The sequence below is a fragment of the Adiantum capillus-veneris genome, chromosome 12 (assembly GCF_014529385.1).
Source record: "Adiantum capillus-veneris isolate H3 chromosome 12, ASM1452938v2, whole genome shotgun sequence".
In the NCBI taxonomy this organism is placed as follows: Eukaryota; Viridiplantae; Streptophyta; class Polypodiopsida; order Polypodiales; family Pteridaceae; genus Adiantum; species Adiantum capillus-veneris.
The window spans coordinates 29,541,896-29,613,984 of record NC_140942.1 but is presented as its reverse complement, the minus strand read 5'-3'; positions in this window follow the sequence as shown (position 1 = coordinate 29,613,984).

Here is a 72,089-nt window from a genome sequence, read left to right as displayed (position 1 = left end):
AACACATTGTAATACTAGTAAACTTGAATGGAAGACTTACTTGCGTGATCTGTTAAAGTCGATTCTTGTAGCAAGTTCTGGATCTATGCTGAGCTAATTTTCCTCTAATCCATTTGTAGATCTGATTGTAACTTCTGTTTCTCAACAAAAGTAGTGTTGTTTAGTGATACACCTAATGGACATAAATGGCTGAAACTAGGACATGTAGACAAAAAATACGTGTATTTCTTTGGATGAATAGATACACTAGTTGGTGACCCTTACCACAAGTGGTGGACCTAGAGACCAGTGGACTATAAGGACCTCCAAATAATACCTTGTAGACGCAATCCTTCTTGGTATCTAGGTTGGACAAGTGGTGGACCTTGTTCAAATTCTCTAACCACTCTCTCTAACATGATGACACAATTTAGGTGTGATAAATTGATATCTATGCAAACTAATATCAGTTTATGCTTGTTAATTTGAATTTGTTTGAATTTATGACAATATAATGATTTGAGGTTTGCGAATTTGAATTTAGGCGGGATAATCACATCTTTTTGTGGTAAACTTGAATTTAAAATCAATTTCGCGTGGGATATTTTAAATTTAAGCGGTAAAATTTGAATTTAATCAAAAAGTTTGAATTTTAAAATTTGGGCGGGATATTTAAAATTTGAAGGGATATTTTAAATTTAGGCAGGAAGGTTTTGAATTTATAGCACGATCTTCCTTACATAAGAGAGTATAGGTTAGATAAGTGGTGGACCTTAAAGCCAGAGCATCCATGCTACTGGACATGATAGGTAGGGAATCTAGTTGAATACTGTATGCATGCTATATGTAATAGATCTAGCTTGGACAAGTGGTGGACCTTGGAACAAAACCCCATGTAAAACATATCATGTGCATTCCAAGTGGTGAGAAAGAACAATACCTTTTAAGATATAACCTTATAAGTTAGACAAGTGGTGGACCTTAACACCCAAATCTTCTTACTATAATGACATAGAGTGGAAAAATGGTGAATCTTGAGACCAAACCACTCATGCTACTAGGGATAATAGGTTGGACAAGTGGTGGACCTTGAATTTAAACCCCCCATGTACAAAATATCGTGGGATTAAGGTATTTCAATGGAGCCTAGCATCTTTAGAGCCTATCTTGGACAAATGGTGGAGCATCCTTCTCTCCATGTTTCAATGGAGCCTGGCTTGGACAAGTGGTGGACCTTTGCTTCTCTCTATGTTTCAATAGAGTTAGCTTGGACAAGTGGTGGACCTTGGAACCAAACCCCCATGTAAAACCTATCATGGGCATTCCAAGTGGTGGGAAAGAATACCATTTAAGATATAGCCTTATAGGTTGGACAAGTGGTGGACATTAACACCCAGATCTTCTTAATATAATGACATAGAGTGGAAAAGTGGTGAATCTTGAGACCAAACCACTCATGCTACTAGGGATAATAGGTTGGACAAGTGGTGGACCTTGAATTTAAACCCCACATATACAAAATATTATGGGTTTAAGGTATTTCAATGGAGCCTAGCATCTTGGAGACATGGTGCATCTTGCTTCTCTTCATGTTTCAATGGAGCCTATCTTGGACAAATGGTGGAGCATCCGTCTCTCCATGTTTCAATGGAGCCTAGCTTGGACAAGTGGTGGACCTTTGCTTCTCTCTATGTTTCAATAGAGCTAGCATGGACAAGTGGTGGACCTTGGAACCAAACCCCCTTGTAAAACCTATCATGGTCATTTTGAGTGGTAAGAAAGAATACCCTTTAAGATATAGCCTTATAGGTTGGACAAGTGGTGGCCATTAACACCCAGATCTTCTTAATATAATGACATAGAGTGGAAAAGTGGTGAATCTTGAGACCAAACCACCAATGCTACTAGGGATAATAGGTTGGACAAGTGGTGGACCTTGAATGTAAACCCCCCATGTACAAAATATCGTGGGTTTAAGGTATTTCATTAGAGCCTAGCATCTTGGAGACATGGTGCAAATTGCTTCTCTTCATGTTTCAATGGAGCCTATCTTGGACAAATGGTGGAGCATCCTTCTCTCCATGTTTCAGTGGAGCCCAGCTTGGACAAGTGGTGGACCTTTGCTTCTTTCTATGTTTCAATAGAGTTAGCTTGGACAAGTGGTGGACCTTGGAACCAAACCCCTATGTAAAACCTATCATGTGTATTCCAAGTGGTGGGAAAGAATACCATTTAAGATATAGACTTATAGGTTGGACAAGTGGTGGACCTTAACACCCAGATCTTCTTAATATAATGACATAGAGTGAAAAAGTGGTGAATCTTGAGACCAAACCACTCATGCTTCTAGGGATAATAGGCTGGACAAGTGGTGGACCTTGAATTTAAACCCCACATATACAAAATATCATGGGTTTAAGGTATTTCAATGGAGCCTAGCATCTCGAAGACATGGTGCAGCTTGCTTCTCTTCATGTTTCAATGGAGCCTATCTTGGAGAAATGGTGGAGCATCCTTCTCTCCATGTTTTAATGGAGCCTAGCTTGGACAAGTGATAGACCTTTGCTTCTCTCTATGTTTGATTAGAGTTAGCTTGGACAAGTGGTGGACCTTGGAACCAAACCCCCATGTAAAACCTATCGTGGTCATTCTGAGTGGTGAGAAAGAATAACCTTTAAGATATAGCCATATAGGTTGGACAAGTGGTGGACCTTAACACCCAGATCTTCTTAATATAATGACATAGAGTGGAAAAGTGGTGAATCTTGAGACCAAACCACCAATGCTACTAGGGATAATAGGTTGGACAAGTGGTGGACCTTGAATATAAACCCCCCATGTACAAAATATCATGGGTTTAAGGTATTTCAATGGAGCCTAGCATCTTGGAGACATGGTGGACCTTGCTTCTCTTCATTCAATGGAGCCTATCTTGGAGAAATGGTGGAGCATCCTTCTCTCCACGTTTCAATGGATCCTAGCTTGGACAAGTGGTGGACCTTTGCTTCTCTCTATGTTTCAATAGAGTTAGCTTCGACAAGTGGTGGACCTTGGAACCAAACCCCCATGTAAAACCTATCATGGGCATTCCAAGTGGTGAGAAAGAATACCATTTAAGATATAGCCTTATAGGTTGGACAAGTTGGTGGACCTTAACACCCAGATCTTCTTAATATAATGACATAGAGTGGAAAAGTAGTGAATCTTGAGACCAAATCACTCATGATACTAGAGATAATAGATTGGACAAGTGGTGGACCTTGAATGTAGACCCCTCATGTAAAAAATATCGTGGATTTTCAAGTGGTAAGAAAAAGTACCATTTAGGATAATATAGCCTTATAGGTTGGACAAGTGGTGTACCTTAATACCCAGATCTTCTTAATATAATGACATAGAGTGAACTCTTAGTGAATCTTGACCAATCCACTCATGTTACTAGGGATAATAGGTTGGACAAGTGGTGGACCTTGAATGTAAACCCCCCATGTACAAAATATCATGAGTTTAAGGTATTTCAATGGATCCTAGCATCTTGGAGACATGGTGGAGCATCCTTCTCTCCATATTTCAATGGAGCTTAGCTTGAACAAGTGGTGGAACTTGGAACAAAACCCCCTTGTAAAACATATCATGGGAATTCTAAGTGGTGAGAAAGAATACCATTTAAGATATAACATTATAGATTGGAGAAGTGGTGGACCTCAACACCCAATTCTTCTTAATATAATGACATAGAGTGGACAAGTGGCGGACCTTTGCTTATATGTATGTTTCAATAGAGTTAGCTTGGACAAGTGGTGGACCTTGGAACTAAATCCCCATTTAAAACATATCATGGGAATTCCAAGTGGTGAGAAAGAATACCATTTTAGATATAACCTTATAGGTTGGACAAGTGGTGGACTTTAACACCCAATTCTTAATATAATGACATAGAGTTGACAAGTGGTGAATCTTGAAACCAAACCACTCATTCTACTAGGGATAATAGATTGGACAAGTGGTGAGAAGGATATCCTGGTTTTATGGTATTTTAATGGAGCCTAGCATCTTGGAGACATGGTGGAGCTTGATTTATTCCATGTTTTAATGGAGCCTATCTTTGAGAAATGGTGGAGCATCCTTCTCTGCATGTTTCAATGGAGCCTAGCTTGGACAAGTGGTGGACCTTTGCTTCTCTCTATGTTTCAATAGAGTTAGCTTGGACAAGTGGTGGACCTTTGCTTATCTCTATGTTTCAATAGAGTTAGCTTGGACAAGTGGTGGATCTTGGAACCAAACCCCCATGTTAAGTATATCATGGACATTCCAAGTGGTGAGAAAGAATACCATTTAAGATATAGCCTTATAGGTTGGACAAGTGGTGGACCTTAACACCCAAATCTTCTAAATATAATAACATAGAGTGGAATGAATCTTGAGACCAAACCACTCATACTACTAGGAATAATAGGTTGGAAAATTGATGGACCTTGAATTTAAACCCCCATGTACAAAGTATCGTGGGTTTAGGGTATTTCAATGGAGCCTAGCATCTTGGAGACATGGTGGAGCTTGCTTCTCTCCATGTTTCAATGGAGCCTATCTTGGAGAAATGGTGGAGCATTTTTCTCTCCATGTTTTAATGGAGCCTAGCTTGGACAAGTGGTGGACCTTGGAACAAAATTCCCATGTAAAACATATCATGGGAATTCCAAGTGGTAAGAAAGAATACCATTTAATATATAACCCTATAGGTTAGACAAGTGGTGAACTTAACACCCAATTCTTCTTATATTAATGCCATAGAGTGGACAAATGGTGAATCTTGAGACCAAACCACTCATGCTACTAGGTTTTCCATGTTTCAATGGAGCTGAGCTTGGACAAATGGTGGAGATTGCTTCTCTCCATGTTGATTTTGGAACTAGCTTGGATAAGTGGTCGAGCTTTGCTTTGCAAGTCTTCATATAACAATAACGTATAGGTTGGGTACATGGGGAATCTTAAGGCCATACCTCCCATTTTACTAGAGATGATAGGTTGTACAAGTGTTCAACCTTCTATCATTTCTCCATGTCTATATTAGACAATTAGTAGGCCTTGAATCTCTCCATGTTGTCTAGAGCTGAGCTTGGACAAGTGGTGGATCTTTCTTCTCTCTTCCCTTAGTTTACTAGCTTAAAAGATCACTATGTATACTTGCTTAGATCTAGCTTGAACAAGTGGTGGACCTTGTATTCACACAAACTTAATCCATTACAAAAATCTCCAAAAACACAGGTTGCAAGGGTTGCTGTCTCAGTTGACTATACTTGCAATGATCTTAGGAAATGGTATTTGGACATACATGGTACAGAGGGTGAACAATTTCATAAGGTGCATCTATTTATTGCCAAAAAGGAGAATGACAGCTTGTTTGAAGATGTTGGACAAGTTGTGGAAGCATCTGTCTCTGTAGTTGATAGTCATCCGGAGGTGGAATGCATTGACATTCTAGTTCCAATGAATCTAGAATTTCAACTATCTCCAGGAGCATATACATTGGAGCGCATGTCTAGAAACAAAGAAGAGACAATGTTTTCTCGAGGATGGAAGTTTGAAAAATCAAATCCAAATATCATAGCAGATAAACTTCAAAGCTCCATCATTGTCACACTACAATAAAAAAAAGTGAAAGCTTCACGACCACGATCCACAAACAAGCAAGAAAAAGTGCAGAAAGTAGCAGCTAAGCAAACTAGTTCCATTTTGGATGTAGACAATGCATCTTTGGCATCCTCATCAACAGAGGGTTCAATGTCAAAGGTGAGAATTGTGGATCCAGATGTTTTAGAAGCTGAGGCCATGAAAGGACAAGAAAAAGATACAGGTGGAATGCATAAGTACATAAACTATTTTCCTTTCCAATATAGGGAATTTGATATCCCTATTCAAAATTGTTGGCTAGCTCCTGATCACTATAATGCACGTATTATGCATAAAAAACACGTTGAAAGTGTGTTCTCTCTCTCTCTCTCTCTCTCTCTCTCTCTCTCTCTCTCTCTCTCTCTCTCTCTCTTCTAACTTGCTATGCAGCATGACGACTAGTCGCCAACAATGTTTGGATTGGATAAGTTTTGCCTAAACTTAATAGCTGAGAGTCGAGATTAGTCGGTCTCAAGATTCACGGGTCTCAAACCACGTGAGAAGAAAGAAATCTCTCTCTCTCTCTCTCTCAGGTTGCATGTCTAGTTTGTAGTATTAAAATGAAGCATGTGAGAGGCTAAAAGCCTCGTCGCGTGTACTAGCGAGCCTAATTTTTGCCTGATCATGAGCAGGCTCTATTTTACACTATTTTTCACACTACTTTTTACACTATTTTTCTCTATTTTAGGGCAAAATTTTTCCTTTTCCCCTTGCCCTCAACCGGCATTTTTGAAATTGAAAACGGCATGATATTAAGCTAAGACACATTTTTCCCAAACATTGAATCGAAGACCCGCCTTGCATGATCGTTGTCGTGAGCACTATAGCAGCAGGCAATGCCACCGGTCCCCTTACAAAACCCCTTTTTTATTGCCTATGTTAGAAGTTCAAGATGTGAAAACTTGGAAAAGCTAAAAAGCTTGGATGGTCACGTTGGAGCTCTCAACATTGTAGCATCTGCTGACTGGCCTAAAAAAGATGAAGAAAGTGTGGAGATGGATGTGGGACTCTCTCTCTCTCTCTCTCTCTCTCTCTCAGACACACACACACACACACGTTTGAGACGTACTAACTTATCCATGTGTGGCATAGCTCGTTGCTCGTTATTTTTCCAAGCTGCAAAGTAGAGACATACTTTACAAAAACAAAAGTAATCACCCTTCAAACTTCAACGCCGGAGTGAAACTCCATGGCCTTGCTAAAAAGTTTAAATAATATAATTATATATATAGTACTAAGTATTGTGACCTTTTTTAAAGAACTGAGAAATCAAAACTAAGTCTTTTCATTTTGAGAAGTCAAAACTAAGTCTTTTCATTTTTTTCCATAATAGTACTTGCTACTTACCCTTCACTTTTACATACTATATATATCTATCTATATAAATAGTATAGATATAGCACCTAGAAATTCATTTTCATACTCTTCAAATAATTCAAGCAAAATGGTCACTTGACAAGACACAAAAGTGTCCAAGGACATAAAAGTGTCATGTTGCCATTCTAGTGTTATAGGGTGATTCTGAATGAGTTCTAGATACTTCCTACTACTTATGCTACTTTCTTAGTGAGCGAGGTTTAGTGGGATCACTCCCTTAAAAATTTAACCCATAAAGGTTGCATGCATGGTGGGCTATTCCCCTTGGTATTGGATCCCATTATGCTTCCCTCTTGGCAAGAATCGGGTGCCCCTTTTTTATGCAATGTTTAATGCACTTTGCCACTGTGATGATGGGTTATTTCACCCCTTTCAAAAATTTAGCATCAGTGGGTATGCCTCTCCATCTGATTCTTGGTGTGATGGTGGGTGGATGGGCACGTTGTTTGGATCATTCAATTATTGACCTCGTTCAATATCAATAACTTTCTTACCATTAGGAAATTTCGGAGGTCATTTGGAGGGCCATATGAAGAGAGAGAAAAATAGAGCGCGTCCAATGAGTAGGAGGGCTACGTTACGTAGGAAAGTACGTGGAAAGACTCAAAAAATAGGAAAATAGCCTAAAAACTTTCACGAATCTAGGATTGTGGCATCGTAACTTCCTTGCTTTTACCGAGCTATTAGGTGCTTGCCAGTGGTCCCACTGCTGATATTCTCTTATGGTCATTAATGTACTGGAGGGTGACCATTAAGCCCGCACAAGATATTGGAATTCTAAAACACTTTCCCTCCATTAGAATACTTTCAAAGTGAATCTCCCTCCACTAAAGCTTTTCTCTGAGAGATATGGCTTCCACGTCTTCTCGCCCAAGAAGCTCTAGGTGTTTACTGTCTCTCACACCAACAACCAACAGCTGCACTTTGCCTAGAAGGCCAAGTAGTAGCATATTCTCAATTACAATATCAACTTCAATAAGTGCAGAGAACCAATGGGTTGGACAAAGGATAAACAAAGGTTCATGGGTCCTCATGCAACCAAGAAGACCCAAGAGGTCTAGTGGTATCAATGTTTACCGCTCAGCATGGAAGGCCAGAGTGTTGGATTTCAAGGTTGAAATCGGCAAAAGATCTGTAAAGGAAGTTCTTGTTCAGCATGTGTTTACCCATCCAGACGTGATAGAAAATGGTGGAAATGTATCAGATATACATCAACCGCGTTGCAATTGTAAGTACTCTTGACATCTGAACTTCATTTGATTTGTCATTTCACTTATTGATACTCTCATTATAACTTTTCTTATAGATTTTGCAACGTTTATCCCTCTTCTTATGAGCAATGTCTCCATTCTTCACAGCTCAACTACATAAGATTTGTCATTTTTACTTATTGATACTCTTAGTTTAACTCTTGTTATATATATTGCAGATGTTTATCCCTCTTCTTATGAGCAATGGGAGCCTGTGGAGTGCATAATAGGCCTCTTCCTTGTTGTTCATGCCCACATTGGTTCTCTACAGTATTCAGGGAGGAGCAGCAAAAGCTTGGCTGATGAAGGAATTTTTTTCTATGACCACTTCTACCAACTCAGCTTAGGGAATAAGAATGGCATGTTGGTGAAACTGCCTCTACCAACCGATTGGAACACTGTGGACTGGCCAGTTCCCGAGGAAACAATGGTGGAGGCAATGCGAAGTAAGCTCTACAAGGATATACAGAGGTCTCTACGTAGCTCTATTCCCTCCAAACTGGTTAGAATTGCAAACTTCTATCCTGCTGCACTCTTCATAGAGTTGTTTCATAGCTACAATATCCGTGTTACGAAAACTATGTTCATGTGCAAGTCATTTCAACAGTCATCCTGTGACAAACTTCTTGATAGAGGATGGTATGTAAAGGAAGAGAATGGCTTACGGTGCGAGGTCGCGCTTGATACTCTAGTTGTCAAGTACATGATTGTAAGCCAATCAGTGTTAGTCTCCTTTTGGTATATGCGATCACAACTGCTCAAAGGTAAGTACATTCCTATGGACCAGGTTTCTGCAGGTTTGGAAGATAATCCTGTTGTGGATGTGGAAGTGATTGATAAAGAGCATGGCCTAATGTTGGTGGTTACAATAAGGGAGCTATGCAGTCTTCTGCAGTTGCGGCATGACATAATTGAAGAGTCAATGGACAGGGACCTATCAGATTTTTCCTTTTTCCTAGCTGGCCGTAAGCTGATGCGGCGAAGGGAAAAATATATTTTGTGCAAAGAGTTGGATGGTCGGGTTGAAATAGTGTCAATGTAACACAGTTTCTTGTGAACCCAAGTGTATATGAATGACTTTCAATACATGAATTTTTTTGAGCTCATTTGTCAATTGTGCCCTATGAATATAAGTGTGCTTGAAATACATTTCTTTAGCATGTCAAATCTCTCTCTCTCTCTCTCTCTCTCTCTCTCTCTCTCTCAATGTTAGACAAGACAAAGACATGATAGAAGAGTCATCTTAATTCATTAGAAAGTACAAACTCGTCCGTGAACAATGGACTCAGATACAATTTCTGTAAGTATGGAATCAGAATGTCTTCAAGGTAAAAATCAAAGGAATGCCCCTCGAAAGAAGGTGGTGAGATAGTTGTTCCCGGTGGATTTAGTTCTCCCTTTTCAGGAGTATCATCAATTAGTAGTGTATTAGTTGCATCAAAGGGTACACCGATTTGGCTAAACGGTTTGTACAAAAGAGGTAAATGTGGTTTTTTAGGGTGGTAGTGGCCCTCGATGGTAACACATTTTATTTGATCATACAAAAAGGAAAAATCTGACGTGTGAGCGTCGCATACACCGCAAACTATTGTAACTAGTGGCGACAAGTTTTGCCTTTGCATTGAAGACCATATGGCAACTCTGAAGCGCAAAAGAAGAAACTGAATAAATTCCTTGGTTATTGGATGAACCACGACTCGACAAGTTCCCATCCGAAATGTTTGCAAATCCTCAAAGGGTTCTGTGTCACCGAGAGGCACGCGCATCAGCAGCAATCCATTGAGGTCCAAGATAATCAACCTCTGTAAAAGTTGACAAGTACATATAAGTAGTTAGAAGCTCAACATATTTTTCCATACTTGAATAGACATTACCGAAACAACCGTATCTACAGGTAGCAAGGGTCCATACTGGGTCTCTGTAGTGTTGTTGTCGTTGTTGCTCTCCTCTGCTTTAGCTTCATCATTCACATCTTCATAGTCATCATTCACATCTTCATCAAGGGTCTCCCCCATGGCTCTTTCTGCCTCATTAAGGGTTTCCTCCAAGGTCTTTTCCTCTGCCTCAGTTGGTCGGCTTGCATCATCCATCCTTGCCTCATCCATATCAGTTTGCTCATCCCTAGGCCTGCTTTCCTCATCCAGGGTTTCATCCATAGGCTCTTTTGGCTCCTCCACTAGCTGACTTGGCTCTTTCATTGTCTCCTCCATAAGCCCCTCTGGTTGTACACTAGCACCTTACATATGGTCATTTGACCTTTCCTCATCCTTGGCTCTTTCATCTTCGGCTGAAATGACCCCCTCGGCCCATTGTGATCCCACTGTATCTGATGCAGGGGTTTGTCGTGGTGGCACGTCATGTATTGTCATATCAATTGTGTGGTCATCCAAGCCGCTATCTTCAGGTTCTCTGGGGCTCGAAATAGTAAGCAGGTGTTGTATTAAACTTACCCGTTATCTTTGCAAATAATCATATGTGTAGTTTTTGAAAGCACTCTGCAAAATTGAAAGACCACATGGTGAGAAGTCTTGTATAAACTAAACCAAAACTGACTGAATGCATTGCCAAATGGTTACCTTAGTCATGAAAGGTTTTAATGCAAAGTAGCTTTGTAGGACATATTCTGCATGGAGAAGATATCTCCAGCCCCGCAAGAATTTCCATCGGTTTGATTTGGGACAGGTACATCTTTGATTGGGGCCTTGTATAGTTCATACTTTCCACATAGCTTGCCATAAGCAAGCAACAACCTCTTTATACAACTGCACAAAGCAGTATTATACAACTGCACAAAGCAGTATCAAGATGTTAGCTTGAGGTTTCAAATTTACATGGATATCTATAAGAAACACTTTCTGATACATAACACTTACAGCCTAATTTAAGGGTGGGTTCCTTTTATTGAATTGAACACCCACACTGCTGGTTGGTCAACATCAAGGCATATGAGACTCCAGTGATGGTTGTTCTCATATGGAAAGATGATGATAGTTACTGCCAGCATAGCACAGTGGAGAAACCAACTCTCAAAGGTCCCTGATGGACTGTTCTTCTGTCTAATAATCACTGACATTTGTGGATCAAGAAGAAACACCTCCGTGTGGGTGTGCGGTGGGAGTTGACTTTTGATCAAGCTGCAGAGAGTATACCTGAGTTAGTAAACCTATTATATGAGTTTTCAAAGTTATCAAGATAGTAAAACTTACTTAAGACAAGCATAGATAATTGTGTCTGAGATCTGAGCATGTGGATTCAGCAATAAATTAATGTCTACTTTTTCCAGAGCCAGCTTTCTGGCCCCATCTACAAATGGTATCTCTGCAAGCAAACCATCCTTCATTGAAAGTGGAGTTTCTTTGTTGCTTGCCTCTATGAACAGGGTCACATTGCATTCTGTTTGCCTCTGGGACTCCACTGCTACTTTTGCTTTCTCCTTAAGCTCTGCTTCCCTCATGTCCTCTTTTTGGCGAGCAACCGTCTCTGCCCTTGTATTCACATCATGTGTGACATCTACAACTGTGAGTTGTGGCAATAGCTCAGGGGGGTATAAAAAAATTTCCCTCATTTTCTTATCCCTGCAGACATTGGGGACCAGTAGTTTGTCATACCTCCACCTTATTCTTTTTAGTGTCTCACTATCTTTGTCCATTATAGTAACCCTGTGGGCATGGGCTGCTACAATGGTGATGTCACTGAAGTACTCGAATAGTAAGTCCTCTGCTGCTTCTTGTAGAGCCATCAATGCCACCACCTTCCACCTTTTAGTGCCCCAGGTAGCTTCTTCACATATGGACCTCACCATCCTCTGAAAGGGCAGCTTTGGTATGCACAAATCTACACATTTCTGTGCCTTTCTGATTTCTCTGAAAAGTCCCATGCAGCTCTGTAACTTCTTCACCCTTGGACCTTTCAAAATTTTATTTGGTTTTCCAGGTCTCTTCTTTGGGGTTGCAGATCTGCTACTTGCCTTAGCTGCTAATCCTGGTCCCTTGCTTGCCTTCCTTGCAGTGGCCTTTGTTCTAGCCATTTCACTGTATAAAAATAGAGGAGTCTCTCTCTCTCTCTCTCTCTCTCTCTCTCTCTCTCTCTCTCTCTCTCTCTCTCTCTCTCTCTCTCTCCTTTCTATAGCCTAGCATATTTAAAGAGAGAGAGTGACAGACTCCCATTACTAATGGCGCGCGTGAAAAATGTTTTGACCCCAAAATACACCTCCGCGCGCCATTAGTATAAGGGTACAAAAAGACTCTCTCTCTCTTTCTCCCGCCTTCCCCAGTTTCTACACTTTTTCTTCCTCTCTCTATAACACACACACATACACAGAAAAACACACACACTCGTGGATACACTCCATATCTCTCACTCATGGATACACATTACTAAAGGCGCGCAAAGAGACATACAAACCGGATGTGCCTGTCTACGCGCGCCTTTAGTATATATATATATATATATATATATATATATATATATATAGAGAGAGAGAGAGAGAGAGAGAGAGAGAGGCTCTGTGTGTGTGTGTGTGTGTGTGTTGTATTTGTGTGTTTGTGTGTGTGTGTGTGTGTGTTTGTGTGTGTGTTGTATTTGTGTGTGTGTGTGTATCTGTGTGTGTTTGTGTGTTTGTGTGTGTGTGTTATATTTGTGTCTCTGTGTGTTTGTGTGTATGTTATATTTGTGTGTGTGTGTGTATGTATGTGTGTGTGTGTATGTGTGTGTGTGTGTTATATTTGTGTCGCTATGTGTTTGTGTGTATGTTATATTTGTGTGTGTGTGTGTGTGTGTGTGTATGTACGTGTGTGTGTGTATATTATATTTGTGTGTCTGTGTGTTTGTGTTTGTGTGTGTGTCTGTGTGTGTTTGTGTGTGTTGTTTGTTAAGACAGAGCTAGATATGGAATATACTCTGACAGAAACAGAGAGAGAAAAACAGACAGAGAAACAGAGAGAGAGAGAGAGAGGGAGAGGTAGAGGAACATATAGAGGGACATTTCAGAAGCAGAGGGAGAGAGAGATAGAGAGAGAGGGCCAAAACTTCTAAGGACGCAGACCTATGTTATGTCGAAGATGGGTCAAGTCCAACTTGCAGATGCTTTCTGTCGGAGACGTAGACGACGGCTCTCTCTCTCTCTCTTTCTCTCACTCTCTTTGACGCGGTGTGGTTTTTCTCTCTCATCACCTTTATATGTGACGTACGAAAGTATACAGGCTCAATAATGACCGCACGTGCGGTATCATGCAATTCTATTCTATTTTTTAGTAACACATGGGGCGTCGCCGTGTGTATCCGTTATAAGTGTGATTTTGAGAGAGAGAAAGAGAGAGAACCAGAGAGAGAGAGAGAGAGAGAGAGAGAGAGAGAGAGAGAGAGAGAGAGAGAGAGAGAGAGAGAGAGAGAGAGAGAGAGTGAGAAAGAGAGTGAGAGAGAGAGAGAGCCTCATTACTGCCAGAGAGTGATAGAGAGAGAGAGAGAGAGAGAGAGAGAGAGAGAGAGAGAGAGAGAGAGAGAGAGAGAGAGAGATTGACAGAGAAAAGCAATGGAGGAGACACCTCCCATGGAGTTTCTGCAAACTTCACCAACAAAAGGTGATCTCTCACTCTGTCTCTCTGTATTTCCAACAATTGGTAGCAAATTGTGTGTGTGTGTGTGTGTGTGTGTGTGGAAACAAAGAAAAACCCATACTGTTGGTCAACACACACAGACACACACACAGACACACACACACACACACACCTCAACACATACTTACATAGACAGATACACACACACACACAAACTCTCTCTCTCTCTCTCTCTCTCTCTCTCCCTCTCTCTCGTCCCCGTGTACTAACGGCACGCAGAGCCAACGAAACACTGGCTGCAGCTCTCTCCGCGCGCCTATAGTACATTCATGACACTTGCCATCTCTCTCTCTCTCTCTCTCTCTCTCTCTCTCTCTCTCTCTCTCTCAATTGTACTCAATGCGCGCGTAGAGTGTTGCAAAGAGTATGTTCTTGTGTATGCACGCCTTTAGTACAAAGACACACACACACACACACACACACACACACACACACACACACACACACACACACACACACACACACACACACACACACACACACACACACACAGAGAGAGAGAGAGAGAGAGAGAGAGAGAGAAGAGAGAGAGAGAGAGAGAGAGAGAGAGAGAGAGAGAGAGAGAGAGAGAGAGAGAGAGAGAGAGAGAGAGACTTGTCATGTTTCCTGATGAATAGGATTAAGGTCCAGTAGGCAGAAGAGGCTGAAACCAGACCCAGAGCTTGTGCCAGGATTTCAGCCTTTGCAGGCTCAGTTGCTTAATGTTTCTGCCAAAAGAACTGTTGACTTTTGTCAGGACATATCTGAAGAAGAGTCAATTGGTGAAGATCTGTCAGAGAGGTCACTAGGCCAAGAGGATCCCTCACCCTACAAGGGTCCTGAGTACTTGTCAAGAAAAATACAAGAAAGAGGAATATAGACTTCTCAGATGATGCAGATGTCCCAGAAAGCAGTCCCTATGCAAGTAAAGGTAAAGCCAAAGAGGATGTGTCTTCTCTTGAAGACCCAGATGCAATTGATGAGAGGCTGTTTGATTTTGCAGCATCTTGTGGTGCTGGGGACAAATATGATCTAGTTCATTCTATGTTTAACCCAAAATTTGACATTGAAGACCTGTTAGCTCAGCACAATGAATTCTTGCAGTCCTACAGAGATAAATTTGAAGTGATGGTGCAGGTAGGGAGGGTTGTTCTGCCCAGTATGACTGTTGTGCATTTAAATGACTGTGGTGGAAAGGGACAGGGACTGAAGAAGTATAGGGAATTACCACCTGCTTGCCGACATTCAGCCTTCCCTTTGCACCAAAAAGAGTGCAAACTTATTCAAGAATCCTTTGGCTTTATGATTTACCTGAACAACCTGTTTGGATTCCTCATGCAGAATCCTGATGAGGTGTTAGAGGAGCAGGATGCAGCACCAAATGAAGAATGCGAGGAGACAACACATATACAAGAAGTCGAGGAGGTTGAAGATACAGTCGACCTTGAGGTTGAGGCAATTGAAGTACAAAGAAGTAAGATTCTCTCTGTGAAAACCATAGAAATCAAACTACCTTTGGATGTCAGTAACTTCAGTGAGAAGCATGCTGAGATGATGCTGCCTGTTGTGCCTGACTTCAAGATTGGAGACAGGACCTGTAACATTTAATGGCCTAATAACTTATGTGTAGCGGAAATTAGCATGAACATAGTGGGCATTTCATTAGAATAGATTCCTAATGAGAATTACAAGAGTGCTTGGGTGGAGAGAGCAACAAAAAGCATAACACCTAGTTAGATAGCATCGACAATACTTTCAAAAGAGAGAGAAATTAAGCTAATGACAACAGTTGAGGACCGGATTTGCATGGAGCCGGTCCCCCCTCCAAAAGGCTTTGTATTATGGTTTCTCCCATCAAGAGAGACATTGTACAATACAATTCTTTGTGTTCCTTCAAGACTAGCTAGTGCAATGAAGATGAAAGCTTCATGCGCTAAGCAAAAAACTTAACAAACACAACTTTAATTATCCCCGTTCTCAGACCCAAGACCTCACACACCTTCGAAGATGGTGAGAGCTAACAGGGTATAAGAGTAGATTGAGAGGAAGAAGGAGTATCTTACGAGAAAGATGTACATCTCCTCACATAATCACTCATATTAGCATAGCTTAGCTTAGTAATTAGCTTGGTAGAGGAGATGAGCATGCATTGAAGCTTGGCTCTTGGTTGGATTTGCATCCACATGCCAAGAGAGTGTTGATGTAGGCTTCTATCTCACAAGCTTGGAGTAGGTGATGAGCTCTCCATTAAAGCTTGGCAAGAGATAGTCTTCTTTGCTTCACACATAGACTGTGTGTGAGTGTGTGTGTGATAATGCCTTGCAAAAATCAGCCCCCTCTCTCTCTTGGGCGAGCCCTCTTGCTAAATGCTCTTGCTCTCATCCCATTGGACCTCCCCAGGTCTAGCCTATCACCATTAAACAACATAAGTGATAGCCTTTTGACATGTGTCCCCCTTTCCCCTTTTGTGAGAGCTTTAGGTAATTAAATAATTAAACTAAACTCTCATTGGACCCCTTTGCTTCCTGGCCAATAGGAATCAGGCAAGCCATTGGGCTCCTGAATGCTCATTGGACCCCTTGGGAGACTGCCCAATAGTCTTCTAGGAGACTTAATTCTCATTGGTTCTTTTATTAAGTGTTTTTTAAATTAATTAAACTAGATTTACTCTAGTTTAAATTTCATTGGTCCACCTCCAAGGCCATCCAATAGGAATTGGCCACACCTTGTGGGCTTCTGGGCTAGGGAGCTGACATGTGTCCCTAATTCCCTTTGTGTAAAGGGAGCCTGTGTGTGTGTGTGTGTGTGTGTGTGTGTGACTTTCTCTCTCATCCCCTAGAAGAAGGGCTCGCCCCCTCCCATGTAGGGATTGCAAAGACTTTTTTTGGTACACACAAAGAATCCAATTTCCCCTAGGTTTGACCTTTGGACACAACCTTTGAATTTTGGAACCTTAGCATTTTGGAAGTCTTAATGCGCTGAACCTTAGGGTCTTTTTAGCCCATTGTTGCACATGGCTCTTTTGCAGATGCCCCCCCCCTTTGGATCCCTATTTTCCCTCCTTCGGATCCCTACTGTGGCCGGTCTGCTAGCTTAACCAATATTCTAGCTTTTTCTCCCCTGGCACTTTCCCACATTAAATGATCAGTTTAATATGAGAAAATCATTTAGGAGAATTAGATATTGATTATTATGACAGGACCTATATCTTTTTGGGTGAAAGCATGGTTTGGTGGTACAAAAAAGGACCTATTTTGCTTCTACTTGGTTGGTACATCTACATAAGTCCACACTTTGGAGGGAACCTTTTTTTTCATCTATGTTAAAGAATGGTAGGAGGGAAATTTGTATGATTTAAAATTTCCGTGAAAGAAAACGTGGGTGGGGCAATAAGTAATGCGAGTGGTGTTTTGAAACTGTGCCAAAAGTCCCATCACAGACTGCGTTTGTGAGTGGCGCAATTGCTCAACACATTTTCCAGCTTCCGCCTTGCTCTCTTATTACATCGCCTTCTGCAAACCACTACAGTTGCAGGTAACAAGCTCCCCGGCTACTCACAATCAGGAAGATGAAGACGCCAGCGAGGAAATCAGCAGCCAAAGCGTCACCGGACAATGGGAAAAAGAAGAAGAGGACAATGGATGCAAAATCCCCTTGGAACATCGACACCCCAAATACGAGGGCTAGCAAGGGGGCCTCCTTTGTGGAGAGGGAGAAACCTGCTGTGTCCATGGAGACTTTATTTAAGCCTGGTCCTGTTTTTGCCGATGATGAGACTCCACGGTCATCTACAACATCTAAAGGTAGGTGCTATGAGAGCTGTGCATTTTCTGGTGATTTACCATTTTATTTTCCATGCATGCAAGCTTCTGCATGTCTTTTATCTGATGAGGTCTGCATTTGCTTTTTTTGCATGCAGCAAGTACATGTGCATGTTTGGGATCTTCTTAGGAATTTAGGGTTTAGGAAAGTTACAAAGTTACATGTATAAGCTGCTCTTTAGATTGCTAACTTGCATGCATGCAAGTGCAAAAATCAGTATATGTTGTGCATGAGCATAGCACAAAGTTGAAGCTTAGTAGGGATGTCAGCATAACCAAATTTGGTTAGTACCAAATTTGGTGCTAACCAGTACCAAATTTGATACTAACCACTACCAAATTTGGCTTTGTACACAACTAAATTTTGCAATTGTCACCTGAATGAGATACATTCATTTCATTCCATGTGTTTTGTTTTGCACAACTAAAATGAGGCATATAATGAGGGCATGTCTTTACTTGCGTGTTGTTTCCACATCGCATGAAAAAACAAGATGGACGAGTACCCTATGTTGACAAAGTTCTGCTATACAGCACAAGAGCTTCATGATGAGTATGGATTGAGCATGGAGGGGGTGCTGCCAAAGGATCTGACGGAAGATGACATCCCCGATGACCAGTGGCTCACTGTATTCAGGCATTCCAGCAAGAAGAAGACAAAGATTTACTTAAATCACGTGCAGCCACGGCTTCAGGATGAATGCATGTTCCTGTTCCATAAGGTGTACCAAGCCCCACCATCATGTGGGGAGATCACTAGAAAATTTTCTTGCTGTTTTGCATATGAGAAGTGTCATGCAGCCACAAAGGACCCTGCGGGCCACAGGGTTGCATGGGCCAGGTTTGGTGAGAGTGTACTCAACATGTGTTCCTCCCGACCAGGAGGCTTGGAAAAGAAGGTTGAGAATTGGCGAAAGGCAAACGGTGCGTCCCAAGGAGGCCACCCATCAAATACCAAGAAGCCCCGACTTATGCCAGTCGGTAGTATGCCCCCTACACAGAAAGTCCCCCCACAGCGTCATGAGGAGAAGACACCTAATTATATTGCGGACCTTGAAGCTATGGTTGGGAGAGTCCCTCGGACATGTGTCGGGGTAGCCGATAGGCTGAAAGAGCTGACAATGTCTCTGAAGCAGAAGAAGGAAACACTCTTGAGGGCAGAGGGTTTCAATAAACTTGTCAAGCAGATTATGGACGACATCAAGGAATATGAGACCCAACTGGAAACACTGAGAGAGGCCAACACTGGCGATGACGCAGAAATCAATGTGATAGAAGCTGATTTGGCTGCCAGCCGAAGGATGCTACGTCGATACGGAATCAGTGAAGATACGTCATTGCTCGACAAGGAGATTCTAGAGCAACAGGTGCTGGTAGTTTTGGGAGTTTTTGGTAGAACTGTTTATGCTTGGTTTGGTGGGATTGGTAGTGTTAGGTACCTTTGGTAGAACTGTTTATGCTTGGTTTGGTGGGATTGGTAGTGTTAGGTACCTTTGATAGAACTGTTTATGCTTGGTTTGGTGGGATTGGTAGTATTAGATACTCATGGTAGAACTGTTTTTATTCTAGGTAGTTTATGGTTTCCTTCTGTCTTATGGTTTGGTATTTCTGGTACTATGAAGAAGTTTTGGTACTTTAAGGTACTTTTTGAAAGTGCTGCAAAAGGTGTCATGGTAGTTTTATTCTGATAGCTTTGGTAGTTTTGCTAGTTTTGGTACTTTTAGGTACTATTTGAAAGTGCTGCAAAAGTGTAATTGGTAGTTTGATTTTGGTAATTTTGGTAGTTTTTGAAAGTGTTGCAAAAAGTGTTTCTTTGGTAGTCTTGGTAGTTTTGGTTGTTTTGGTACTATTTGAAAGTTTGATTTTGGGAGTTTTGGTACTTTTAGGTACTATTAGAAAGTGCTGCAAAAAGTGGCTTTTGTAGTTTGATTGGGTAGTTTTGGTACTTTTAGGTACTATTTGAAAGTGCTGCAAAAAGTGGGTTTGGTAGTTTTGGTACTTTTAGGTACTATTTGAAAGTGTTGCAAAAAGTTTGCTTGGTAGTTTGATTTTGGTAGTTTTGGTAGTTTTGGGTACTTTTAGGTACTATTTGAAAGTGATGCAAAAAGCTTGTTTAGTAGTTTGATTTTGGTAGTTTTGGTAGTTTTGGTACTTTTAGGTACTATTTGAAAGTGCTTCAAAAAGTGGCTTTTGGTAGTTTTGGTACTTTTAGGTACTATTTGAAAGTGTTGCAAAAAGTGGCTTTTGGTAGTTTTGATAAGGTTTGGGTAGTTTAGTTCTGCATTGAGGTATTTATATGTTTTTGGTACTATATGATTCCCGAGTTTGGTAGTTTTGGTGGTTTTGGTAGTTTGGGTTCTGTTTCGTAGTAGAATATTTAGAAGTACCAGTCTCGGTATGACTTCTTGGTAGTTTTTGAAACTAACTGGGACCGCTGGTTGTCAACAGGCTGAGTATGACACTCTGGAGAAAAAATGGAAGGAAGGTCAAGAGCATACCCTATTTGTGAAGGAGATGTTGTTTGATATCAGGCTTAGGAAGAGGTTCCTACTATATCCTAGGCCCCAGGTTAATGATTCGGTAAATGTGATCCTGGTGTTTGGTATGTGTGTTGCATGCGGTGAGCCCTTGGAGTGCGCACATGTAGTCGGAACCTTCATGCTAGAGTGCCGACACCAGTATCATCCCTTGTGCTTCATTGCTCTGTTACAAAGCAGGGATCAGTATGTCAAGCCGGGTTGTAATATAGTAATCTCTGATTTGGCAAAGTCCTGGGCTAGTGGGCTTCAAGTTGTCAAGAGTAAGTATGTGTGCATTTTTGAATACATATGCGCACTTGCAACTCAGTGAGGTTTTCATACAAGTTAGTATGTGCTGTCTTTCTTTGTGTTTGCAGAGGAGCAGGATGCTGCAGTTGCTGACCAGCACGCCACAAAGTCGGCTGCAAGTCGAATATGGGACGTGGATGAGGTGACAAGGGAGATATCAGATGTTCTCCACGATCTAAAGCAAGGTAATTCTGTAGGGAAAGACAATGTGACGGGGCAAAGATGTGAGGCAATAGGTGACAGCGAAAGTAAAAGTGAGGAGGAGGCCAGAGATGATAAAAAGATAGGTGACAGCGAAAGTAAAAGTGAGGAGGAGGCCAGAGATGGTAAAAAGACTAAGGACAAGGAGGAAGGTAAAGTCCCTGTTGTTGTGGAGCTGGATGCGGAGGAAAGCCAGGATGCTGCCAACACAAAGCTCGATGAAGCAACAGCCAAGAAGGGAGAGGAAGAACCCACAAAGGGGGGTGTTGGGGAGGGGGTGGAAACCACAAAGGGGAGTGAAGGGGAGGTCAAAGAGGGGTTGGAAGGCAACAAAGATCGGAGGGAGGTCGAGGATGAGCAGGAAGAAGTACTTGCGAACGATACTGTTGTGGATAGCACGGACGGGGGCATTGACTCTACTGCTGTCGATGTTGTTTCGAAGCGGAGAGGTGATTCCCTTGATTCCGTAACCCTGCAGGAACTTTTCTGTTTGCAGAGAAAGAAGCGCAATCGTGCCCGTGATCAATTATCCCGTGCATGCAAACTGTAGCCAGTGAGAATCTATTGTATTCCGCACTTTGTGCTTTTTAGTGACTGAGTCAACTTGATTTTTTGGCCCTGAGCTTTATCTGTTCTCTCTATCTAGTTCTGTGTTGGTATGTTACCTTTCGTTACATTACTGTTTCAGTTGTCCTCACTATATGTGCATTACAGTACCAAATTTGGTTTTGGTACTGTTGAACTTGGGTGCACATCTGTCCACTATTACAGTACCAATTTGGTACTTCTTGAACTTGCGATTTCGGATAGTCCTTATCACTTGTGCAATACAGTACCAAATTTGGTAGTTTTTGGACCAGTTTTCTGTTTTAGATATGATGTTTGCACTGTGTATTTGTCCCCACTCATTATGTTTGTTGGTGCTATAGTAAGTTGGTGGCTAGACGAGACACCGACAAGCACATTGTTGCAGCCTGATGTGGCTGCTAGACGCGGGCAGATAATTGTGCTTGATCTTAATGGCATGCTACTAACCAGCTGCAGCGAAATCCCTGAGGAACTTGAGTGCCTGCCAAAGGAGCACACGCCACACGGGTAGTCTATCTCCAAAAGAATGTAATTTGTCTTGTAAGGCCGGATGCGGAGCAGTTCATCCTACGGCTTAAACAGAAAGCCAGCCTAGTGTTGTGGTCCTGCTGTAGAAGGGAAAAACTGTTACACATGGTGAATGCGTGCTTCCCCAACCATAGAAGGCAAAAATATTTTGCAGGTAAAGCATGCCTGCTTTGAATGTTGCTGGACATAAGTTACGCATACCTCTAACCTCGTTTTTTGGCATTAGCAGATATTCTCTCCCAAGAAAACTGTGAAATATGGCGGCTCCGTATGTCGGAGGTGCCGGTTGTGCCCAAACACATGGGCGATAAGCCCGTTTTCATGAAGAAGCTACGGACGCTGTGGGAAGGCACCCGAAGTACGATGCCAGCAACCTTATTCTCGTAGATGACTGTAGATACAAGTCTCTTAAAAATGACTATGAAAACTGTATGGAAATCCGATCATATGATCCCATGGTAGTAGGAACCGATTACCCGTTTTACTTGCCCGATTTTGTTTTGCCTTGGTTTCTCGGGTGGATAAGGGATCGGTACCCAACAGCGTACACTCGCAAAAACCCAGTCTTTGACACTGAAGACGATATTTCTGGGTACATTACTGATTACTTCATACAGATGGAGGGGTACTCCTATAAATTTGATCCCCCGAGGTAGCAGATTGCCATAATCATGTAAATAGTGGAATTTTGTAACCCGATACTATACATAATGGAAAACCACTTCTCTTGTTCAGACTGTCTTGGTATCTTGATCTCTACTATCGAAACGTCTGACTAATTCTGTTGAAACCTCTTGGAGCTAACCAGGTTGCCCAACATTTTAATTTTTGAGGCAGATAGCATCTATGTTTGGCATACCTTTCATGTTATCAACGTAGTTCTAGACATTGCTCAAGGTGGTCGTATCAAATACGAATAGAAAAACTGAAAAATACCAAGAAATAAAGTAAACCATAAGTGATACAGCAAGTTCAAGGAGTACCAAATTGTACCAAATTTGGTACTATAATAGTGGACAGGAGTGCACCCAAGTTCAACACAGTACCAAAAAGTACCAAATTTGGTACTGTAATAGTGGACCGATGTGCACCCAAGTTCAATAGTACCAGAAAGTAGAGAACCAGATAGAGAAATAAAGTAAACCATAAGTCATACAGCAAGTTCAAGCAGTTCCAATTTGGTACTGTAATAGTGGACAGACGTGCACCCAAGTTCAACAGTACCAAAAAGTACCAAATTTGGTACTGTAATAGTGGACAGAGAAGCACCCAAGTTCAACAGTACCAAAATGTACCAAATGCACATATAGTGAGGAAAACTGAAACAGTAATGTAATGAAAGGTAACATACCAACACAGAACTAGATAGAGAGAACAGATAAAGCTCAGGGCCAAAAAATCAAGTTGAGTCAGTCACTAAAAAGCACATAGTGCGGAATACACTTGGTACTGTTGACTACCAGATTTGGTACTATTGACTACCGGATTCAGTTGTTCAATCAGAGCTTCTCATTGCCCTCAAGTAACATGGACGCACCTTCATCGCTCTCATCATCATGATATGGCATGCTATTGTATATCCTCTCATATAATTCAGTAGATAACTTGTATTGTAAAATTTGACATAGGGATCCTGCAATAGGCTCCATCGGGAAACGTATGGCCCTAACAAGATGTGAGTAGATCATTACCGGAGATGTGTGATCCAATAGCCAGTATGTATCAGCTTTTCCTTCAACTTGGCCATAAAAAAAGCCTTCAACAACCTTCCCTCCTCTAACAATTTTGTTATGCCACTTATCCTTTTGTGCTTTCACCGTTTGGTACAACACTTCTTTGCATTTGATAATGTAGAAGTCTTTGTTTGCCTTAGCTTCTTTTACTGAAAAATTATCCCCTATGGACATCATGCCACATAACATTTCAGGGCATCCTTCATATAGTGGCAGGTTGGACACTTGGCTCATCGGAATCGATGTTGAATCTCCACCCTCCTCCTTGTCATCTGATTCATCATCCCTAATTGTATCCTCGGACTCTGGCAATGGTTTGATGCAAACATATTTCCATTCTTCAATGTGCATTCTATTCCTGCATCTTCTCCACAACCCATGCATACACAGATCACAAAAGCATGAAAGTGATCGAAAGCGTATGGCGGTGCGGTTGTCCTGTGAATAGCCATCAGCACAATGAAATGAGCGGGAGCCAACGATGCGCTCACAGTCCCATTGCAAATTGCACTGCACTTCATTCGCGCCAATAAGCCAAAAGACTCTTTGCGTATTACACCTCTGAGACTGTTCTCTTGGCTGAAAAGTTTCTTTCAAAAAGTTGACAACATCGGCTACACACTTCATACGCCAGCCATCTGGTTTCAATTCCTCATGCATCAAAGTTCTCTTGATGACTGCCCCTGCCGCATCATGTTCACCTTTTCCATGGCCGGATGTAGAGAAGTTATGCATCATGTGCAAGCCTGTCACTTGATAGTACCTGGCCACAAAATAGTAAGGTCTACGGGCCTTGAATTGTGAAGCAGCACCATATGACCAAACCCAATGTTGTTGCAGAGAATGTCCTTGTTCTTTCAGCCACTTGTCATGCAGCAAGAAACAATGTTGTACAAACAATGTGTCATGCTGCTTGTCATCCGATATGTAGAAGTGTAGCGTCTTCTGTGTACCACCTGCTGCATTTCTTAAATAAGTGATGTGCACAAGTATTGTGAATTGGGTAGACCACCAATGCATTGACTGAATTTCATTCTGAACTTTAAAGGAATAATTCTCTGCAAAGTCAATAACAGATACTACAACGTTGCTAGGAAAATTCTGCAAACAGTCCGTGAATTGTTGGGCTTGCCAGCGGAAGACAAAGTTGTGCCTGATGAAGCCTATTAGATGGGCTGAAAATAGGCTAAGAAAAGTCCCACTTTTCATCCGTTGCACAATCAAGTCCTTTCTCTTCTTCTCACTCCCACCTTCGTGAACCTGTCGTGTTCCAACCTCCATGAAAACCTTCACAGACACCTCCTTGCTATCCTCTGCTATCTCATCGGGACAAAATGTCAACCTCCGTACTCCACATTGTGAGCAATCCCCCATCAAGCATTTCTTTGCATGGTATTCACAATTTGGAGGCTTTGGGCACATGATGGATTCCCACATAACGGTGATGTGCTGACACACTGCTTGGTTTGCAAAACACGTTCCTCTCTCATCACCTCTGCAACAAATGGAGCAAGTGCAAAGGTGACCTTTCCCGTGGTGCCCGAACTTGTTCTGCCGCATTTGATTAAGGGCCTCTTTGAAATAGAGCATCTGCACATGAACCACAACGCAACAAGTATTTCTGTCCTTCAACTTCCGTACAAAGTATGGCTTCAATGCCTCGAAGCATCTAAGAGACACTACCACTGTTGGGTGAGCCTTCTTGAATCTTTGGTACAGCTCAACCTATGGCACAAAAACAAAACGATTCAGAAAAAAACCAACATCATGGTACTGGTAAAATTTCACTACTGCAGTAGTGTCAAAACTGGCTTTCGACAATTCCAAATATGGTACTATAATAGTGGACAGACGTGCACCCAAGTTCAACAGTACCCAAAAGTACCAAATTTGGTACTGTCATAGTGGACAGACGTGCACCCAAGTTCAACAGTACCAAAAAGTTCCAAATATGGTATCGTAAATTTGGTACTGTCGGTAGGCTTTGGTACTCTATAGATATTATTTGGTACTCTACATATAGGCTTTGGTACTATCAGAAGTGTGGGGTACCTTGTAAATATACTTTGGTCCTATAGTGGTAGGCTTTGGTACTCTACAGATAGGATCTGGTACTCTTCAGAGAGGATTTGGTACTCTACAGATAGTCTTTGGTGGTATCCGATGAGTTTGGTACTCTACATATAGGCTTTGGTACTATCAGAAGTGTGGGGTACCCTGTAAATAGACTTTGGTCATATAGTGGTAGGCTTTGGTACTCTACAGATAGGATCTGGTACTCTTCAGAGCCGATTTGGTACTCTACAGATAGTCTTTGGTGGTATCCGATGAGTTTGGTACTCTGTAAATAGACTTTGGTTCTCTATACATAGGCATTGGTACTGGATAAATAGGTTTTGGTACTCTGCCGATAGGATTTGAAACTCTATGGATAGGCTTTGGCACTCGATCGCTAGGATTTTGTACTTGATATACCGGATTTGGTACTCTACAGATCTGAGTTGGTACTCCATAGATAGGCTTTGGTACTCGATATACCGGATTTGGTACCCTACATATGTGCTTTGGTACTTTACAGATAGCCTTTGGTACTCGATAGACAGTATTTGGTACTCTACATATAGGCTTTGGTACTATCAGAAGTGTGGAGTACCCTATAAATAGACTTTGGTCATATAGTGATAGGCTTTGGTACTCTACAGATAGGATTTGGTACTCTACAGAGAATATTTGGTACTCTACAGATAGTCTTTGGTGGTATCCGATGAGTTTGGTACTCTGTAAATAGTTTTTGGTTCTCTATACATGTATAGGCATTGGTACTGGATAAATAGGTATTGGTACTCTATCGAGAGGGTTTGAAACTCTATGGATAGGCTTTAGCACTCGATAGCTAGGATTTTGTACTCGATATACCGGATTTGGTACTCTACAGATCTACTTTGGTACTCCATACATATGCTTTGGTACTAGATACACCAGATTTGGTACTCTACAGATGTGCTTTGGTACTCCATAGATAGCCTTTGGAACTCGATAGACATGATTTGGTGCTCTACATATAGGCTTTCGTACTATCATAAGTGTGGGGTACCCTGTAAATAGATCCTGGTCCTATAGTGATAGGATTTGGTACTCTACAGAGAGTCTTTGGTGGTATCCGTTGAGTTTGGTACTCTGTAAATAGACTTTTGGTTCTCTATACATAGGCATTGGTACTGGATAATTAGGTTTTGGTACTCTATGGAGAGGGTTTTAAACTCTATGGATAGGCTTTGGCAGTCGATAGCTAGGATTTGGTACTTTATAGATATTCTTTAGTACTGTAAACAACCTCTGTCGTACATCAGACTACCAAATTTGGTACTGTCTGGACAAAATAATCCTTAAGTAGCACCAAACGAGATGAACAATTACTAGAAGTTGTTGGTACCTGAGATTCGTCGAGTAGATGTATAGGATGTTTGACGACACTTTTCCTTCCAATTCTCAACTTGCATATGTCTTTCTTGTTGGGTGAAACTCTTATCTCTGATGTCCAAAAGGCATATACCAAATCTCTTGTTTCATTGGTAATAACGGTTCCTCGTGGAAATTGTCTCTCACAAGCACTCAATGGAAACACTTCATCTTCATCTTTATTATCTAGCCGTGAGCTTGATGCAGCTATATTCCTTCGATGGATCCCCAAGATACTAGCCATTCTGGATTGGTTTACTGATTGTGAGTTTGTACTATTGTTTAGAATCATTGCCAAAGAGCTTCTCTTTACAAAAAGTTCACTTGCTGAATGAGGGACCTTGATTTGAGTCAAAGTGTTGCACACACCTGATACAACAGTGTCTTCGACTTTGCTAAAATTTGATGGTTGCAGCAAGGAAAATGTTTGGTGGTCTAGGAGTTGCCGGAATATTTCCTTCTGCTTATTCTTTGCAATCCCCACTGTTTGCTTGCGCCAACATCGAGCCACCGCTGCACAAATGTTCTTTCTTGACGTGGCTTCCCGTAATCCAAGAGCAGACGTAGGATGTCTTTCCTTGCTTCTCTGTGCGCGTTTCTTTGTAGCCCAATAATCACGAAGAAAAGCCTGATTACCGGTTGGAATACTAGTGCTAATGGAATTGATGTGCATCTACTGAACATTGGTTGGGCCACCTTGTACCTCGTCAAAAGAGAGGAACTGTGCGTCACCTTCCATCTCATCGATAGAGAGGAGCTGTGCATCACCTTCTACCTCGTTGAAAGAGAGGTCCTGAGCATCACCTTCTATGTCATCGAAAGAAAGGTCCTGAGCATCACCAAGATAGTAATCTCCTGCGCTACTATCCATTTGCGCAGAGAGAGAGAGAGAGAGAGAGAGAGAGAGAGAGAGAGAGAGAGAGAGAGAGAGAGAGAGAGAGAGAGAGAGAGAGAGAGAGAGAGAGAGAGAGAGAGAGAGAGAGGCGCTCAAGGAGGGAGGAAGGCGAGAAGGTTCAAAACTGAGAGAGACACACAGGGAGAGGGACGTGCGAGGGAGGGAGGGAGAGAGAGAGAGAGAGAGGTTCTAGAGTGAAAGCTCCCAACTGTAACCCCACCCCCCGGCCCCGCCGTCACCCCCACCTCTTCTTAGGATTGAATGCTTCTGAAGTTAAAAAACCGTCCACTTAAAAAAGAAGTCTATTTGCCCTCCCCAATTCCAAAAAAATGCCCATGGTTTTTACACGCAAGAATCACCAAGCATACGTTGTGTCAAGGACACTACTTTTTGTACCACCAAACCATGCTTTGACCCTTTTACATGATGTGCAAAGCATCTTTTATTTAAGGGAGGACTTCTCCCTGGCTATCATTTCCAGAGTCCAAGAGGAGAGGAGTGGATTTTTTTCAGAGGATAGTAGTGATGATGAGGCAATGGAAACATCCAGCAATCCAATGGAATGCCTCCGAAGATGCTTTGAGAAAGCTGAAAAATACAAGGAGACACTACCTGATGAAGCCACCTTCCAAGCAATAAGACAAAGCCTAAGACCATCAACAAGTAACAAAGAAGTGGAGGATTGGTTTAACCATTCAGGTCAGGGGTCAACTACATCTGTAGACCTGTGGCAGGAAAACCTCTTTCTGCAGGATGATAGATTCATGGTAACTCTCTCTCTCTCTCTCTCTCTCGCTCTCTCTCTCTCTCTCTCTCTCTCTCTCTCTCTCTCTCTCTCTCTCTTTGTGTGTCACTTACTCAGACATGATATGTGCAGTCTTGGATTGCTGACAAGGATGACTTCCTTCGGCGGTGGACTCGAGAGTATCATGGAAGGGATGCGGCCCTAGCGCACTACCTTTCAAAGCTTTGTGAGTCACCGATAGTAGTTTTTCACAATTCCATGTCACAAGAGGGTTCAATAGCAACTTACACATTAAAGACACTATCACGCTTCTTGGGTGGACCTGTGCTGCCCAAAAGTGCAGATAAAGTCATTCTTGTGGACAAAGTGTTTGCTAGAGATTGTTTTGGTTACTACCCAGGCTATACAGGTGGTCGGGCAGCGTATTACTACACTTACACAGCAATGGCACTAGCTTTTGGTAGACAAAACCCAGATGAACTTTTAGAGTATGGCAAACATCTCATGATTCGTTACAAGGGTGATGTGCCAAAAAACAAAATTGAACCTTCAAAATCTTGATACACTTCAAGTAGCAATTGTATAAGATCATGTATTACAGAAATTTTGTACAATGTCATCCACTCAGAGTATCTTTCTCCACTTGTGGTTCACATACACCATTGTCTCTCTCCACCTTCGTTGACTTTCACGAGCACCGGAGTTGTTGTATGCCATTGATCTTTTAACTTTTTGTTGTTGTAAATGTCTGATGGCTTGTGCTGTTGCTGAAGAGGCCAAGACTTCTTTTGCCTGCATTCGATGAATGATTCTACGATAGAACCATTCAAATAGTTCTCTCAAACTGTTAGCCTTGATTCGAGAGCCACCATGTCGTGTGTGCCTGAAATAAGCATTTCTCGCCATGTAATGAGACTTTTCCATCCCTTGGGTATTCCATATTGCTGGGTTGCCATACTTTTGTATAAAATATGGTAAATGATTGAAGATGATGTGCTGGATATGAAAACAGATTAGTTAGAATGTTTTACACTCACATAGTTGCACATAAAAGAGAATCAAATACACGATAATACCATGTAGTGAGTAATCTGGGTGTCTGTCCATGCTGTCTTGAATGATTTTTTGAGAAGGTTGAGATTCTCCTTGAACTTGTTCATATCACCTTGTGACCAGTCATCTTTGTCGCACATAAAAAATAGGATGTCTATTGATCACCAAACCTCAGCCTTTGCGTTACGAGTAGTTGGTTCTTGGTCTTTGACTGCAATATGTAGCTTTTTCCAGATCTGATACTCTACCTTGCTAACATAAGATGTGTTATATATTTTTCCATGTTTTGTTAGCTTCGGATCTCGTATACCTTGGGGTTTAGATAAAAACCTCCGTGCCTTCACCCCACCGATGGATGGTTTGCATGGGACATCCTTCTCAGCAGTTGATCTCTTTTCATCCCGCTGGATTTTCACATTGCCACCATGAAGCCCCATATCCGACAGTACCAATTCTAAGCACTGCAGGGCTACTTGTCGCTCTGCTGAGTTCTTAATTTTCCAAGCAAACCCGATATATAAGTAGACCAATTTCTCCACAATTCTACAAAGGGCATGCATTGTACAGATGTGGACATTCACAAGTGGTATTTTCAAAACCGGTCGAAAAGCAGGGTCCTCAATGTGACGTGTTGGAGATTTTCTCCACCACTTTGGGTCCATGACCTTTGCAGGCTCCATGCAGAACAAACACGACGACTTTGCCATTGTACCCATTCCACAATTATACACGCACTTTAATGTTTTGAGGTCACCTGCAAGATGCCACTGAACTTGAAAGTCTCCCCTTCTATCTAGACGTAGTACCTCTCCCTGGTTAGTCTGTCGATCAATCACCTCCGGAATATTAGTTCGATGGAACACCCAATATAGAATCTCATGATCTTCTTTCTTTACCTGCAACACAAAATAAATGAGACTTAAGTAGATGTGAACATTTGAGCTTACCTGAGAATCTCGCTTACCTCAAACGCACCAAGCCACCATATGTTAGATTCTGATTGAACACTAAAATACAAAGGATCATCACTGGGACACTTTGAGAGGGCTCTATTCATTAAAGTAATAGTAACACGCTCTAGATTTTTCTCTTTAACAAGCTCACACTCATCCAGTTTTAACACAAAATGTAATACCCCTCGTGACTCTTCAAATGTGATGTTGTAAAACTCCACCATTCTCTTCTGTAACATCTACAGGTCCATAAAAATATTATTGAACTCATCATATTCCATGTTGCTCCATGGCCACTGTAAGTTGCTTTAATATGAAAGGGTTGTCCAAGATAGTCTCCCTGTGCCTCGTTAAGGTGAAGCCTCTCTTTCCAAACACTTGAGGCTGATGGTAAAAGTTTGGATTTTATACCCTTCTTAACAAAGATGGATGAGACAGATTTTTGTATAGCCGAATATCCTCTTTTGCTTACACCAAGTGAATCAAGTGTGCCTTGTATCTCTTTTGCAGGCACTGAGTTCTCTGAAATAAAGCGGTCCACTACATTTCGTTGTAGGACCTTAAACTTCTTGTCATGTACTATATCTGCTGCCAGGCTTCTACTTATAAGTGGCTTCAATCTCTTTCCTATATTGGCTTTGGGGTCAATGTTTTCCTTGTCAGGATAGATTGAATCTCTACATGAAGACAATGCATAAGTAAATAACAGAAAATTTACTTCACTAACACTATTTAGGCACATGAAAACAATGCATAACAAGAAAAAACAAAAAGATTACTTAACTAAGACAATGTAGCCAACCAAGAAGTATCACCTTAATGCTCGGATTCTTTTCTTGAGACCTCCGGATGCAACTTGCAATGTTTCAAGATTGTGCAATTTCTTCTTTCGGATACGACCACCCAAGATGGTGTCCTTCATTTGACAACTTCGTACCTTTCCTTTCAGTTCCTGTACCTCTGTTTTGTGTTGCAAAATGGTAACCTGATCTGTAGAATGTAAATGTGAAAGATGAACAATCTCACATTATTGAGTTTGGAGAATGCCCTTATAAGTTTCAGCTTCTCTTGTAAGAGATTTACAATAACCCAGAAGGCCCTTTTCTCCATCACCAGCAAAGGTCAATAAGCTTGTAGAATTAACAAACGGTGGAGACGTATTAGTCATTGGATTCTTAGGGTAGAGAGATCCTCTCGTCCAGATATCTATGTGTTTAGCTCCCTGAGCTCTGAGTGTGTCTATGCAAGCAGGAGGTATATGTGTGTTTGTTTTACTACGCTTAATCAATGGTTGGTACTCATTGTCCAAATCAATGTGAAGGTGATATTTGGCTCGTTTCTGCGTAACATTTGTGCCATTTGAGGAGTGCCCCATTAGCCAAATGTGCAGGTTTAATGGAAAGTGAATAGCGGCTGCACCTTCGTCCCTCCATGTTAGCCTCATTCCCTCCATATTGACGAGGTTCATTCAATGCAACTGAAAAGAAGATTATCCCTCAATAATTACGAGCGAATGTTCAGAAGAGTAAGGAATCTACTTAACGTACACTTTTTGAACTTTTACCATGAAAGACCCAGCTCTATTATTTGCCATTTTTTCTAGAGAGAGAGTGCAAAAAATACATTTTCTTAGAAGGCCCTCCAAATGACCTCCGAAATTTCCTAATGCTTGTTGATGTTGGGTTGCTTTTCCTCCTCATACTAACTTTGATCTTTTTCTCTTGCTCTTACTAAACCTTGAGCTTGAAAAATTCCAATGGCTTACTCATTATGTGGAGACTTGGATTATGTTAGGGCTTGGGTCTTGCCTTAGAATACAGATACTAAACTAACATTTTTCTGACCCTTGTGGGTGCTGGACTGTAGGCTGAATGATGTTTGTTCTATTGACATTGCCTATTGCTAGCATTGGTAATTGCTAAATGTGTGCATTACTCGGGGTGCAATGTGTTTTTACTAAAAATCTACCGAGAACTTCTCTAATACTATTACTTGTATTGGTGGACTTGCCATGACCTTAATATGTGTTGACCTTCTTCTTTCTTAATATATTTGGATAGCCCCGGGAAGATTTCTATTCTCTGGCTCTGATTTGATTGTGATAGTTCTTGAGTTGAGATAGAGGTTGTCATCTTGCTAATGATGGTCATCCTACTAACAATTGGTTTCCATAACTAGGGGGGCTATATCTAGATCCTAGTTACTTTGATAAATGTAAAAAAATACTTTGCAGCTCTATTTGAATATTTTAAATAGTATTGCTTGGACATATGCCTGAAACATACACCAAGCCTACTATGCTATTGATCTTTGTTCGTGCTTGGTCTTGGTTTGATTTGCTGAGAACTACTAGCATGGTTCACCCTCTCAGATGGTTATTGGTGTTTATTGAATTCTGTGTAGTAGTCCTAGCTCTCAAATCTGACTAAGTGTAGGATTAGATATTTGGATTCATGCTCTTGCTGGTTTTTTACTGATTCTGACCCTTATGATGAGGTTTCTTTCTGGCCTGGATTTAGAAGGGTTACTCTCATCTGATAGTTTATAGCAGAACAACATTAGCTCTAAGAAAACTTTTTTGATATTGCTTTGATACCATTTGGTTACTAATTCACTTTTGATAAAGTTCTCATGAAGTCAGGTTTTGGATTCATGGATTGACACTAACTTATCTTTAACTACCCAAAATAGGAGATAGTTGGGTTATGGTTAAAATTGATGGCACTCTTACTTAAGATTTGGCTACTACCTGTGGTCTGCTGGCCCGGATATGTTTCTAATGACTCGGATATGGTCTATCTAGGTTTTAGCTCATCAGTTTACCATACTATGCTTTGGATTTCTTTATTTATTTTTGTTAGACATTCTAACTATGTTCTTCAAGCTCTATCTACTGATATATAGCACGCCATGAGATTCCTCATATTTTAGAAGATTATTTTTTTGATCACTTATATTTTGACAGCTTTTATAGCTACACCTTCTTTATAAAGAGCCCCTCTTTCTTGTAGATCATTTTAAAAAAAATGAATTTTTGTGTATGCATATAGGATGTCCCATCATTGGACATATGATGTAATGGAAATGGACTATGAACTTTGAGAATAGAAAAATTAGGAGAATTAAAGAGAGCATTTTTGTGAGACTACTTTGAGAACATAGAAAATGAACTTAATTGATGCTAGCAAAATAATCATAGTACTTAATTAACTTGTCATGAACAATAATTTTGTAAGAGAGAGAGTTGAGAGAACTTGACAACAATTGAGGACCGGATTTATGTGGAGCCGGTCCCCTAGGATTTTGTATTATAGATTCTCCCATCAAGAGAGACTTGGTACAATACAATCTTTGTGTTCCTTGTGATCTAGGTGATGCAATGAAGATGGAAAGCTTCATGTACCATGAGCATAAGATAGACTTTGGTAAAATCATTAACTATCCCCAGTGCCAGTCCCAAGGCCTCAAACACCTTTGAAGGTGGAGAGAGCTAGCGGGGAATGAGGGTAGGGAAGAGGAAGAAAAAACATTCATAGGAGAAAGAAATAGTTCCTCACTTATCATCACTCTTCTTGCTAGCATTCATAGTAGAATAGTAATGAAGATGGAGAAGATGGAAAGCTTAAGCATTGAGGCATGGCTCTTGGTTGGATTTTCATTCCATAGCCAAGAGTGTTGTTGTAGGCTCCTAACTTCTCTACTAGCTTGGAGAAGGAGATGGATCTCTTGCACTTTGCACTCCACACAATAAGAGAGAGAGAGAGAGAGAGAGAGAGAGAGAGAGAGAGAGAATGGGAGAGTATACCCCCTCTTCTAGAACTCTATGGCACTTGATTGGACCTCCGCAAGCTTGGCCAATCACAAGCTTAGTGCATATCAAGCAACAAGGGTAGCCCTGGGACAATTGTCCCCCTTTCCCCTTTGAGAGAGAGGACTTGATAAATGCAAAAACATTAAATTAAATCAACTAAATTATCATTGGACCCCTTGGGAGGCTAACCAATAGGCTTTAGGCACACCTTGAGGGCAACATGAAGAGGAACTTGACAATTTTCCTATTTGCTTTCTTTGTACCAAGCTTGCCTTGTGTGAGGGTGTGTGTTCTCTCTCTAGCCCCTACAATGAGGGCTCGCCCCCCCTTGAGTAGGGATCATGTTGAATTTGTGGAACACCTTACCCCCCTCAAGCGCCTTAGTTATAGAGCACCTTAGCACCTTAGTCATTAAGCACCTCAAGCACCTTAGTCGGAAAGCACGACAAGCGCCTCAAGCACCTTAGTCAGGAAGCACGACAAGCACATCAAGCTTGGCACGGGCTCCCACCTCAAGCACATCCCTAGCTTACCTAAGGTCAAACGACTTTTAACACTAACCTTTGGAGGTATTTAATGAATCTAACCCTAAGGTTTTAAAGCTCCATTAGCTAGCCTTGCTCTTTGACATATCATCTCTCATTTGGACCCCTTTACCATTGGCACCGTGTTGAGATAGACCCGTAAGCTTCTATATTATAAACCTTATTCTCATCTATTCTCCCACATTAAATGATCAGTTTAATACGAGAAGATAATTTGGGTTGGTTAGATATTAGATTTTATGACACATGAATTAACCACTCTTTTTTGCTTCCAGCTATGCTGCATGACTGGACTACAATAGGAAAACCAACTTCCCATATTGCTACCTTTATATTACCCTCTTATTTCTATATCCATCAGCAAATAATCTCTTTAATACTTTATTAATATTCTCATGCTAATAAGTACTCCAATAGTGTGCGTATTCCAAAGGTACTTTTCTTCCAATCGGTTTTCTCCCTTTGGTCATCCATGTATTAGAACCTAATGTAGAACCTCTCTATTCTACTTCTCTTATACATACTCATAATAAATAAATAGTAAACCTTGCCATTATTCTTTCACCCATGAAGACAGTACAACCAATCGACACCCTTCAAGTCTCCACAAACACAATTGAATAAGGCCCGTGGAGGGGCACTAAAATTGGAAGGGGGGAATGTTAACTGAGTAGAAGTTAGTTAATAGTAGCTGCTAAAGGCCCAAGCCTTACAAATACACATCAAGGATGAATACAATGAAGCACTAAATATTGGAGTTACACATTTTTCACATGTATTGTAAATTCCCAATTTATTTGAAGCCATTGTAATAATTATAACGTGTTACGGGCTCAATGAGAGTTCCAAACTATAAAGAACATGTTAGTTAGTGTGCCTAAGTTGCAGATACAACAAGTTATGGATCCCTAAAGGCCTTGGGCGCCCAGAAATTGCACACTTCAAATAAGGTATAAAAGCCAACTTTTGTAAGGGTTTTGTAAGTTTTGAATAATAAGCATTAGATGTTTGTGTAGAGCACTGTGTACTCTCCTGCTTTCTTCTCAAGCGCATAGCTCCCTTGTAAAGTTTTTGTTTGAAGTGCCATCTACTTCATCACATTAACATGTGAAATCTCTTCACAACAATGTGCTTCTGTTGGGGTAAAACTATATATTTTTTGCATCTCACCTCCTTTTAAATCTGCTCATGACTTAGGATTGACATAACAAAACTGTATTTTATGCATAGGTGGGTGTGCATGGGCATCATTGCTAAGCTCTAGGTTGCATTTGGGGCTAAAAAAGGTTAGGTCAAACCTGCCCTATAGATGATAAGCATGATTTTGGCAAGTGGTCAAAAGGGGGATTTGAGTGCATGTGCATGTGTCTAGTATATGTTTCCTATCCATACTATACGTTTCTTCTTGTTTGGACTTTGTTAGCTTAGTGAACCGACGAGGTTTGCTTGTGATGTCGTAGTTAGCATTTGCTTCCTAACATGTAGTTGAGTGTGGCTCTGAGGAGATATGGATTGAGTGTGTTTCCAAAAGACTCACAATGTCTTGCAGCCTCATGTACTAGTCAAGTTGATTGTCCCTTGATATTACATTTATGTTCATGTGTGGACGGGAGACACTCACACACCCATGAAGTGCATGCAAACACTACCTAGATCAACATAATGTCAATCGAGGACACAGATGACACGATAGGCACACGGAGGAAATCTCTTAAGCTTGTCAGGCTGAGACCATCCTACACATACAACACTCTGGAAGGCCAACTATACCACAATGAAGAACCTCACTGCTCTCAACTACACCACCTAGCCACATACACACATACGGAAGGTAACTCGCCTAATCATGCCAGATTCATACGAAACTTAAGGAACACCATCCCCTCACTAGGATATACCTGTCCCTAAGCTTCTACACTCAAAACCCTCACTCTAAACCCATCTGCGGAAAATGCGTAGGATGACAGAGCTGAATTTTGAAAGTGACCGAAACTGAAATTTATGAGTACCTATGCGTAGCTTATGTCGCCACAATTCTATAGACTACTAGCACGCAGAAAACAGACATCGTTTGATACACTTACGACCACAAATAACTCGTAGATGCGTCGGCGTGTGTGCTTCGTCTCGCGTGGAATTCTTGGCGTTGTCGCGTAGCTCTCCTCGAGCCTACAACAATGGTGCAGTCGGATCTCCAATGTGTTGAGCGAGCTGGGCGTAGCGAGAGGATAAAGCTCACGCTCACTCTCTTTCTCTCTCACACACAGTAGACGGCAGCACTAAGTTTTGATTATGATAAAAGTCCTCTTTTTCAAAATGACCTAGGTACCTTATATACTAAGGCTACCTTAGGTTTAACCAAAAATGGGGTTGAAAGGGTCAAATGGCTTTGTATTTACAATCTGGAAGTGTCATTGCACCCCGGCTTCTGAAACTAGAATAACTACTCATTACAAATGACATTTATAGCCATAATCTGCAGCATTTCATAACTCGCAAAAGATAAGACTTTGGTACGAAAATTGAGTTATGTTGTGTTGTTGACCCAGTGGTCAACATTCCCCCCTTCCGCGTTCATGTCGTCCCCGACATGACCTGATTGTCGATGGTGATGTGGTCTTTGATGTCGTTTTGTTGTTGGAAAGAAAGTACAGACTATAGCCTTTGCAGTAGCTTGTCTTGTTCGTCCAATCTGATGTACATAGTCTTCACATGATTTAGGAAAATCATAATTGAGACGAACTTTATGTTTTTCACATCCACGCTCCGAGCTGCAGCATCTGTTTCTGTCATTATAGGTCTACTGCCAGATCTAAATTAAAAAAGAACCCAATGTCATTTAACTTGACTCTTATCATCATGGATAGAGAAAGATCCACCCATCACTTGCTCTAGCAAATCTGTGAATTCGGAGTATTTGTGATTCTCAGAAACAACTTCTACAATCTGTAGAATTGAGTGATTGGCTTTCTGATCTTGTGAGCCAATGACAACTTTGTAAAGATTTTGTAGAAATTGTATGGCTAAACCCGTAACTTTTTTAGGCCAAGTTGCACTCCAATGCAAAGTCTGTCTGTCAGGCCGAATCCAGGACTTAATTATTCTAATTTTGAGATTCAAAACCTTGCCGAGCATTCGATGCACATTATCAAGGACAAGCTTTTGAGATCCTCTGATTACCCTTATGTCTGCTCTTTGTCATTGAGGACTTCTTTGTTCTTGAGTTATGTGTTGTTGACCCAGCGGTCAATACTTTGCTATTGTTTTGGCTTCATCTGTTGCACTGCTTGTATCTTTGTCGAACCACAACAAGAACTCTGATCCATTAGAGTGGACGTCTATCATCGTAACCATTCATCTTTTGAGATCATCTGATTACTTTTATGTCTGGTCTTCTTCATTGGGGACTTCTTTGTTCCTGTGCAATCATGTTGTTAGTGTTGTCTGCAGCTTTGTCATTGTAGGCCATTCTTCGACTCGCCATTGAGGAGAAGTATGCTATGATCTGAAATTGGCGCTCCAATTCATTTGTCAATTGATTTGAGTAGCATTTCCTTATTGTTGATGTAGAAGGAATATGTATAAGAGGATGGTGATAGGTGTCTTTAGATTAGGGTCTAAAACCTGGATGACCAAAGGGAAAAAACCCGGTGGGAAAAAAAATGCCTTTGGTATATGCTCTTATTGGAGTTGAGCAGTTGAATGTGAAGTACATGTTCATGAAATGTGAGTGCTTGGGTGAAACACGGAAAGAGTGCCTGATGCAAGTGCCAATTATGGGACACTCTATATGCATATGAGAAATTTGTCAACAAAAGCATGCAATGTGAAAGAAGGAGATGATGGGTGTTTTGAGGAATAAATGTAGCACATGTGACATCAAAAGATGTCTCAATAGATTCCACCTTTCCAAGAAGGGTTTTCGATGTAGAAGTTTCTCCACTCGTATCTCACTGTGCTCAGTACGTGAGTGTCTTTTGGACCTTCTCCTTCACTTCACCAGACTTAAGTACTTAGACTTCGACTCTTGTGCTCACCTATACCAGCATGAGCGACACAACGTAAATATGCTCAACTCTTCCAGCTTGAGCAATACCTAGAATAGCTAAGATGCTTAGACCACAGAGAATATTACTTGAAGCTTTAGGACTAACACCTCACTCATTTTGTGGCTTAGCTACTCGACTTTGACTTGTATGACTTGTCGGTTGCATGTTGACACTGCTTTGTGACAAGTTCTTCGGCTGTTGTAGTGGCTGCTGAGACATACTTCGTGAAGTTTCATCGTTTTCCTGTACCTTCTTCTCTTTGTAGTGCTCAGGCCTCTCGTCAGTCTTTTCTTCATGTGGATTATGGATTTTTTTATTTTTTCTTAATAATAAACAAAGAAAATCTTAAAAAAAACTTAACAAAAGAAAAATCATTCAAATAGAAATCTAAATGCTATGTACACTATACACATGTCCCTAGGGGCTCATATATGGATTTTGTCCCCATACTCCTCTGTAACACTACTATGAGGGCATATACTCTAAATTTCGTCAAAAAATTATCACAATAAAACGCAAAAATTCAATGCCTCTCACAAAACATTGCCCTCTAATAGTCATAATGTTAGGTCCGCATTCAGAATGCCTCACCCCTTCTTATTTGGAGTCATCCTTTACGACAGGGTATCGCAAAGGGTATGTGTTGTGCTTGGGCAATTAAAAGTTGTGCCTATGCAGGCCTTGTAATGTAGCCCTATTATGCATACACAGTCAATGCATGGAAAAGATTTATGTTGTGCAAGATGTGGGTATAAGCAATTTGCTTATTGGCATTTGTTGACGAGGCTTCCTATTCTAAGCAATGTAATGGTCTTTGAAGCTCCTATATCATTGCTTGATTGAAGCGAATTGCTCTCTTCTAACTGTACTGTAATTGTAGGAAGAATTGTAAGAATTCAAGAGGCAATGCACTGACAGCAGTTTTGTTGTTCTTCTTTGGGACCCATTTCGTTGCGATTATTGGTTGTTTTGTTGTTGACGCTCGTTTGGGAACCCATACTTGCCCGTGCTTCGTTTGTGTTTGAAGAGACTTCTTTGGGATCCACCTTTTTGTTGTGTGAGTCGACAGTGGTCTTTGCTTCAGCCCTTGTAGGCTTGGTTGGGGACGGGATTCAGGCTTTGAAAGTTGATATTGTGGTTGTTTTGGAATCCAAATGAATTCCTGACTCTTTTGTGCTTGAATCAACTTCTTTGGAGCCCAAACCTGAGTTGTGAAAACTTGCGACTTTGTGATATTCTTACCCGTTCGTGCACGCTTTTCTTGTTTTTGTTTTGGTGTTGGATCTTGTGATTTGTCATTAGAGATCTTTGTCTTCTTGATCCATATCTGTTTTTGGCCGATCTGGCTTTTTGGTATCCAGATTTGTCGAGCTTTTTGGCTTTGACTTGTTGTCCTGTTCTTTTGACCTGTCATGGTTGTTGTTGAAGGGGTTGGTGACAGTGATGCCTTGAGTTGATGATAGGGGATGTCGTAAGATTCATCACTATCGCTACTATCCTCAGCAAGGTTGACTTCTTGTACTTTCCCTTGATTTTTTGGCTGGTAGTGGAAAGTTACTGTCTGTTTGCTCGTGGGTGGTAGTTTCTTGGAGGACTTTTCTAGCCCATTGATTAGAGCATTGTTAGCTCGTTGCTCTGGTCATATTCCTCCTAGCTGAGTCTTTGCATCCTTATTAGGAGCCATATATGAGGATGCTTGTGGTGGCTGTGTCTTCACCGAGGACTTTGGAATCCACTTTTGATGCACTTTATTCGTGTAGCGATGACATTGATTCCCGGGTTGTTGATCTTCTGGAAGCTCAAAGTGTTCTACAGAGTCATATAACTCATCGTCTTCTTCATCTTTTGATTCTCCATATTTCTTTGTTTGCTCCTTAGTTTGAGAGCTTGTTGATGTCTGGATCTCTTCGTTTTCCTGGATTACACTCACTGCAAAATAAGGAACGATATCATAGCCATTTTCATCACAAAACTTTGTTGTGGGAGCATCCTCCACGGCGCACACGTCTAGAGTAGCCAAGATGTGTTCCCATCCAAAAGGCTCTAACTCTTCTTCAGAAAATGGTTCTGGGATATAGTCCTTATCCTCTATAACCCGCTCTAGGATACATTCCTCACGTTTCAAGCTGCCACATTGTGAAGCTCCACACATCCACAGTTCTTTAGGCTTACCTAACCAAGCTGGAAGTTCTGATCCTGCTACTATGGCGGAATCAAACTCCTCAACCGGTGTTCTCGTCACATCCCTATAGCTATGGTCCCTCAAGTTTACCTTTGTTATGGTTTCCATATGTCTGAGGTATATATGGTCATAACCCCAATCTTGGACCATTTTCAATTGTCGCATGAATGGTCTTCCCAGAATGATGTCATAGTTGTTTTTCTTGCCAAAGTCAACAACAGCAAAAGTGTGTTCATATTCAATGCCACAAGAAGTAACAAGTACTTTTTCTAGCAGTCCTAGGGGCTTTTCCTTGTGTCCGTCTGCAAGTTGCAGGGTCATTCGTGTGGATATCAAGGCAGGTTTTCCCCATTTTTTCCAAACCTCTCTGGTTGCAATGGCCACACCAACTCCACTATCAAGGATTTCCATGGTTTTTACATTATTGAATTCCACAGGAAGGGTGGTGTTTCCATCTTATCCCTCGTAATACTCGCCTACCTTGTTTAATGGAACTGGCCTAGTATTTAGTTGAGGCATTTCAAGCTCTTTGATGCCTTCCTTGATTTGAGTCATTGGGGTTTTTACACCAAATTTCTCTAGGCATTTACCCACATTAGCCCACATGTTTGGTCTTATTCTAAGCAACTCGGCTAACATTATTGTACAGGTGACTGGGGTAGATAGAATATCTACTAGCTCCTTTGAATCGATGGCCTTGTTGGGACGTCAGTCTCTGTGATGGGACTGCAACCACATCTGACTTGGTCTCGTACTCTCCCATGTAGGACGGTAGTGTTGTTAGGGTTGACTATCCATAGATTGTACAGATCCTTTCTCGCCCCAATACGATTGCACATCTAGATTTATTTGAGATCCAGTCTCAAATTCCTCTATTGGTGGTAGAAACACTCCTCGTTCATCACCAGTCTTGTCTACTCATCTTCTTAGGTCATCGGCTTCATTGGACTCTTTGACTTGTTTCCACAATTCGTCAAAACCATCTATCTCTTTACAATCCTTAGGTATAGCTTGGTGAAATCCCTCAGAAGAGTTATCCGTGGTATTCAGTACTATCCTTGGTTCTAATGCTGGGTCTTTGAGGTTTGGTCTGTGCTCATGACTAGAATCTGGCTCTTTTAGTTCCTGATTTGGTGGGATTACTTGTGTAGGCATGACACAGATCACATCCTCAGGTTTTGCAATTGGTGGTGATGGGGGCTTTTCACAAGCCAAGCTCCCATACCCCTCTTCTCTCGTCCCCACCCCATGGAAACCTCCTCTTAGGGAGGGAGTGATAAAAGGCATTGGAAAAGTAAGAAAAAAAATAAAGTATGATTATGTAAATATATGAGAAAGGTAAAATAGGCCACCTCATGCCTGCGGGGAAGCCCATCCCCACCTTGCCTCCTTTTTCTTCACTGATGCCCCGTCGTGTGTCCCTTTTCCTCTCCTCCACTCAAAAGGTCAACCCCCTCTCTCTTCCCCTTGTCCTTTCTCCTTTCTCTCTCCCCTCAAGCTACCCCACCTCTCACCAATAATGCATTCTAACTCACCAATAATGCACCCTAACTCACATGCAACTTATCATATCTTCCAAAATAGTATTCCCCACCCCCCCTTTCTCTCTCCTATCATATCCCATGATCCAAATACCCCCCTCTCTCTCTAAAATTCGAAATCTCTCTTGTCTTGTAGCCAGATGGCCTCCCCCACACTCACACACACTCAGTTTCACTGAAAAAGGTGCCCACAGATCCATCCCCACCCAGTGGTTACCTGATTTTCTTGTGTTCACACACATCTGCACACAGATTCACCTCTGAACACACTCCCCTCTTGTAGTTACTTTATTCTCCATGTCACCTCTCTTTTTTCCATTCACCAATCTCTCTCTCTTAGTCTCTCTCTCATGAGACTGCTGTTCTAGCACATATACACACAGCCAGACAAGTGGGGCCCACAGTCACATGGCCTGTGTAGATAATGATTTCTTCATTTCTAAATTCTAGAATTTCTCCCCCCTCCTACCCTATATAAAGAGGGGTCACTATCACACTAAACACACAACAACATCACCAAAGAACACACTATGCACTGTGTGTGCCTGGTGCACACACACACACACACCCACACCATCACCATCACCGCAATCACCATGCTTGTCTTGAGCATGACCTCTACACCCTTGGCTATGGAAGATGAAGGGCAACTAAATGAAGGATGATGGCCATAATTCTCATGCGAGTCTTCGCCATCAACTCCCACCTATCCACCATGTGATCTACCACTCTCTCCCTTCTCATTCCCCTACCCTATGCTCCCCATTTCATCGCCTAATTCTCTAAATAAAGCTTGAGGTTTTGTGAGTATGTTTTCTTGCAATGTTTTGCCCATGTGAGGTGTGCGGAATCGCCACCTAGTCTTGTGTTTTGGAGTGAGCTTGTCTATGTGTGAAGGGTGTGCGGATTCGCCATCCTTTTGTGATGCCTAAGTACTAAGCCGCTATACCCCCTCCCTCACTCTCTCTCTCTCTCTCTCACTTGATCTCATTCCCTTTCCTTTTCATCATTACTCCCAAGCATCCATCTCTCTTGGATAAAAACTTTGTTATGGTGGTGTGTTGTTTGCGTCCTAGCCGCTGAAGCTAGGTGGTGCCCCCTGTTTGCTTTACCATGACAGGCTCGAGGCGTGCCATTCGGTCCCCGGTGTTTTAGAGGCCGTCGGGGTTCGGGGTTCGCTTTGCTGGCGTCATTTGGTGCCCCCACTGAGGAGGGCTTTCTAAGACCCTTCAGTTTACAATGTTGAAAGTGACGCCCACTATCAATCATGGACGAATGGCTGAAGGAATTTTTTAACTGGAGGACAGAAGAAGAAGAGACGAAGGAGGCACTAGCCGCCTTCATTGAGGTGCTACTGCCAGGCTGCAGTGTCGTCAGCATTCAAGAGGTAAATTCACCATCTCGTGTCACTCATTCTAACTATAAATTGAGAGCATCAGGTGGGAGGTCGGTGAAGTGCCATCACTGTTGTCAACCAAGGCACACTGTCAATGAGTGCCAGCAACGAAGGCAGCGAAAGGGCTGAAGTCATCTACATCGACATTCATCGCAAAGAAGTCATTCACATCAAGGAAGGGAAGCAAACGGTGAGACCTCTTTTCCCTAAAGAAACTACAGTCAAAGTTATAACTCCAAAGTGGCCTAAAGGGGCTGCTCGAGCCAAAGGCAAGGAGAAGATAAGCAAGTCTGGAAACACATGACCCCGAAGGGAGAAGCGATCGTGAAGCGTCATCATCTTTGTTGGAGACGATACAAGCAATGTCGAAATCATCCAAAAAGTCGGTGGTGAGATCCTCTCCCTTCTTTCCAGTGAACGTGGGGAAAGAAACACTTGCCATGGTAGTGACTCAGGAAATTACAAACCTCTTTTTCTTTTTTTTCTTTTTTTTTAAAAACATTACATTAACAGTAGCGGCTCACAGCAGCTTTTTTACAAGGGTGGGTGGATAGGTTAAAACAAGATAAAGATAGAAACATTAAAGGAATGATGGTAATCTAATATGGGGAGAATGATAGTGAGGCGGTCCGGGGCGGGCAACAAGAAGAGTGGCCTCTAGACACCCTTCAAGGCTCCTGTGCTGCTCAATGGGGCTGGGGCACAACACAACACAAACCAAAACAACAAACCCACAGCCAAACCCACAGCCAAATCCCAACTAAACAAGGGGCACCACCTAGTTTAAGAGCGAACTAGGACGCAAAAGAGGAGAATCGTTAGAGCAACCCACAAACAAGCAAGGAATTTACACTAACCCTAACACCAATGGAATACTCTCACACCCTAAAACACGAGAGAGAGAGAGAGAGAGAGAGAGAGAGAGAGAGAGAGAGAGAGAGAGAGAGAGAGAGAGAGAGAGATAGTGCTCGGGCTGCTTTGAAACGTATCGGCAATGATCAAGCAAACACAACTATATATTTAAGAAAGAGAGAGAAAGGGGGAGGGGGTGCTTGTTGCATTAATACCTTCTTACAAATCTATCATGACAAATCAAAGTGAAATTAGTATTTGTTCAACATAGCTTGCGTAAATTTCACCACAACACATCACAAGAAAAGCCACCCCAATCACTGTCTTAAAGCCAGGGGAGTCCTCTCCACCCTGTCGCCCTCTTACAGTATGTGGGATTTATGGCTAGGTTGATGACAACACCAGAGAACAAGCTATCAAGAACTTAACAAAAAACACCAAGACACTTACGCATCATTGTTGTCCATTACTTCACGTTGGAAGGGAGACAAAATATCCAAGCTTAGTCCAAATCCACCCTCCTTGATTCAGCAAATGTTGGGCTTACACTAGTAGGAGAAATGATAGATTTCCTACTCTCAATTGAATGATCACTCTCTCTCTTACAATGGCATAGAGTTCCCTTGCTAATCCCCTATTACAACACATGCACATGCATAAGACAATGAGCTTCCACTCAAGAGCTCCTTCTAGAGAGGTTGAGCTTGGCTTCTCAAGCTATAGCATAGTGCTCTTGCTTATGGCTCCCCTTTTGTGCTAGCTACACCCTCCTTTTATAGCAATTTTGAAGGCTAGGGTTACTCCTCTAACCATGGTTGGGTTAGATTTTCAGCAATTTATCTAATTTCTTTTGCTTGGAATTATCAAGAAGTTGGTGAGGAAAGAGAGAGGAGAGAAATGGAGGTGATAGGACTTTTCATAGTGGGTTAGTGTTAGTAGAGTTAGTATTAATTTACAAATGGAATTGGATATTTACAATGGGAGTATCCTTGTAGGATACAAATAAGGAAGAAAAAAACTCTTAAGAGGTAAGAAAAGGTGGCTTTCTTACAAGGTTGATGCTCCAAGTGTCTTGAGTAGGGCCGATTTTGACGCTTGTTGACGGTCCACTAGCTTTGACGGTACATTTCTTCTCCACTCTTGACCTTCCTTGAGAGACAAGGTAATTGAAGCTGAGTAATCAACCACCATGATGCTGTCTTTTAAGAGAAGAGGATGAATTTTGTGGTTTTTTTATAGATATGGGTAAATCGGAGGAGGAAAAATGAGACTAGGTGGTCAATTTTTGAATGGAATTGTGTGTGGGAGGTATGAGTTCACCATGGTTTCTCTTATTCTTCAAGGTTGAGGAGAAGGTGAGTAGTGTGCAGAGAGGAGTGGTGAGAAAGATGGGGATGATGAGTGGAGAAGTGTGTGTGAAAGAGGAAAATGATAAAGTGGAAGAGAGAGTGTGGCTGCATAGCATGGGAAAATTGGGGTCCACTAAAATAATCATAGCTCACAGCTCGTAGCTCAAAAAAATATGAAAAAATTTGAGGCAAAAGTTCAGCCCACGAGCTACAACTTTTGTTTGTATCACCTTTTCAAATTCGGAGAGCAAGTGAACTTTAAAAATTCAGCAAAACCGACCGTTTTTTTCCACTGCACAAGGTCTTTGTGGGGTCCTTCTTTGGATGATTCTTTTGAATACCTCCAAGAGTGAGCCCTCCATAGTGCATGTATGCATGCCACCTACCCTTGACCTTATTTGGTAGGTCTATAATTGAAGATATTGTTGAGATTAGGATATAAGTGAATAGTACAACTAAGAAAATCAAATATTGAGGGGTCTAAAAAATATGTACATGTCAAATATAAATAATATAGGTGGAAAAATATAAAGGGGTCAAAATAAATCTCTCTCATTATAAGTCTACCATAAAAAGATGAATATTTTTGGTGGTCTAATTTATGAGAGTAATAGAGAATATATGTAGGAAGGAAAAAATCACAATAGTGAAAAAAATATACACATAAATAGAACTAGTTTTTTTGGATTTTTGTTGGGATGGAGTTACACAAAATATAAGAGAAGCTTACATGAAAATATTTCTATATGGAATAAAGAGTATGAAAAATGGTAAGAAAAAATTGTGGTAATGGTGAGGCAATGTACAGAGCATAAATAACACACACCTAGGTAGAAATATTTAAATAAATACCAAAATAATTATGAAAAAATCTTTTATTTAGGCCCTATATACAAAGAAATATTTACATATGCATGGGCCATAATATACTTATATTTTTTATTTTTTTTAATTATTTTTTATTTTTTTTGGCTCAACTAGCCCAATGACTAGCTAATTGAGGGTTTTTGAAGAAGATATGGGAAAAGTCCCGTGACTCACGCACGCCTATGTACAGTGAAATGGTAGGGATAGCCACAGTGTTTGGGTGATTTTGGTAGGGTGAGGTAACTCATTGTGGCAATTACAAAGAGCCGAAAAACGTCTATCATTAGCCCTCCCCCTGGATGATGGTATATTCATGTACCATCATAGAGCATCTTTTCCAAAGAGAGTGCTTCAGAGTCCTTGACGAGATCTTTATTGTTTGGCCCCTCAGAATTTTGGCTGGAGTTACACTCATGCTTCATGTAGCAATACTTACATGAGACAGCGGCCTTTGGACAGATCTTTGGTAGATCCTTTGGTAGAAGGCGACTCAAATAGGGCTTCAAGCGATACCCGTTTACTTTCCTGGAGTGCTCTTTACCATTCAAGTCCATAAGCTGATAGTAACTTGAATTGAAAGCCTTCTTGACTATGTATGGCCCTTGCCATCTTGTTTCAAACTTGGCATCAAAACGATTGTCAAGTCGATTGTCATACCTTAGCACCAGATCTCCTTCATTGATGCCTTTGTCCTTTAGTTTCTTGTCAAGCTTCTCCTTCGCCTGCGTAGCTTTCCTCTTGTAGCACTCGTATGCTGCTTCTCTTTTCCACTCAAGCTCAGCTAAGGTAAGAAGTCGATCCATCCATGCTTCTTGATCATCTTGTGCTGCTTTGTCATGAAGTCGCATTGTTGGAATGTTGAGCTCGATAGGCTGCAAAGCCTCTTGACCATAGACCAAGTGAAATGGTGTGAACTCCGTGGCTTCCCTAAATGTGGTTCGATATGCCCACAAGGCACCATCCAAGAAGTCATCCCATAATTTTGTCTTGTTTTGCACCATCTTTCTAATGATTCCTGCAATGACACCATTAGCCTTCTCCACCAAACCATTTGACTGTGGGTAGTATGGTGTGCTATGACGATGTAGAATGTGAAGCTCTTCACAAACTTCTGTGAGCAATCCTTTTCTAAACCTTGGACCATTATCAGAAACAATCTCCAAAGGTGTGCCAAATCTACAACAAATGTGAGTGTAGACGAATTTGCTCACTGTCTTCTCATTTACCTTTGCCACACTTTGTGCTTCCACCCACCTAGTCATATAGTCTACAGCCACCAGAATGTAGAGTTTACCATTTTTTGTCCTAGGCAGAGGACCCATAGCATCAATGCCCCACTTTTCAAATGGTCCATTTGCAAGCACGATTTGCCTTGGACCATAAACCAATCTTCTATTCCCATTTACCTGACAATTGTGACAACTTTTACACCAATGTTGGACATCCACATGCAGACTTGGCCAAACATACCCCGCAAGCAAAATCTTCTTCACAGTTAATTCTTGGGCAAAATGACCACCACATGCTTCTTCATGCAAACCTTTTAGAATGGCTGGAATTTCCTCAATAGTTGGTACTCTTCTGCATACTTGATCCCTCCCTCTTTGATAGAGGGAGCCTTCTAGGAAGAGATATGTGCTTGCCTTCTTCATGAGTCTCCTCTTCTGAGCCTTCGTGAAGTCTTGTGGAAACTCGCCCTCCAAAATGTAGCTAATAATGGGAGTCAATGACTCCAATCCCTGGTATCTCGGTTGCTTGACAGTTGCTGCCACCATGATGACCTGCACTTCTTTCTCAACACATGTAACTACTTGCTGTGCAAGTAAATCGGCATCTTCATTCTGTTTCCTAGGAATATGATATAATTGCACCTCCTCAAATTGATTAAATAGCCTACGGATGGCATGAACTTTTGTCCTTAAGCTTTCATTCTTGCATGCCCAAATGCCTAAAACCTGTTTAACAATGAGAAGTGCATCTCCTTTTACCATGAGACGTTGTATCCCTTGGCCAATGCACATCTTCAAACCATGAAGTAGAGTGTCATATTCTGCTTCATTGTTGCTAGCTGAACTTGGTAGATTGAACTTCTCTTTCATGACCACCTCTCCACTTGGGTTGAGCAACACTAGCCCTCCCCCTGCTTTTCCTGTGGCTCGACGAAAAGCTCCATCAAAGAACAAGGTAAAAGCATTGGGAATACTTTTTGGTGGTGGCAATGGTAGGGTCTTTACTTGAGGCACCTTAATTTCCTTCTCATGTACCCTATAAGTGAGAATCCCTGCCAATTGTGCACGCACACTATCTTCTACCTTGAAAGAGTATTGGAACTCTTGCAACTCCATAATCCACTTTGAGATCCTAGTACTAAGATTCATTTGAGATGACACCCAAGGGAACAAATTTTCTGCAGTGAGAATTACAAAAGGTTTTGGTAGTAAGTAGGATCTAAACTTTCTCACCGCAAACATGAGAGAAAGCATCATGAGTTCTGCTTCTGTGTAGTCTCTCTCCAAAGCATTCATGACCCTACTAGCAAAGTAGATGGGTCGCATCCTTGTACTGTGGGGATCTTGTTGTAGCAACACAGCACCAATTGTTTCCCTTCCAACACTAGAGCTAACAAAGAATGTGTACTCCCAACAAGGAGGCATGAGTGTTGGTAGCTCTGACAAAATGACTTTAATGTTACAAAAATACTCTTCAAGCTCATCAGACCATGCAAATTCTACTTGTTGTGTCAACTTTTGCAAAGGATGAAGCAACTCCGAAGCTAAGTGAATAAAGCGTGACATATACTTCACTTTTTGAATGAATGATATGACCTCTTTGAGATTCTTGGGTGATGGGAGCTCAATAAGAGCCTTTGCCTTTGAAGGATCCACCTCAATGCCTTTATAGGAAACCTTGTGACCAAGCAAGATCACTTCATCCTCAGCTATGTGACACTTGTCGGGGTTGAGTTGACCTCCCATGTCATAGAGCTTCTTTAAACCTTCTTCTACCCTTTGTAGATGCAATGATTTTGAGCTATAAATGCAAAAATCATCAATGAACACCCTAATTGACTTTCCAAAGAATGCTTGAAACACCATATTCATGAAACGTTGGAATGTTGCAGGAGCATTTGTCAGACCAAATGGCATGACTCTAAAAGCATAACAACCCCAAGGAGTGATAAAGGTTGTTTTCAATTGATCCTCCAATGCGATACCTATTTGAAAGTAACCCGAGTAGCCATCACACACAGTGTACTTCTCATGACCAGCTACCTCATTTAGTATCTCATCCTGGAATGGGAGGGGAAAGTGATCTCTTTTTGTTGCCTCATTGAGTGGACGATAATCCACACACACCCTCCACTTGCCGTTTTTCTTAGGAGTGACAACAACGGGAGAGACCCACTCTGAATTCTCCACTGGATAAATGAAACCTGCTGCTAGAAGCTTTCTTACCTCCTTGAGTAGAGCCTGCTCCTTAATGACTCCTAGCCTTCGTAGCTTTTGAGCCTTAGGTGTGGCCTCTGGCTTCAACTCAATCTTGTGTTGAACAACATCTACTCCACGCACATCGGTGTAGTCTTTAGCAAAAAGCCTCGGAAATTTCCTTAGCACACATTTGAACTCCTCTCTTTCATTCTTTGTAAGTGTTGTAGACAACATACCTTCTAACATTCCTTCATCTTCCACCTTTTGGTTCTCTTGGGAACCTACCTCTTCCAAACCTCGAGAAGAGGTCTCCTGGTTGTTTGGCTTAAACCTTACCCCCATGACTTCAATGGAGGACTCCTCTTCAGTAATGCTGCCGCTACTTTCTTCTTCTGAAGTGTTTTCAGTCCAATCTTCTTCCGTCTCACTTCGAGATGATTCTTCATGGAGCTCCTCTTGGCGTTGCTCCTTCATGTCAAAGACAACCTTCTTGTGATTGTCATTCCTGCAAATTAGCTTTCCACTCTCCCAATCCTGCAAAGCTCGCATTTTCATTAGCCATGGTCTTCCTAGGATAAATGGATAACCACTTCCCTTGGTCGACATAACATAAAAATCCACTGCCTTCTTAATGCCAAAGGCCTCCACAAAAACATTTTTACAAATGCCTACGCACCTAGCCTTGCTATTGTTTGCCATTTTCACTTTGATTTCAGGTGTCTCATGGATGTGCATGCCTAGTCTTTGCATGAGCCCTTCTGTCATGATGCAAATTTGTGCACCCCCATCCACTAGACCTTTCCTAACCAATCTCCCTTTGATGTAACAGTCTAGCACCGGTGTAATGTCCTCATTCATTTCAGCTTGTGCAATTTTTACAACAGGAAAACTCTCTTTTACCTTTCTCCTAGTGCTAACTGCCTTTGTTAAATCCCTCCTAACTTGTGGGCATAATGCAAGAAACTGAGGCCATGAGATATCAGGACCCTTACCTCGCATGTCTTCCAACAGGTTGTATGGAGCCATACCATGTCCAAGAGGGAAGTCTTGGAGATTGATACGACGTCGAGTCCTCTTAGCTTCCTTGGTCTCCTTTGCCTTCTTGCCTTGTCCATGGTCACTCTGTGATGGGACACCCTCTTTCTCTTTACCTTTTCCTCGGCCACGCTTAATGCCATTGGCTTCCATGTCAAAATCATTTGAATTTGTCACCTCTACCACATGCACATTTGGATCTGGCAAAGGTGGAACTCCTTCTACCCCTTGTGGAGGTGGTCTTGGTCCATTTGGCCTTTGTAGAAGCCTTGGTTGTTGACCAGCTCCTTCTCCTGCATTCATCACTGGGTAATTCAAGTTAGGTCTCCCTGGCTCTCCACGGGGCCAAGGACAATTATACATCCCATGTCCAGACTCTCCGCAATTCCAACATTGCAAGACTCTCCTAGTTCGTGGCTCTCTCTCTTCTGACTTCTTTGCTTGTCCCTTTGGACCTACAGCTTGTGCAAGGTGAATTGACAGGCTGCTTAAAGATTCATTTAGCTTCTCAATCACTTCAGCCGTTACATCAGGAAGCTCCCTAGATGTTGATGCTTGTGACTTACCTTTGGGTCTAAGAACTTCTATTGGAGCCTCTCCCCTTAAGCACTTGAGTTTCCTATACTTCTCAGCAGCCCTAGTTTCCGCTGCATCAAAAGTAGCAGGTGCACCCGCCTCAACTTTTGCCTTAAGGTCAGGAAAGAGTCCGGCTATGAACCTCTCCTTCTTTAAAAATTCTGCACCATCACCAAGGTTAGCAACATTTCGTATCCATAGAGCCCAAAGACGTAGAAACTCTTGCTTGTACAAGTAGTAGTCATCTAAGTCTTTTTGCTTATGAGAAACAATGTCTTGCCATAGTTTTGGGGATCAAAGAAGTATCTCTTAAAACGATTCAAAACTTCTGTGTAATTCCCCTTAACTTCCTCAGGCAAAGAGTCAAACCAAGTACTAGCATCTTTCCTAAGGACCACCTCAAACATTTCTACACGTTCTTGATCAGTTACTATCCTCTTGATACGGCAAGACATCTTGAAATTTGCTAAAAATAATTCTGCATCCTCTCCAGGCTCTCCAAAGAAAAGAGGATATCCAGACATTTGGCGTTGGCTCTCCATTATTATGAAAGATTACAACACGAGTTACAATAAGGGATACAATAGAGATCTAGAACCACTCGCCTGCAAATGAAGAAGTGAGAAAATACCACTCTAGGTTTTCTTCTTCAGCTATCCAAGCTTCAATAAGGTCTCGATTTGTTTGATCAAAACAAAAGGGTAGACTATTGATGAGCTCTAAGAAGGGTTGAAATTCTTCAAAGCTAAGGCGATAAACAGAAATCTCTAGAACTTCATTTTCTGGATCCAAAAGAGCAACCACGTCCCAAGTGATAAATTGCACTTGCTCTACAATTCCCAATGCACAAGCGGTTTGTATAAAAACCAGATCTTCATGCTCGTCGAAGGCCGTGAGAAAGTAGCAATTGACTAGGAGCTCCTTTCCTTCGAGTTCCACACAGTCGGAGTGAGGCAACCTTCTCACAATTTCATAAAGAACATCCTCATCAAGTCCAATCAAGTTTGCAAGATTTAAAGACTCCACTTGTGCTACAAAATTCCTGGACAAAAACTCCTTAGGATTATGGTTAAATCATTCAAAAGCATAAAGAGATTTACAATGTCTCTATGAACAAAGTGTCATAGAAAGTAGAGAAGGATGAGAATTTATACAAATTTGCAATCTTCTCTATGCTCTCTTTATTAAGACAAGCTCTAAATAGCTCCCTATCTCCTTTGTTGAAAGCGAAAGGAAGACTATTAATAAGACGCAAATGAGGGAAAAATTCACCAAATGTGAGTCTATGAAGCATGAACTCTGGCCGCAAGTTTCCTGAAGAGTCTTCCTCAATGGTGAAATGCATTCGCCAAACGCCAAATTTCACTCTATTTACCAATCTTAGGGCACACACTAGTTGGATGAATGCGCGGTCTTCCTTAGTGCCCAACAACAAGAGGAAAATGGAATCCACGCGTAGGACCTTCCGTCTTAACTTCACCACCCTCTTGTTATGAGGGAGACGCCTTACTACTTGCTCCTGCAACTCAATTGGTAATAGAGCTAGATCTCTAAGGATTGAACTTTCACTGCACACACATTCCCAGTTAGAACAAATGATCGTTTTTTTTGTTTCTTGTAACAACTTGGACAAAGAAAAAAACAAACATACACACTATTTTGCCGGGCTGCACTTCATTTTAAAATAAAATGAACACATGTACATCAAAAGAAGTGTGGTAGTTGATGAGAGGTAGAATGACAGGGTTTGGTGATGCAAGAATTTCTCCTGCTCTTTGGGCACCAAACATGAACACCATTCGTTGTTGAAAATGGATCTTTCTACTAATTGCAACGTTTATTCTAATGTGTGGAGTAAAATGAAAGGGAAAAACCTGTATTCCTGGGCCATTATCCATGGCCTATGCATGTCCTAATGCTTAAAACAAAACAAAAATATAGACGTCCAAACTAAGGTCGTACCTAATGAGAGGCAAAATAAAAGGATTTACTGAAGCGTTTATCTCGGCCAACCTAAGAGGACCTAAAATTCTACGAATGACACGTTGAAATTGCAACTTAGTACTAACAATTATGTGTACCTTTTGCCTTGCAATGGGAATGAAGGGATCATACAAATTCTCGTGATTCATGCAAGCTACTTGATTATGCTAAAGGTTGAACATACACAAGCCTGTTCCTCCGTGGGGGCACCAATTTGAGGCGGTCCGGGGCGGGCAACAAGAAGAGTGGCCTCTAGACACCCTTCAAGGCTCCTGTGCTGCTCAATGGGGCTGGGGCACAACACAACACAAACCAAAACAACAAACCCACAGCCAAACCCACAGCCAAATCCCAACTACACAAGGGGCACCACCTAGTTTAAGAGCGAACTAGGACGCAAAAGAGGAGAATCGTTAGAGCAACCCACAAACAAGCAAGGAATTTACACTAACCCTAACACCAATGGAATACTCTCACACCCTAAAACACGAGAGAGAGAGAGAGAGAGAGAGAGAGAGAGAGAGAGAGAGAGAGAGAGAGAGAGAGAGAGAGAGAGAGAGAGAGAGAGAGATAGTGCTCGGGCTGCTTTGAACGTATCGGCAATGATCAAGCAAACACAACTATATATTTAAGAAAGAGAGAGAAAGGGGGAGGGGGTGCTTGTTGCATTAATACCTTCTTACAAATCTATCATGACAAATCAAAGTGAAATTAGTATTTGTTCAACATAGCTTGCGTAAATTTCACCACAACACATCACAAGAAAAGCCACCCCAATCACTGTCTTAAAGCCAGGGGAGTCCTCTCCACCCTGTCGCCCTCTTACAGTATGTGGGATTTATGGCTAGGTTGATGACAACACCAGAGAACAAGCTATCAAGAACTTAACAAAAAACACCAAGACACTTACGCATCATTGTTGTCCATTACTTCACGTTGGAAGGGAGACAAAATATCCAAGCTTAGTCCAAATCCACCCTCCTTGATTCAGCAAATGTTGGGCTTACACTAGTAGGAGAAATGATAGATTTCCTACTCTCAATTGAATGATCACTCTCTCTCTTACAATGGCATAGAGTTCCCTTGCTAATCCCCTATTACAACACATGCACATGCATAAGACAATGAGCTTCCACTCAAGAGCTCCTTCTAGAGAGGTTGAGCTTGGCTTCTCAAGCTATAGCATAGTGCTCTTGCTTATGGCTCCCCTTTTGTGCTAGCTACACCCTCCTTTTATAGCAATTTTGAAGGCTAGGGTTACTCCTCTAACCATGGTTGGGTTAGATTTTCAGCAATTTATCTAATTTCTTTTGCTTGGAATTATCAAGAAGTTGGTGAGGAAAGAGAGAGGAGAGAAATGGAGGTGATAGGACTTTTCATAGTGGGTTAGTGTTAGTAGAGTTAGTATTAATTTACAAATGGAATTGGATATTTACAATGGGAGTATCCTTGTAGGATACAAATAAGGAAGAAAAAAACTCTTAAGAGGTAAGAAAAGGTGGCTTTCTTACAAGGTTGATGCTCCAAGTGTCTTGAGTAGGGCCGATTTTGACGCTTGTTGACGGTCCACTAGCTTTGACGGTACATTTCTTCTCCACTCTTGACCTTCCTTGAGAGACAAGGTAATTGAAGCTGAGTAATCAACCACCATGATGCTGTCTTTTAAGAGAAGAGGATGAATTTTGTGGTTTTTTTATAGATATGGGTAAATCGGAGGAGGAAAAATGAGACTAGGTGGTCAATTTTTGAATGGAATTGTGTGTGGGAGGTATGAGTTCACCATGGTTTCTCTTATTCTTCAAGGTTGAGGAGAAGGTGAGTAGTGTGCAGAGAGGAGTGGTGAGAAAGATGGGGATGATGAGTGGAGAAGTGTGTGTGAAAGAGGAAAATGATAAAGTGGAAGAGAGAGTGTGGCTGCATAGCATGGGAAAATTGGGGTCCACTAAAATAATCATAGCTCACAGCTCGTAGCTCAAAAAAATATGAAAAAATTTGAGGCAAAAGTTCAGCCCACGAGCTACAACTTTTGTTTGTATCACCTTTTCAAATTCGGAGAGCAAGTGAACTTTAAAAATTCAGCAAAACCGACCATTTTTTTCCACTGCACAAGGTCTTTGTGGGGTCCTTCTTTGGATGATTCTTTTGAATACCTCCAAGAGTGAGCCCTCCATAGTGCATGTATGCATGCCACCTACCCTTGACCTTATTTGGTAGGTCTATAATTGAAGATATTGTTGAGATTAGGATATAAGTGAATAGTACAACTAAGAAAATCAAATATTGAGGGGTCTAAAAAATATGTACATGTCAAATATAAATAATATAGGTGGAAAAATATAAAGGGGTCAAAATAAATCTCTCTCATTATAAGTCTACCATAAAAAGATGAATATTTTTGGTGGTCTAATTTATGAGAGTAATAGAGAATATATGTAGGAAGGAAAAAATCACAATAGTGAAAAAAATATACACATAAATAGAACTAGTTTTTTTGGATTTTTGTTGGGATGGAGTTACACAAAATATAAGAGAAGCTTACATGAAAATATTTCTATATGGAATAAAGAGTATGAAAAATGGTAAGAAAAAATTGTGGTAATGGTGAGGCAATGTACAGAGCATAAATAACACACACCTAGGTAGAAATATTTAAATAAATACCAAAATAATTATGAAAAAATCTTTTATTTAGGCCCTATATACAAAGAAATATTTACATATGCATGGGCCATAATATACTTATATTTTTTATTTTTTTAAATTATTTTTTATTTTTTTTGGCTCAACTAGCCCAATGACTAGCTAATTGAGGGTTTTTGAAGAAGATATGGGAAAAGTCCCGTGACTCACGCACGCCTATGTACAGTGAAATGGTAGGGATAGCCACAGTGTTTGGGTGATTTTGGTAGGGTGAGGTAACTCATTGTGGCAATTACAAAGAGCCGAAAAACGTCTATCAATAGGGTTCGGGGAATTGAGGATTTCTCCTAGTACCGCCGCACCGAATAGGTGTACGATCTTCTGTTGGTAGAAGACTTTCCTATCTACATAGATATTCACATGCATATGCTGCAAGAATCTGAACGGGAATGCCGTTGGCCCGTTTTCCATCATGCACAGAGCATGAAATACTTACTTATACTCTTATCGTGCCAGTGTTGATGAGTCGGCACATCCACAAGAGGTCGTCGCCTTTCATGGGCTCTACCTTTCCTTCGTTGCTCAGCACGTACGGGGTGATGGCGACGCGTCTGACCACTCCCAGCCTCTTGGCTAACAACAATTGCAGGTAATTTTCGTAGTCGGCGTGTTGCATGAATTCTACTCCATTCAGTTGCAACTCGTCCCCACCCCACTGGGTTTCTCCCGTGGTAGAGAGCTTCTTCAGGATAAGTTGTACAGGGAGAGGAGGAAGATCCTCCACTCTCTTTCCAAAACAGCGAGAGCAGTAGCCAAACCACTCTTCTCTAGGACATGGGAATCTTCTTACCACTTCTTCTTCCGGATTGTCGAAGTGGATTGGTAGCACTCGCATGCGTCGTGCAAATCGGTAGGAGACCTTTCGCCGCTTAGCTGGCTTTCTAAGCTTGAAGCACTTGCTTGGCCAAAGCGATCTTTAACCTTGGATGAAATAGGCACCAAAGCGATCAATCGACATCATTGGGCAGTAAGGGTAAGAAGGTGTAAAGTGTTGATTAGGCCTCGTCAGAGTAAGAGGAATGCAAAGGTCATGAAAGATACAAGAGAAGAGGAAAACCAGCCTGTTAGCAAGGCTTTGCAGAAGATGGACAACATATCAAGCAAAGGGGAGGGCTTTGAAAACGGAAGCCTGTGCACCAGCATGGACCCAGGACAGTGTAGCAAGCTAAAGGAATCTTGCATCAAGGCAGTTTCACTAGAGGACCATAACAAAGAGGTAAGTATGACTGAAGGTTTGGAGTTGGATATTGCTCCAGAGGCTTGGCAGCCGAGCAAGACTTTATTGTGTAGTGTTATAGACTTAGAGATGGGTAATGCCTCTAGTCTACTGAAGGGTGTTATAAACTTGGAGATGGGTAATACCTCCAGTTTATGTGAGGGTGTTCAGAGTAAGTTGGATAATCAATATGCTGCCAACCTTTTAAGGATGTTCCAAACTCCTCCACAACACAGCATTGTGTTTGCATGGGATGCATCAGACCTATGGCTATGGCTAGCTGCTATAACATATAGAGAGAAGATCAGCATGGAGATAAGAGCAAAGGAGCCATGGATAGACAAAAGCCTAATAGAATGCAAGAATAAAGACCTCATTCGCAATTTGGTACAATTTTTTACAAATAGTGCATCCTCTCTTTGGAGAAAGGTAAGTGGATTACACTTGAATTTAAGCCGCAAGGTAGGTGGCTTGCTATTAGCATCAGTAAAGGAAGCTGACATGTTTGAGCACACCCAAAAGAAGCATGATATGCTCGCAGTTTTTTCTAGTCATGGCAGTAATCAGGATTCTGAAGACAACTTGAGCTCACCACACCAACAAGGCGTCCATATATGGTGGATTCTTGGTACACTCTTGGGAATCATAATTTTCAGTTCTGTCTTTGCAGGAGCCAAGATGCTCATTTCCCCTCTCGCTAATGGTGGTTACAAATTTGATCCAATTTGGCATGCAAATTTTATTGTTCGGACACTGCAAACAATGATCCTATTTTTCACTTGGGATCCAGGAGGACATTGGCACAAAGTTCTGGAAGCCATGGGCTTCCCCTTTAATCAACCGACACTATTCCAAGGAACAAGTTATCACTCGGACCTGTTACAATCCATGAATATCCCAGAAATCTCACAAATGGCCAAATGGAATGGCTAGTTCAGAAGGCAACTCGATATCGGATCCTATAGCTAAGCGGAAGAAGAAACAGAGCTAGAGACATGAATGCCTCTAGCCAAAAGGGGAGGGCTAATGATGGGGGCTTTTCACAAGCCAAGCTCCCATACCCCTCTTCTCTCGTCCCCACCCCATGGAAACCTCCTCTTAGGGAGGGAGTGATAAAAGGCATTGGAAAAGTAAGAAAAAAAATAAAGTATGATTATGTAAATATATGAGAAAGGTAAAATAGGCCACCTCATGCCTGCGGGGAAGCCCATCCCCACCTTTCCTCCTTTTTCTTCACTGATGCCCCGTCGTGTGTCCCTTTTCCTCTCCTCCACTCAAAAGGTCAACCCCCTCTCTCTTCCCCTTGTCCTTTCTCCTTTCTCTCTCCCCTCAAGCTACCCCACCTCTCACCAATAATGCATTCTAACTCACCAATAATGCACCCTAACTCACATGCAACTTATCATATCTTCCAAAATAGTATTCCCCACCCCCCCTTTCTCTCTCCTATCATATCCCATGATCCAAATACCCCCCTCTCTCTCTCTAAAATTCGAAATCTCTCTTGTCTTGTAGCCAGATGGCCTCCCCCACACTCACACACACTCAGTTTCACTGAAAAAGGTGCCCACAGATCCATCCCCACCCAGTGGTTACCTGATTTTCTTGTGTTCACACACATCTGCACACAGATTCACCTCTGAACACACTCCCCTCTCTCCCCTCTTGTAGTTACTTTATTCTCCATGTCACCTCTCTTTTTTCCATTCACCAATCTCTCTCTCTTAGTCTCTCTCTCATGAGACTGCTGTTCTAGCACATATACACACAGCCAGACAAGTGGGGCCCACAGTCACATGGCCTGTGTAGATAATGATTTCTTCATTTCTAAATTCTAGAATTTCTCCCCCCTCCTACCCTATATAAAGAGGGGTCACTATCACACTAAACACACAACAACATCACCAAAGAACACACTATGCACTGTGTGTGCCTAGTGCACACACACACACACACCCACACCATCACCATCACCGCAATCACCATGCTTGTCTTGAGCATGACCTCTACACCCTTGGCTATGGAAGATGAAGGGCAACTAAATGAAGGATGATGGCCATAATTCTCATGCGAGTCTTCGCCATCAACTCCCACCTATCCACCATGTGCTCTACCACTCTCTCCCTTCTCATTCCCCTACCCTATGCTCCCCATTTCATCGCCTAATTCTCTAAATAAAGCTTGAGGTTTTGTGAGTATGTTTTCTTGCAATGTTTTGCCCATGTGAGGTGTGCGGAATCGCCACCTAGTCTTGTGTTTTGGAGTGAGCTTGTCTATGTGTGAAGGGTGTGCGGATTCGCCATCCTTTTGTGATGCCTAAGTACTAAGCCGCTATACCCCCTCCCTCACTCTCTCTCTCTCTCTCTCTCTCTCTCTCTCACTTGATCTCATTCCCTTTCCTTTTCATCATTACTCCCAAGCATCCATCTCTCTTGGATAAAAACTTTGTTATGGTGGTGTGTTGTTTGCGTCCTAGCCGCTGAAGCTAGGTGGTGCCCCCTGTTTGCTTTACCATGACAGGCTCGAGGCTCGCCATTCGGTCCCCGATGTTTTAGAGGCCGTTGGGGTTCGGGGTTCGCTTTGCGGCCGTCAGTGGTTCTAGTAAAGCTTGGGCTGTTTGAATCATTTTCTGGCACATTTCAAATTTTTGCTTTTCTAGTTCCGCATAGGGATATGTCATCCACCTGTGTTCTTGGGTTTGGTTGTTTTTGAGCCTCACATCATAGGCTTTCAAGAGGGCATCTAATGTCTCATTAACCTTCTCTGCCAACATAGATCCTCCTGAACTAGCACTTCTCGGTTTCTCATCCGTGGATGGTTCTTCTAGAGGTTTAACCATCTGTGTAAGAGAAGGTGCCTCCTTTTCCTCATGTTTTTTTATCTTCTCCTCAGCTTTGGTAAGCTTCTCAGCTACGGATTTTTTCTATCATTCCCTGCGTGCTTTCATCCTAGTCTTTCTAGCTTTCCAACTATTTTGTTTGCTCTTGGTTTTTTGACTTGGTGCGTCTGTCTTTGGTCCATCATCTGTCTTTGGACTCGTGTCACTTTCCATGTTCTTTGTCTTTGGATTCTCATCAGCTTTCTTTTGGGCTTGTGCTCTCGTAACTACTTGAACTAGTACAACATTTTCATTTTCTGAGCTACTAGGGAGCTGAACAATCCCTGATACATTTGTCGTGATTTTCCTGATTTGGTTTAGTTTTTTCGGGCAATCGGGGATCAAGTGAGTGATGCCACACTCAAGACAATAGGCATTTACTTCAGTGATCTCCGTATTAAGACATTGTTTGACCGAGTGGTTGACATGAATTTTGTGACAATCTGTCTCTAGTTGAGGAGATTCTTTTAGCGTTTCCTCTTGGCTATAAGCAAGCTTTGACCTAAATAAGCCACTATTTGCAATGAATGGCAATGTCCTTTCGTCCATTTCATACCTTCTTTCTTTCGACTGAAACCCAAGAGGTGGAGGTTGTACCGGCCTCACCACTCCATGTGTTTCTCTCACATTTTGTTGCTCCGAAGGGTAGTACCCACTTTGATTGCTATACCACATTGTAGCTGGTACTGGCGTTGGTTTATTTGATGCTTCCATCATTGGCATGTATCTCATGTCTACCTGCATTCTAGCACCTGGCAGCCGAGGTTGTTGTCCCAAGACAAGCTGTGGCCTTAAAACTCCTACTGGTCTTGGCACATTCCCCGTAATGTATCTAGGTGGAGTAGGTGCTTCTGGAACCCGTTGTACATACCTCTCCCTAGCATTTTCCATGCTATAATAGCACTCTTCCCCCGTATGGTTCGTCCATTTTCTCTCAATTTCACACCACTTCGGCTCTCCCGAATCAGACCTTACAAGAGGAATCAACCTCTTGACTAAGTCGTCGATAAGCTTTTCTTGATCAATAGGTGCAGTTGGCTTGGCAATGGACTCACTTATCTGTGAAACATTGTGTTGAGAGGATGTGTCATCTCCTTGACTCTTTAAGTCCTTTTCTTTGTATGCCTCACAGTTATCCACTAGATAAAGAGCTTCTTTGATCAACTCGTTTAGTGTCATCCTCCTTATCATATGCAGGTCCTTCTGAAGGCCCGCATCTCTCATTACCTGGATAAAGATCAGCATCAGTCGTGCTTGCGTAGGTAATTCCGCTCTCGGACAGAGCTTAACATATCTCTTGAGCCGTAATGATGCTTTGCGTACTGATTCATTCTCTTTCTGTTTGAATCTATGGATTTGCGAGACCGTGTTGTGAGCAATGCCTTTTGGCGATAATTCTTCAATAAACTCCTCAAACAGCTCATCTAGGGTCTCTCAAAATCCCATTTTTCCACCGAGTCGAACCATGTAGCTGCATCATCTTCTAGAGTCAATCCAAATCCGCAAACTGTGTCGCAAAATCTGAAACTTCCTTTGCTCTAATCACTCTTCTAAAAGCCATTACGTGATCTCTCGGATCTGTATCTCCGAAGTATTTTCTGTTTACCCATTTCTGGACTTGGGATGGTCTAACTCGTCAATTGTCTACAAGTCTAACCAGAGACTCTCCCAATCCTTCTCTCATTATCGCTCTTGAAGGGAATCCTTGTGGCTCTCTTCTTGGAATTCCTATAGGAATTCTCGTGTTTGGTGGAGGCATTTGTGGTCCTTCATTGACCAAATATCCACCTCTTTCTAGTACAGTCTGTGGATTTGTGCTTTCTACAACTCTGTATTCTCGTCCATACTTGTCGACAACTATAGATCTCCATTGACAGTCGACTCCGTATGTGTAGACATATAAGAGCTTGTAATCCGTTATCTCTTCTAGGTATGGATTTGAGCACCTATAAAGATTGACCTCATTGTCGTCAATGTATCTATATAGTTCTTCACTCTCATGACCAATCATCCAAACTCTCTCAACAAGATGGATCTTTATCAATTGCAAGTTTGGAAGATCCATTGTGGGAGGATATTCCTCTATCGTCGGGATCTCCAAGCTTGTGTAAGCTGCGTTTGAATCTAGGGTAGACATGATTTCTGGGCTTAAGAGCTTTTGCTTGGTTCAAGTAGACTTAGTCCACTGTGTTCAAGTGCTTTGGTTAGGGAAAAGTAGAAACTATGTCCAAAACTGCAACCGTTTCGTCACAATTCTCGCAAATTGTTGCTTTCAGACACCCCTAACTTGAGGATGTATTTTGAGGCCTCAAACGACGTTTTTTTCAAAGTTGACCTAAATGGTTGCCATTGGCATACATTTAGTTCAAGTTTTGCTCTAAGATCTGCAGAGCCGTTCTCAGGCTACGTTTTATATAAAAACTTTTCCGATCCGATACCGTTTGTGAAAGTTATGGCCAAAACAGTGAAATGCAGTTTAGACTGGTCAAAATGAGTCCAAATTCAATTTTGAAAAAAGATTTGCGATCTCTGTGACACTGTGAACACTTTTGTATGGTCAAAATTACAGTTGGACCCTAAAACTGGCCTAGAGACATCCTACGCGTAGGATGTCTATATGCTCAAAATTTAACAAAATTTGGTCCAGATACTCCCCTTAAGTCCAACAACACAATGGTATGCTTAGAATTTCATTTGGACCTAAAAATGGCCTTGAGACATCCTATGCGTAGGATGTCTTTTTGCTCAGAATGACTTGAAATTTTCACCCCAACTTCTCCTTCATGTGTTGATCACAGTGATGTGCTCATAAGTTGGTTGGGAGTCCTAAATCAAGCTGGAGACATCCTACGCGTAGGATGTCTTTTTACTCTGTTTCAGCTCAAACTTGCACTGTAGTTTCCCCTTGATGTGCTAATCTCATAGCTATTTTTACTTTTTGATTCTGACACCTATAGGTTGGTCAAATGATCAAGAATCTGTTCCAAAAGCCTGATGTCTGTTCTGATGAATTCCCAAGTCAAATCAACTCCAAATTGGACTAAATTTGACTAGGAGGCTTGCCTAAGGCTATACAACACCCTGCTATGTCCACATTTTGAATTTGGCCTCTAAATCATGCAGTAGACATCCTACGCGTAGGATGTCTTACTGCTCAGAATTGCCCCAAATTTGAACCACAGACTCTCCTTAGGGTGCTGATCACAGTGGTATGCTCAAAATTAAGTTTGGAGTGCAAAATCACACATATGACATCCTACGCGTAGGATGTCTTTTTGGGCTGTTTGACCCCAGACTTGACCCAAAGCTTCCTCTTGATGTCAGCATCCCAGTGGTATGCTCAGATTTTGGTTTGGATTTCAAAAGACCACAATTTTAGCTATTCTAGTCTTTTTCAATCAAAAGTGCTAAAGTCTGCTTAGGAACCCCATTGCTCCCCCAAATGAGATGAAAACTCTCTCAGTCACTCAATATATCATGCAGATCATGCTCCTGCAGCCATCCTATGGTTTTGGTCTTGGAATAATGCCTTGGCACAATTTGGGTAGGATGTCTGGCAATTTCAGTCTATTTGGCCTTATCCTGTCAAGATATGTCCAAGTTCCCCTTTCCAGGTGAAAATAGGGTAAAACCTACCTTCTGAACACACTGGTCAACTGAGAATTTCAAAATTTCCACCAGATCACCCTGTAGACATCCTACGCGTCGGATGTCTTTTTTTCTCAGAATGGACTTCTGTTTCTACCCAAGGTGCTTCTTGATGCATATAACAAGAATATGTGATCACAACAAATTTTGGATGTCAAAATTGCTCAGAATCACCACTTTTGGGAAAATATTTCTCTGAAAGAGTAACATCCCCTTAACTCTCAGTCTATATGTCCAAATGACATGAGCTTTGGTGTGTGTGTCCAACACAACATGCAGAATATGGGTATGATGTCAAAACTTGATTTTTGCTTCCAGAATCACTCTCTAGACATGCTACGCGTAGGATGTCTACTGATGAAAATTGTGGCAAAATTCATCCACAGGCATCCCCAAGTCTTGAGCACTACTTTTCAAGCATTCCTACCAGTTTTTATGCAAAATTGTGCTTAGAATCTTAAGTTTCTTGTTTTCGCGTTTTTGACACTCCGTCTTTGGTTGGGTGTCAAGAGTTGGTCAAAACTTTAGTTTCAATGTATACTTAGGGTAACCCCCCCCCTTCTGAACACACTGGTGCAGTCAGAATTTTCAAATTTGGTCTCCAGAACCCCCTTGAGACATCCTACGCGTAGGATGTCTATGTTTACAGAATTGCAGGTTTTCTTCACAGAACCCTTGCAAATGCTCTTTTATATGCACAGCATCAGTCAGTCATACAAAAATATCCACAAAAGCTTGTTTAATGCATTTTTACCCTCAAAAACACACTTTTCCGTGATTTCAAATGCAATCAAGCACTTTAGCAAATAATTCAATGTTGAATAGCTTTAGATCAGAATCGGATCACTTACCTAAAGCTACTCCTACAAATCATATGGGGTTTTACATCTATGAGTAGAAAAACGCTTCACTGCCACACACGGACTAGTAAACGTTTTTATCACCTCACAAATCACTCGACCACCAACAACTACTATAATCCACAGATCCTAACTAAACCTATCTAGTCGCAGACCCTTGGCAAGACACACGCTTCCTGGCTATCCACTTGATCGCGGAATATCCTCTTCCGGATCCACTTAAGAAAAACGCTTTCTTTAGCCGAAACTAAATCAAGCAACCATCACATGAGTGTCAGTAGGAAACCTACTTAGGTCCTTGTGTCCCCGGCAGTGGCGCCAATGTTGGACGGGAGAGACTCACACACCCATGAAGTGCATGCAAACACTACCTAAATCAACATAATGTCAATCGAGGACACAGATGACACGATAGGCACACGGAGGAAATCTCTTAAGCTTGTCAGGCTGAGACCATCCTACACATACAACACTCTGGAAGGCCAACTATACCACAATCAAGAACCTCACTGCTCTCAACTACACCACCTAGCCACATACACACATACGGAAGGTAACTCGCCTAATCATGCCAGATTCATACAAAACTTAAGGAACACCATCCCCTCACTAGGATATACATGTCCCTAAGCTTCTACACTGTTAACCCTCACGGCTCACGGACAACCGATCACCTACGACGGACGTGTATTATGTATTTGGTAGAGTCAGGTACCGGGCTTGTCGGACCAATAGGAAAAGGGTAAGAGTGATCGCCGATGAGAGGCGCACTCTAACTGGGACATTCAAGGGATTAGTTGGCTAAGCATGGGCGCCCAAGTGTGAATGGGGTGAGCTCATATAAAATCCAACTAAACCTAAAATTCACTCATTCTCTCATTTGTGCAATAGAAGAGTGCTCTTGGTCCATCTCCATCTCCATCTTCTTCTTCTTCACCTCCTCGTGTGTGTGTGTATGTGAGAGAGAGAGAGAGAGAGAGAGAGAGAGAGAGAGAGAGGGAGAGTGTGTGTGCGATCGAGAATTACGAAGGCACGACGGCGGCGAAGCGGTTGAGCGCGGCACGACTGCAGCTTCTTCTTCATCGCGGCGAGGAATCCTCCACGGCAGGAGCATAGAGTGGTGAGTGACACACCATTGCCCTCTTTTGAGCTTGCTAGATTAGTCTTGTTGTGTGCTTGGAGCCATTTGTGGCTCGCACACGGTGTATCGGCAAGTCCCTGCTTCGACAGTGTGGCAAGGAGCGCACATTTTTGGCGCCGCTGTCGGGGAATCGCCCTGCACCAAGCCCAAGAGGCACTTTGTGCTTCTCCTATGAGTTGTTTGTAGTAGGAAAGAAGAGGAAGAGGAAGAGGAATGAGTTGTTTTTCTGCAAGTTGTTAATTTCTGTATTGTCTGCAAGTTCTGTGATTTGTGCATAATGTTGTGTTTTCTGTTTGCACACAGTCTTTGCACAATTAGTAGTCGTTAGCTTGTTTGCAGGGAATGAATAAGCAGGAAGGCAGTTAGCAATTTCTGTTGCACATAGTCTGTACACAGTTTTCTGTCAAGGTTTGCCTGCACACAGTCTTTGCACAGCAAGGTAGTGAGAGAGGAAGTAGGTGGACAGTTAGCTCACTGTCAGTAAACAGTTAACAGATTAGTTAGTAGATTAGTTAGTGGTTAGCAGCACTGTTAGTAAGTAGATAAGGTAGTGAGCTGTCTGTGAGCTGGTGACTGGGAGGTTAGGTAGGTGAGAGTGTGTGTGGTCAAGAAAGGGTCACCTGAACTGCGCGGGGTCGTCGCCCCCAAAAAAAAAAAACTAAAAAAAAAATAAAATTATAAAAAAAAAACCGGAAATATTTAAGCGTGAGTGACTGGGGGGCTACACTAAAATTTTGATCGGGATCGGGATCATTTCCCCAAGCCCAAGCCCAAGCCCAAGCCCAGGCCTAAGTCTTATGATTTATACTAGACTCACTCTTATATATATACCCTACCCCCTCAAGAGGAAATGAGAGCATGTGGGGCAAGTCCTCCACTCTCCTCCCTTCTCTTCCCACTTGCACCCTTAGACTTTCTAATTTGGGCCTAGTTCCCTACTAGAAATTGACGGTTTTAGGGATTCCGAGGGCATAAAGTGACCAAACGGAGGGCTGTAAAGCACGGCATGTCCCTCTGACCAAGACGCTCGTTTTGAGCTATCATACGTTCTATTCTATAGATGGGTCAGAAAAAAAGGACCAAAAAATCAAAAAATAAATAAATAAGAAAAGACTTGGGTTGCAAAACACCCAAAATTACTAGGTGAGCAGCCTTTACGGGCCCTCACTGACACTTCTAGGGGATCCAAGTCATATGAACCTATGCTCTGGACGAGTGTTAGAGCACGAGCATATTGGTAGTGCCTCCATTTACGTGGGCACCCATTATTCCTCCACCCTAGGTTCTGGACCTTCGGCCGGGACTCAAGGTAGCGCGACCCAAGATCCTCATATCGCGTCTAGTGATTCTTCCTCTGACTACGAAGTCATGGAGGGGTATCCTACACCAAACCCTGATAGTTCAAGTCAAGACATGCATGCCATGGGCCCACGGCCCGGGTCCAGCGTGTTTAGCCGCTTAAAAGAGACCCTTAGTAGAGCTACTCGCTCCGAACATGCGGTTAATGAAATAAATGAAGGGAGTGGGGAAGTAAATTCGTCATTCATGCCTAAAATGGAACCTATGCTTCTTGAGAGTGTGCATGTGAATGTTCCATCCACTGCACCTCCTGATCCTTTAGGACTATCTCCCTCTGAGGTTTTACTACCCGATGGTAGGAGTCTTGCCGAAGTACAAGAGATCGAACGCTATATGCAAGCAACAAGGGAGAGGGAAATTGAGAACCTACGAAGGCTAGAACAAAGTCGAGCCCTGAAATCAAAGGCTCCTATGACAACAATCATGCCAGCCGAGCAACCGAGTGCTCCCAAGGTAGCACTCACGGAGGGGCAAGCTATGGGGAGCAATAATGCTTCCACTTCAAGGGAAACCTCCAGCATGCCAGGCCTAGATGGGATATTCCTAAACGAAAATTGGGAGTATGACCTACAAGCAGAAGCTTTAACTGATCGGTACACAGGACACACCTATCATGTGGGTTGGTTAGATGTTATACAATCCACATCGGGTGCTACTAGCATAGATGAGCAACAACAGAAAGTCTGTAATGTCCTCCATAGGATTGTCGAGTTAGAAAGACAGAACACAGGGATCAACAGGCCTAATGAGATTCTTGGATACGGGAAAGGCCAACCAACCAACCCTGTCACAAATGGAGACTCCCTCAGTGAGCCCCATTGATCCTCCATATGTTGTTTCGCCAGGAGCCTCAATACAATCTGAGCCGACAAGTGGAAGCTTTACCTTCCGAGATCTAGCTCATCTTTCTCTTAATGACACTACGGCTACCATGCATATCCCAGTGGTGAGCATGACAAGAAGTACACCATGGAGTTCATTTGTTAACACTGCGCCGATGCCTAGTAGCACAGTGCCCCCAACTACACCTACATGTATGTATCAATCATGGCACCTGTCGTACCTCAGCCTCATGTAGCTCCTACACCTCTGATTATTCCAAGAGCTTACAATCCACAATGGAATTATCCAAGCTCTTATACAAGTGGAGCCATGCCATTTAATAATAACATGCCATATCAGGCACCCCCTATGCCTAGGGCCACGCTTGTAAACTTTGGACCACCGTCTGGTACACCACCATACGAAATTTGGGACCCAAGAGCCGCGCGTATGCCAAGGCCAAGGACAACTCCCATCTCACATGTGGTTCCAGGAGCACATACACCCATTATACCTGCTCAAATAGGAGATTTGGCAGCATTTGCTCAAACTATCGGTCGCTCTATTGCGGAAAACATGCGTAGTGCACCTGATAGAGATCCTAGGAGCAAGGCAGTTCAAGTAGCTAAGCTCACACAGAAATTCAGTGGAGACGGAGATGCTAGAAAGCATATGGAAGTCTTTGAACATGTGTGCGATTCCTTGGAAGAGCACAATGAGCTACATAAGTGTAAGGCTTTGAGTTTGACCCTAAGCGGAAAGGCTGGAGATTGGTATAGAACCTTAAGAGTAGAAGAGAAAACGATCTACTCTACTCTTAGGAGACTGTTCTTAAAAGAATACATACGAGAGGGAGTACTTTGGGGTGTAGCCTCTCAGCTCCAGAAAGCCCAACGAGAAGAAGGTGAATCCGTGAGAGACTTCATTAGTCGCCTAAAGAATTTGAATTCTCGATGCAATCCAAACGAGCGATTCAACAACAACCAATTGCTCGATAGATTCATTAGGGGACTACGACATGAAAGTATCTATAATGGCCTAGTCATTAGAGGTATCACTACTTGGGAAGCAGTCACCATGAATGCAATCCAATTGGAGGATAATTTAATGATTGCAGGAGAAAGAGTGTCTGTCGAGCCGAAGTCTAGTAGCTCGCAAGCATCAGGGCATGAGCCAATGAAGATAAAGCCAATCGTGAAAGAGCAAACGATATCTGAGATGACTTTGGCAGATCTCACAAAGGCCATCCAAGAAAGCCTTAGGGGTAATCGTGCTCCACAAAACACTCATATGTATCCAAGAAGGGAGCAACAATGGTGCTCAATTTGCTTGGGCCCACATACTACGAGTGAATGCCCTACTTTCAGAGTAAAGTTTAACGGGACTTGTAACGCGTGTGGTAGGTATGGCCATCAAGCGAAGTATTGCCTAATGCTTAAACGCATCATGGAAAATAGACCGCCTATAGCTTGGGCAGACTCACCTCGAGTTCCTGCATTGATGCCTACCCCACCCATGGAGCAACAATTGCCATTACAGCACATGGTCCCTAGAACCCAAAATGTGGTCCAAACCACACCGTTGCCACCTCCAATGCTAGGACCGCAACCCCCTCATCCAAGAGTTACACCTATGAACCAAATAGGTTGCGAGTCATCTAGTACTTATGTAGATTGCGAAGAGGACATAGACTCTAGTATCACCTATGGAGTCGACATGCTTGAGGAGTGTCCCATGTACTATATGGAAGACCATTGGGGACAAATCAAACCGGTATATCAAGCTACTGCGCTAGCAGCAAGAGGCCAAAACATTAATAGTTTTGCCAGGAGACCACCTCTTTAGTGCTACGAATGTGGTGGACCACATCGAGTAGATGAGTGCCCCATTAGAATACAAAAGAATGCCGCACTAATGCAAACAAGTCAAGGGAGTGCATTGGCAATGCCAATACTCACTTGTAATCGTTGTGGCATAGATCATTTGATCGCACAGTGTCCTAACAATCCAAACGCACCGAAAATCACACCATTGAACATAATAGAGATTGTTGATGAGACACCACCAACTATAAACATAGCACCAGTGAATGCACTCACACGGTTGATGCTCCAAAAGCAAAATTACATCCTCGAAGAGAGAGATGCTGCATCCATTGGCCGAGCGAGAAAGAAGAAAACACGAAGAAAGAAATCCCTTAATGCTTCTAGCTCAAAACCTAGTTGAAAGACTAACATAGGGACAGGAGAGGATCCCGTGTATATGAATGACCCTGAGGATGACTCAGATTCGATAGAGACCACGGAGACCAAAACTGTTACTACAAAGGAAAAAGCCAGTGAGGAGGATCACGAGAGGGAATTACGACGAACACCAAAAGAGTATTCAAAGTTAAACTACCCAGTTGCGAACCCCCAAGATAAGCCACGAGAGACAAAAAATGAGGATTGCAAGAGAAATATTGGAACCTATCCAAACCCAACAGTGGAAATTGAACGAGTCCAACAACTGAGGGGTTTGGTGGAAGAAACTCAACGAACATTAGAACCTGAACCCAAACACATCCAGATGTCGGACACAGTGTTTCCCACACAAGTTCAACCTCACAAGAACTACAGGCCGTTAGCTATACCCAGTATCATTCGGGAAGAGAGTGAGGGTAGGACATCTGAAAGTGGACACACACCTTCCCTACTAGAGAGAATGTTTGGTGAGGGAATACCCGGCCCCCTAGAGGAAGTGGAGATTCCATCTTCACCATTCTCTTGTCAGGGTCCTACGTCCCACTAGATGCCATTAAATGTTGCCAAATTGATGGATTTCATGTCTTCAGAAGTTAGAACCACCATCATGTCCAAACTATATAAAGACCTCGAGCTAGTCTTAGCTCTTCGAGCCTTCCTCAATGGAGAATTACAGGCCGGATTACCACAGTTTGCACATATGAACAAACCTGACTCGGTAATGAATGATGAGGAACATTTAGCACCACCATTTGACCTAGCGGGACATGAATCTGTAATTGAAGTACCCGTTAACAAGTTGGGGCAATACTTTGAAGGTGATGAATCTAATGCTACTCTACCAATCACTACTAAAGGATTAACTGTAAAGGGGGTCCTTGACGGTGGTGCGGGAGTCAGCATGGTGACAAAGAGTTGTTGGGAGTCTATGGGG